The sequence below is a fragment of the Hemitrygon akajei genome, chromosome 13, assembly GCF_048418815.1.
Source record: "Hemitrygon akajei chromosome 13, sHemAka1.3, whole genome shotgun sequence".
NCBI classification, from domain to species: Eukaryota; Metazoa; Chordata; class Chondrichthyes; order Myliobatiformes; family Dasyatidae; genus Hemitrygon; species Hemitrygon akajei.
In genome coordinates, this window is record NC_133136.1 from 5376194 (window position 1) to 5447980 (window position 71787).

The window sequence follows — 71787 nt, forward strand, 5'->3', positions numbered from 1 at the left end:
AGACAGCTTTGAGCCCTCCTCTAACAGGCCGAAGGGCCTGTATTGTGCTGTAGGGTTTCGGTGTGCTGGTATTGGAGAGGGTCCAGAGGAGGTTCTCGAGAACGATTCTGGGAATGAAAGGGTTAACGTATGAGGACTGTTTGATGGCTCTGGGGTTCGAAGAATGAGGGTGGATCTCATTGAAACGCACCGAATATTGAAAGGCCTGGACAGTGTGGAAGTTTCCAATAGCGGGAAGTCTAGGACAGAGGACATAGCCTCGGAATAGGACATCCACTTAAACGGAGATGAGGAGGGATTTCTTTAGCCAGAGAGTGGTGAATCTGTGGAATTCATTGCCACAATCAGCTCTGGAGGCTAACCCATTGGGTATATTTAAAGTGGAGGCTGGTAGGTTCTTGATTAGTCAGGATGTCAAAGCTGGCGGAGAGAAGGCAGGAGAGGGGTAATAATTAATGGCGGAAGACTTGACGGTCCGATTGGCCTAATTCTGTTCCTCCGTTTTATGCTTTTTTGGAGATACCGGGGTCCCAATGCTTCACAGCGTAAATTCCACCTCATTTAACTGAAAACTCATGCCCGCGGAATGTCGCTTGCCCAAATTCACGCTAATCGGAATGGCATCTATAATTGAAATCAGATTACACAGTCTTCTAAGAAGTTTGTCTTCTTCAGGAGCCGTGACTCAAACTTGCATCTTCCCTTGTGACGGGGGATTATGAGATCTAGATTATTTGCCCCTACCCCTAATGCGTTCAGCAAAACATCACTCAACCTTTTGAATAAACCGGACTCCGCCTTCTGGGTTCGACCAATCCAGAAAGCAATAGCTGAATAAATTAGTCAAATCTCTATGTCGGGTGACTGAAAATGCTTAAAAAGCAAGAGTAGCTTTGGCTGAAAAAAAAATTGCAACGCGCCCCTTTGAGAAGTTAGAGCCGAGGGGCACAGTTTGCACAAACTTTAGAGATCACCCGGCTCGACTCGGCTCGCTGGTTGTTCCGCCCCGATGGTTTATTGATTAAATCCGACTCCCAGCGAGATTGCGATGAACAGCTTCACACTATGTGTCAGTCTTCTGTATGTGCTTTCTACCGGTTTCGCAGAGCAAACTTCCAAGGGCGCACTCACTGGTAAGGATGCACTTTAACATTATAATTAACTTAATTATTTTGTATGATAATATAATTATAATTAATTATTTTGTTTAAACCGGTTATGTTCCATTGTGCACAAAGTGTGGCATTGGAAACTTTTCAGAAATAATGTCTCGCCGGCTCAGAATTTTCCATCGCCCAAGATAGTCATTTGGTTTAACCCCCTGAGTTGTTGGTTGCCTGGACAGGAACGACAGAGCACCTGTGCGGGAGAGTTTTTGGTGTGTAAATCGGGGACAGTTCCACTCTCCCGACCTGGGGAGGCCGGGTCCCCTGGTACGAGTAGTTGTCACAAAGTGGATGACCCTGACACTCTCTGCGCCTTGTGGAGCGAAGCTTTGCAAGTCCGCCTTCCCGGTCGTCGGATCTCGCTGTGTATGGGGTGTCCAGGGAGGGGGAAGCATCTCTGGGGAAGGGGCTTGTGTCTGTCCTGGGGCCGCTCGCTCACTTTTGCCCCCCACCGGACACTCAGCTCTCACACCTGTGGCTCCAGGTATCTGTTTGCATGCGACAGCGGTCACACCCCGGCACGCTACTTCGACAGGTGGGCTAAGCCAGGCGGGAGGAACCAGCGGGCCTCATTCCCCGGTGAGATGGGGGCACGCCTGTCCCAGCATGTGAAATCAGGGCAGATGAGAGGCGGCTCTGTGACGCTCCGAGAGGGCAGGGCAGAGGGCAAAGAAGTCATGTCCATCCTGGCGCCCATTTTGTGACTCCTGACCGTACCCCTGCATCTGGACTTCCGAGGCTGAGAGAGTGGAACTGCCGGCCTTTCCACTTTAAAAAAAACCCTCCCGGTCAGGTTTCCCGTTACTGTCGGACAGCCAACGCTCTGAGATTGCTGCCGTGACCAGACTTGCACCTGTCTCCCGGTCAGGTTTGGAGTGTGATGGAAGTTGAAAATCACTCTCCCTTCTTCTGATAACGGCAAACACTCCCCCGCCGAACCACACACACAAAATGTTGAAGCAACTCGGTAAATCAGTTGCCTGACCTGCTGGGTCCTTCCAGCATTTTCTGTGTGTGTGTGTGTGTGGTTCACTGAATCGCCAGCATCTGCAGGATCTCTTATGATTATTATTTGCCTTTAATATGTAATAGGGAAACGTCGGTTTAGAACTGAGGTGAGGAGGAATTTCTTTAGCCGGAGGGTGGTGAATCCGCGGAGCTCGTTGCCAGGAGTGGATGTGGGACCAAGTTATTGGGTGTCGTTAAGGTGGAAATTGATAGGCTCTTGATTAGTCAGGGTGTCAAAAGTTAGGAGTGGAAAGCAGAAGAATGGGGTTGAAAGAGATAGTAAATCAGCCCCTGGAATGGTGGAGCAGGCTTGATGGGCTGAACGGGCTTGTAGTCCCTCCCTGGGCGATGCGGTTCTCTGAAGAGGAACGTGTGTTGGGAGTGTTTAAGCACGTGGGATTTTCGGACTGCGAACTGGAAGCTCAAACGCGGCGTTTGTCTCATAGGTAACACTTGACTGGACCGCTTCCCCAACCACGCATTTGAAATCCTGCGACATACTCAGATCTTTTGCACATTTGTTCATGTCTGCCAGGTTGGAAGTATTGTTTTTCAGATATGTTTTCTTTAAAGATCATGTGCCCCCAGTACATCGCAAACGACGGTTCAGACCAGTCCAGGACCCTTGCAGAAGGGTCTCGGCCCGAACCGACCACTGTACTCTTTTCCACAGACGCTGCCTGGCCTGCTGAGTTCCTCCAGCATTTTGTGTGTGTTGCTTGGATTTCCAGCATCTGCAGATTTCCTCGTGTTTGTGACAAATAAAAGCACTCTTTATTTTTACCTTAATCTGATGCAAGATCCCCGTTAAGAAAATGGGCATCAGGGTCGCGTAACGCTAATGGGGCCAGTGATTGGGGTTCAACTCCCGCAGCTGTCTGTAAGGAATTTGAGCTTATCTATCTCCAATGACTTGACCCCCCCCCCCCACCCCCTGCAGCCATTCGGCCCGCTATCCCATCACGGCCGGTTTATTATCTTTCTCCTGACTTCTCCCCGGAACCTTTGATGCTCCGACTTATCAAAAACCTGTCAAAGCTCCACAGCCCACACTCTCAGCACGGGACACACGCTCTTCTCATTGCTACCATCAGGGAGCCTCTTTACAGATTTCTGAATGGACACTAAGCCCATGTGCACTACCTCACTAATTTTTACTCTTTTTACACTACTGATTTACTAATAATTTACTTACTGTAATTAGGTTTTTATTTTGTGCTGCAGCATAACAACACATTTCATGACATATGCCAATGATACTAAACCAAATTCTGGTCTGATTTGTGTTTTCCGGGTACACTGTGGTCTGCAGGAACATTGTTTCGTTTGGCTGTACATATGTACTGTCAGGTGACGTTAAACTTGAACTTGAAATTATCTTCTTATTTTTTCTTTCAGTTTTTCTTTCTCTCCTTTTTTCGATCTTTGATTCTATACGCAAAAAGAAAAGTCCAGTATTTGCATCTACATGTTTGAACTGTTCGTCACTTTTTACCTTTTAAAAAAAAAGGAAAAGCAATGTATACTGCCGAGATAATACATTAATTTGGCTGATTTGAACTCCACAGTTTAAGGCTTCAGAATTGTCTGCTCAGCCCAGTCCAATGTCACTGAGAAATCCTTGAATCTCTTTCTGCCTCTAGACAATACACAGCCTTGGGGTTTAAGACCAGTTATCCATGTTGAATTCTGAGACCAGTTTTATTTTATGTCAGTTTAGCTACAACCTTAACGGTAGTTGTACAAACTGACCTTCCTGTGTGTTTCTTACAGGCAAAGCTGTTCAGGATGTGCTGCATGAGGATAACCCAGATCAACGTTACAGAACGATTCAGACCAGATTTAACCTTCACAGTTCGACAAATGCAGGTGGAAAGGACTGTGCCATCATTGCAGGTGTAGGCGAAAGTCTGGAGAAATGCAACTTCAATATGACTTCCACAACGTTCATTATCATTCATGGTTGGACGGTGAGTTACTCAGTCTGCTAAATCCAAACTTGTCCCTGAAGCATGGGCGAGTGGTCTTCAAAAGCCCTGTGCCCTGGTGCCCCCATACCGATGTCAAAGTTTGTTTTTGTTTTTCACACAATTCTCTGTAAACTCTATAACTGTTGTGTGTGACAATCCCAGGAGATCAGCAGTTTCTGAGATACTCAAACCACCCCATCTGGCACCAACAATCATTCCAGGGTCAAAGTCACTTAGATCACATTTCTTCCCCATTCTGATGTTTGGTCTGAACAACAACTGAACCTCTTGAACATGTCTGCATGCTTTTATGCATTGAGTTGCAGCCACATGATTGGCTGATTAGATATTTGTATCACTGAGCAGGTGTTGCTAATAAAGTGGCCACTGACTGCACTTTCCGACATAAATGTGGCTGCAGGCATTTGACCTAGATTGGGAGTGTGTGACTGCACATCACCCTATTTTTTGCGTCTCATCATGTCCTCTTCCTAAACTCAAATGTCAGACGCTGTGTCTGCTAGAACCCCGATCACCAAATTAACTGCAGAGAGGCTAGGATTTTGGAAATGTTCCACAGGCTAGGCTGAAGAGTAAAGGAAGAAGTCAAGTTTAATTATCATTCAAACATACACGAATACAGCCAAACGAAACACTGTGGTGACAGTCATGCAGAGCACAAGGCACATGTTACACACATCATTATGATAGCTCCTCCACTATCTGGCAACTCATTGATGGGGTAGAGCTGCAGAACCTGATGTTCTTAATACCCAGCAGTGTCTGGCGATCATAAAGGACGAACAGATTACACCTATGCTTGTGCCCGGAGAGGTCGCTGTGCCATGCTGCCGCCATCTTACAGGAAGATGAAGACTGTCGATCTGATGAAACCTGAAATATTAACCCCTTTCTTTCTGTTTACACACGTTACCCAACCAGCTGAGTGTATCCAACCTTTTATTTTAATTTCAACTCTTCATCATCTGCATTCTTTTCAAAGTCGAGTCAAGGTTGTCGCAAGTACAGGAATGTACTGGTGCAGTGAAGCCTCACGTGACACCATATGAGTGGCTTTCCCAAGATACACAGAAATTTATCATCAATTATTACCAATTTTTACAAGAAACCCGGTTAGATTTTAAAAATTAGTGTATATTTAAAATGGAGATTGATAGGTTTTTGATTAGTCAGGGTGTCAAAGGTTATGGAGAAAATAACCTCTCTCCAGTAGAAAGGGTTAAAAGGGATAATAAATCAGCCATAATGGAATTGATGAGAAGCCTCAATGGGCCAAATGGCCTAATTCAGCTCCTATATCTTGTAGCCTTAAAAAATAAACTAAATCAATTTTAGAGCAACACATACAAAACACTGATGTCACTCAGCAGGTCAGGAAGCATCTATGGAAATGAATAAACAGTCCATGTTTATTCTGGAGGGGCAAATAGTGGAAGTTCAAGAAATCGATGTTCATGCCATCAGGTTGGAGGCTGCCTACTTGACAGAATACGTAATGTTGCTCTTCCAACCGGAGTGTGGTCTCATGGTGGTAGAGGAGGACACGGACTGAAATCTGGGATCGGGATGCAGAATTGAAATGGGTGGCCACTGGAAGATCTGCTTTTCAGGATAAGTGCCAGGAGGGAGATCAGTGGGGAGGGATGGGTGGAGAAAGGAGTTGTGTAGGGAGCGATCCCTGCGGAAAGCGGGAGATGGTTGAGTGTTGCATACTGTTCTGGTTGTCCGATTATAGGAATGATGTCAAGGCTTTGGAGAGGGTGCAGAAGAGATTCATCAGGATCTGCCTGGGAGAGGGCATATTCCTCCTTCTCCAACCTTTTACCTTTACCTTTTCCACCTATCACCTCCCAGCTTCTTACTTCATTCCCCCTCCCCTACCCAGCGGGTATGACCTATTACCTTCCAGCTTGTCCTCCTCCCCCACCCCCACCTCCCACCATCTTATTCTGGCTTCTTCCCCCTTCCTTTCCAGTTCTGATGAAGGCTCTTGGCCTGAAATGTTTATTCCCCTCCATTCTGCCTGACAATGCTGCTTTCCCACTGTTTCACCCATCTTGCCAAGTGTAACCTTAAACCATAAGACATGGAAGCAGAATTAAGCTGCTCAGCCTATTGCATCTGCTCTGTCATTCAACATATCTGATTCATATCCCTCTCAATTTCATTCTACTGCCTCCTTCGACTTCAACATTTAAGAGAAATTTGGATAGCTATGTGGATGAGAGGGGTATGGAGGACTATGGTCTGGGTCAATGGGATGAGGCAAAATAATAGATTTGCATGGTTTAGATGGGCTGAAGGGCCTGTTTCTGTGCTGTAGTACTCAACGATTCTATGACATTACCGCTGTTGTGGTTCAAAGCACGTAACATTTTTGCCAGCTGTTATCGCTTCAGATTTTAACTTTCAATTTATAATATGATATAGTTTAAGAGACCTACATAGAAATTGACTTGAAAGACATGGGAACAGAATTATGCCATTTGGCCATTCGTGTCTACTCTGCCCTTCCATTATGACTGATCTATTATCCCACTCAACTCCATTCTCCTGCCTTCTCTCCATAACCTGACACTGACTAATCAATAACCTATTGCTGTATAGGAATAGGGTTTGGTTAGGGTGTCAAAGGTTGTGCGCTGGCCCAGCTGGACTCAGTGCTCACTTAGTAGAGGTGAGGCTGTATTGTGTTCGACTGCAGACTGCTGCAATGTTCCCGGAAAGGGTTTTGGACCATATATTATTTTGGGTGATTGTATTTTACTCGTGTTTATATGTGCCTTGTGCTGTCTGTGACTGTTTTGCCCAGAAGGAACGGTTTCATTTGTCCGTATTCATGGGTATTCGTGTGTGGTTGAATGACAATGAAACTTGAACTATCGACCTGTGCTTTAGGTATACCCAATGACTTTGCCTCCACAGCTCTCTGTATGGTCGACTTTACACTGACTAGCCACACATTTCCATATTGTATGGCCATAGGTGCCACGTTGAGAGGTAGCACGGTAATATAGTGGTTAGCTCAACACTTTACAGTGTACTAAGATCCCAGTTTGATTCCTGCCGCTGTCTGTAAGGAATTTGTACGTTCTCCCAGTGAACCCTTGGGCGGCTTCTGGGTCCTCCAATTCCTTCCCTCATTCCAAAGATGTACCGATTATGGTTAGTGAGTTGTTGGCCCTGCCCAATGAAGCAGTGGAGGCTACCTCAGTAGATATATTTCAGACAAGGTCGGATAGATTCTTGCATAGTAGGGGGTTTAGTAGAGGGTAACCCTCAATTGAGGGTTATGGGGAAAAGGCAGGTAGGTGGAGATGAGTCCCTGGCCAGATCAGCCATGATCTTATTGAGTGGAGGAGCAGGCTCGACGGGTCAAAAGGCCGACTCCTGCTCCGATTTCTTATCTTCTCGTGTTGGTGCCAGAAACGTGGTGATATTTGCAGGCTGCCCCCAGCACAGCTCTCACTGATTTGATTTGACACAAGCGATGTATATTTCAATGTACATATGACAAATAAAACTAATCTTGCCTTAATCTAATAAAAGATTCAGCAGATTAGATTAAACCTTATAAGGCAGGTCAAAATGTATAGACACGAGATTCTTTAGATGCTGGAAATCTAGAGTAACACACACAAAATGCTGGAGGAGCTCAGCAGGTCAGGCAATGGAAATGAGTCGAGAGTTGACGTTTTGGGCCGAGACCCTTCACCAAAATGTATAGTCGGTCATTGAGTGGAGAGGGGGTACTAAATGGTGAGATCCTCCAAGTGTGAATATTTGCCCTTATGCGAATGATGCATGTGGCTTAATGAATGCTATTCATCTGATGTCAGCTGGCTGGTGTTACTGATACCAGCAATGAAAAGTATGTGCTGAGCTGCCCTTGCTCTAATGCCTATAAATTGTATTGTATGACCTGAGTTTGACCTTCTCTGCGCTTACTCTGTGTATAAACTGGCGCAGGTAAATCATTCCACTTGGATCACACTTCCCCATTCTGATGTGAGGTCTGAATAACAGGCACCAAGTCAACGATACTTGGTGGCTACTTTAGAGGTACATGTTGTTTATGTAATATCTAATCAGCCAATCATGTGGCAGCACTCAATGCATAAAAGCATGCAGACATGTTCAAGAGGTTCAGTTGTTGTTCAGACCAAATGTCAGAATGGGGAAGAAATGTGATCTAAGTGACTTTGACTGTGGAATGATTGTTGGTGCCAGAGGGGGTGGTTTGAGTATCTGAGAAACTGCTGATCCCCTGGGATTTTCATACACGACAGTCTCTAGAGTTTACAGAGAAAGGTGAGGAAAAATGAAAATCATCCAGTGAGTGGCAGTTCTGTTGGTGAAAATGCCTTGTTAGTGAGAGAGGTCAGAGGAGAATGGTCAGATTGGTTCAAGCTGACAGGAAGGCGACAGTAACTCGGATAACCGTGTGGTGTGCAGATGAGCGTCTGGGAAAGCACAACATACCAAACCTTGAAGTGGGTGGGCTACAGCAGCAAAGGACCACGTGCACACACTCAGTGGCTGCTTTATTTGGTTAGGAGTTTTCCAACAAAGTGGTCACCGAGTGTGTGTCATAGGTAGTTGCCCTCATTGTGGAAACGGGAGAAGACATCGCTACCATGGCAACGTGGTGGTTCGCGCGGGGATATTACAATTTGGGGTGTCAGAGTTCGAGTATGACACGGCTTGCAAGAAGTTTGTACGTCCTTGCCGTGAGTATGTGGGTTTCCTCCAGGTGCTTCAGGGCCCTCCCACTGTCCAAAGACTTGCTGCTTAGTAGATTATAAATTGTTCTGTGATTAGGCCAGTGTTAAATGTTGGGTTTCTGGGTGGCGCGGCTCATTGGGCTGGAGAGGCCTGTTCCACGCTGTATCTTTACAATAGAGGAGAGAACCTAAACTCTTCACATTTCACTGAAGAGATCATCCATGGAAGGTGAGGCTGTGTCCCTTTTTATAATTGTTGCTTTGCTTTGTAGACAACAGGGTTGATGGAATCCTGGATCAGCGGTATGGTTAAAGCCTTACAAAAGCAAGAAGCTCACGCCAACATCATCGTGGCAAACTGGCTGGACCGTGCACATCAGCTTTACCCAGTGGCGGTCAACAACTCCAAGGAGGTCGGGAAAGAAGTTGCTGTCTTGATCGATTGGCTGGAGGTAAATCTTCAGAGCCCTCACGTAGACATTCAGAATCGGAAGCTCGAGGTTCTGCAGCCGCTGGAAATCCAGAGCAGCACGCCACAAAATGCTGGAGGAACCCAGCAGGTCGGGCAGCACCTACGGAAAAGAGCAAACAAGTAGTCAACATCTCGGGCTGAGACCCTTTATCAGGGCTGTAAAGGAACTGGGAATATACCAGAAATAGAAGATGGGGGTTGGGGAAGGAGAAGAAGCTAGAAGATGATATGTAGTTGAGACCAGGTGGATGGGCCGAGATGAAGGATCTGTTTTCCTGTCCATAGATGCTGCCTGGCCTGCTGAGTTTCTCCAGCGTTCTGTGTGTGTGTAATTCAGAGTCAGGTTTATTATCACTGACATACCTGGTACATCATGAAATGTGTTGTTTTGTGGCAGTGCTACAGTGCAATGCTTAAAAATAAGTAAGTTCCAATAAGAAATATAAAAAAATAAATTGGTGCAAAGAGACCAAAGTAGTGAGGTAGTGTTCGTGCATCGTTTAGAAACCTGATGGCGGACGGGAAGAAGCTGTTCCTAAAATGTTGTGTGTGTGTCTTCAGACTCCTGGACCTCCTCCCTGACAGCGGTTATGTCCTAGGTGGTGAGGGTCCTTAATGATGGACGTTACCTTCTTAAAGGGTGGTGCCCATGATGGAGCTGACTGAGCTTGCAACCCTTTGATAGAATGGAGGGGGATAACTGGTGTGTACCTCTTTTTCAGACCGTATAGGAGCAGAATTAGACCATTCGACCCATTAAGTCTCCAAATCATGGCTGATTTACTATCCCTCTCAACCCCATTCTCCTGCCTTCTCCCTGTAACCTTTCACACCCTGACTAATCAGGAACCTATTAGTTTCCACTTTAAATATACACAATGACTTAACCTCCACAGCCGTCTGTGGCAATGAATTCCAGAGTGTGGGTCTTCAGGCTCCTGTATCTCGTCCCTGATGGTAGTTGTCTCCTCCCTAAAAGGGGGTGCAGCCCAAGGCTTTTTGGAGTGATGTGGGTTGGGTTGAAGTGATGTGAGTCCAGTAATGCTCAGTGGAATTTGGTGGCTCCAGGAATGAAAGGGTTTAACATATGACAATTGTTTGATGGCTCTGGGCCTGTACTCACTGGAGTTTGAGTAAAAGAATGAGTGGTGATCTTATTGAGATATATTCCTTTAGAACAGAGTTAAGGAGGAATTTCTTTAGCCAGAAGTTGTTGAATCTCCACCTAATCAGAAATCTGTACTGGGAACAAACTGCCGTTGTAAGAATAGATGGAGATGGATGGAGTCAGTTTAGGAAAATCAAGAGAGGCGTTAGACAAAGGTGTGTTTTCTGCCCTGATTAGTTTAATGTGCATAGTGAAACAATATTACAAAAAATAAGAGACATCTTGGGAATCAAAGTTGGCGGTGAAAACATCAATAATTTCAGATATGTGGATGACAGTGTGTTAATTGCAAGTACGGAGGAAGAACTACAAAACTTAATTGATATAGTTGTTGAAGAAAGAGCAAAAATGGGTCATCTATCAATTGCAAAAAGACAGAATGTATGGTGATATCTAAAAAGAAGGAGAATCCTATCTGCAGGCTGAGAATAAACGGGGAAGACATAAAACAAGTACAGAGCTTTTGCTACTGAGGAAGCTGGGTGACATCAGATGGCAGGTGCAACATGGACATCAAAAGAAGAATTGGGATGGCAAAAGACACCTTTACGAGAATGAAGAGTATACTGACCAACACTAAACTAGGCATGACAACCCGCCTCAGAGTACTGAAATGGTACGTTTATCCAGTTATGTTATATGGCTCAGAATGTTGGACAATATCTAGTAGCATGAGGAAACGAATTGAAGCAGCAGAGATGTGGTTTTTGAGGAGGATGCAAAGAATATCATGGATGAAATGAATATCTAACGAGGATGTCATGAACAGAGCAAGCACAAAAAGAGAAATAATGTATGAGATCATGAAAAGGCAACGTAATTTAGTAATTGAGGAATATTCCTTTAGAACAGAGTTAAGGAGGAATTACTTTTGCCAGAAGTTGTTGAATCTGTGGAATTCATTGCCACAGACGGCTGTGGAGACCAAGTCACTTGGTATATTTAATGTGGAGGTTGATAGGTTCTTGATTAGTCAGGGCATCAAAGGTTACGGGGAGAAGGCAGGAGAATGGGGTTGAGAGGGATAATAAATCAGCCATGATGGAATGGCAGAGCAGACGCAATGGGCCAAATGGCCCAGTTCTACTCCTAGGCCTTGTGAAAACACTTTTGATTGAGTGACTGATGATGGTCACATTCAGGAATGTGTGGACTGGTTTCAACACCGGTGGTGCAAGAGAAGAGCCTGTACTGTGCTGTAGTGTTCTATGTTCTATATGAAATAAGATTCCGTTGGAGCAGAATTATTCATAGCTAATTTGTGTGCAGAAATAGAGTAGACAGACAGTATCATTTTCCTGGGGTTGAATACCGGGGGACATGCATTTAAAGTGAAAGGCAGTCATTTCGAGGGAGATGTAAGGGGCAATGGTGGGTGCCTGCAATATGCTGTCTGGCTGTGGTAGAGGCAGAAGCATTAGGACATTTTAAGAGATGTTTAGGTTGACACGTGAATGTGAGGGAAATGGAAGGATATGAACATTGTGTAGGCGGAGGGGATTAGCTAGGATGCCCGTTTGGGTTCGGCCAAAAGGCCTGTACCTATGCTGGACTGGTCTGTGTTCTCACAGCTGTTCCTGGCTTTGACCACAACTCTGGTCTATTTCTGCTGTCAAATCTCACGGCAATTCTAATCATTAGCCTATGATAGAAAGGAGGGGAATGTTGACAATCCTTTACCTATAACATCTGGAAAGCAAAGTCCTGAGTTGCTGATAAACTGCTGGTATTTAGGGCAGCAGTGAAGATCCTCCATCTCTAGCAGTGTTCAGGACTTCCTACATCCTGTCAGCAACTTCCTTTCCGTTTTCACCACTGTCAGCCGTGCAAATCCCGGGTGGAGACTCAGGAATACCGTCGCACTCAGATGTAGAAGGATTCTTCATTGCTGTTTCCATAACAATTTAGTTTTACCGCTCAGGATTGTTAGCCCTGAGCTGTAACCCTGAACCTGGAGGTCCAATGGACTACTCTTAGCTTGGCCTCTACCCTTGGACCTGTTTGGATGGGTGACCCTTTCAAGAGCAAAAGCATAAAAGCCCTGACTCCAGCCAACAGAGCTCTGTGGGTCACTGAGGCACGCACGCTCCAAACCACGGCAAGGGTGTAATCCTCGGAGGAGAAAAGCCAAGAAATGCCCTTTTCTCCTTTGTGATCTGCTTCTGTTTGATATGATTCAGCGCATGGAGTATTGCACCTAGATAGTCAATTAACTTAAATAATAGATGAGGAGCGTTTGAAGATTCAAGATTATTCAATGTCATTTCCAGTACACAACTGTGAAGGAGAATGAAACAATTGTTACTCCAGACCAAATGCAGCACAGAAAGTCACAATAAGGTATAGAATGCAATAATAACAAAAGCACGATAAATAGAAATACATAAGATACCTTGTATATTGAATAAATAAGATATCTCCTATACCAAGCCCTGAAGAAGGGTCTTGGTCGGAAACATTGACTGTTTCTTCATTTCTGTAGATGCTGCCTGACCTGGGTTCCTCCAGCAATCTATATGTGTTGCTCTGGATTTCCAGCATCTGCAGAATCTCTCATATTTAGCTTGTATACATAGATTGTATGTCCATAAAGTGACACTAGGCACAGGAGTGTCTGTACATAAGCTGACTGACAGGAAATGATAAAGTAGTGGTAGTTGGGGGTGTGGAGGGGTGGGTTAGTGGGTGGAGGTGCTGATCAGCCTCACTGCTTGGGGAAAGGAACTGTTTTTGTGTCTGGTGGTCCTGATATGGATGATGTGTAACCTCCTCCCTGATGGGAGGGGGAGGGCAAACAGTCCACAAGCAGGGTGGGTAGGATCCTTCATGATGTTTACTGGCTCTTATCCGGCACCTTCCTGTACATGTGTCCTTGTTGGTGAGTAGGCTGGTGCTGGTGATGTGTTGGGCAGTTTTTACTGATCCTGTACTCACTGAAGCACAGAAGAATGGGTGGGTGGATCTCATTGAAACAACAAATATTGAAAGGGATAGATATTATGGACGTGGAGGGATGCTGTCTACCATGGGGAAGTCTAGGACCTGACCGCACAGCTTCAGGATAGAGGGACGTCCATTTGGAAGAGAGATGTGAGAAATTTCTTTAGCTAGCCGGAGCTGAACCTATGGAATTAATTGTCACAGATAGCAGTGGTGGCAAGTCAGTTAAAACTGAGGTATATATGTTCTTGTTTACTCAGGGTGTCAAAGGTTATGTGGAGAAGGCAGGAGAATGGGATTGAAAGGGATAATAAATTAGCCATGATTGAATGGTAGGGCAGGCTCGATGGGCTGAATAGCCTCATTCTGTTGCTTTGATGTGTGGTTTTATCTGCCTGCAGTGTGTAAGACTTTAATCTTTACCTCATTTAGTGGGCACATACGTCAGTGCAATGGCTTTCTGTTTTTGATCAGTACTGATGAGCGGTGGTGATTATGATCCCACGGATGCACAACTTTCACCGTGTCTGGTGGAATCATTAACTTTTTTCATGCTCTTATTTCGATTTGTTCACAAGCAGTGGGCTGAGGAAATGGTGCTCAGAGCCAACCAATCACAATGTTGTTCCCTCCAACAGCTCTAACATTTAAAAATTATATATAGGTGGAGATGGGCAGCCAGCAAACTTGTCCCATTGCCACTGCAACTTGATGACACCCAGCTTCAGCTGCCAGCATTGGTGTGCTGCTGTCTTGGCTTTGAACTCTCCTAGCTCGGTTGCGTAGAGTCTAGTTTGACACAGGCAGCTTAAGGTTAGGACATCATGGTAACGTTGTGGTTCGTGCGCCACTGTTAAGATCGGGGCATCAGAGTTTAGAGTTCAATTCTGACACTAAGGAGTTTGTATGTCCTCATGACTGCGTAGGTTTTCTCCGGGTGCTCTGGTTTCCTCCCACAGTCCAAAGACATATCGGTTAGTTGGTCACTGTAAGTTCTCCTGTGATTAGGATAGGGTTAAATTGGTGGGTTGCTGGCCAGCACGTCTTGTTAAGCCGGAGGGGGCTGTTCCGTGCTGTATCTCTAAATAAAACTAAAAATAAATAATTTCTCAGGCTGCAGGGATGGCTGATGTAAGCAGCAAGCAGTCCTAGATGGAGTGATGGTTGAGCTGGAGGCAGATTTGTTCTGCATTTGACCTTGCGATGGCGATGATCTGGGACAATGAATGTAAACACCCCCTCTCCAAAATCTAATGCATTCAGTTTAATTAAACTATAATTATCTGTCTTCAAGTGTGCAATCGCAAAGTCAAAGTAAAAATTTATTATCAAAGTACCTCTGTGCGATCATGTACAGCTTTGAGATTCATTTTCCTGTGGGCATTTGCAGACAATAAAGGCTTGAAATAAAATTTGCAAAGAAAACCCAAAGTAAACCTGTCAAACAACCAATATACAAAAGACAAATTGTGCAAACAAAAATAAATACTAAGAGCATTTCATTTCGAGATAGCTTAATGTCATTTCCAGTACACAGTGTAAAGGAGAACAAAATAATTGTTACTACAGGTCTGTTGCAGCACAAAAAACAGAATTAGATAAAGAACACATTAATAATAAAAAGCACAATAACTGTAATACATAAGATAGCTTATATACGTAGATTGATTATATGCACAACACAAGGCACAGGAGTGTCTGTACATAAGGTGACTGTCAGGAAATGATAAAGTAGTGATGGTTGGGAATGTGGAGGGGTGGGTTAGTGGGAGGAGGTGTTGATCAGCCTTGCTGCTTGGGGAAAGTAACTGTGTTAAAGTCTGGTGGTTCTGGTGTGGATGCTATGGAGCCTCCTCCCTGATGGGAGTGGGACAAAGAGTCCATGAGCAGGGTGGGTGTATCTGTTCATCGTTTTGTGTCAACTTTCCCATCCCTGGGCATTGGTGTTTCCGTCTGCATACTTTTTTCTGCTTTATGGGCGGTTAGGCTGGCCAGTAAACGTAGCCTTAACCATTAGATGCTATTAAACTCGTACATGAATTGTGCAGAGAATTTGGATATTGTGTAGGCAATAGGGATGCATTTAGTTACGCATTTATTTGGAGAATCAAGGATCAGCTTTATTCACCATGTATATTTACAAGTATCAGGAATTTGCTGTGGTGCGTTGGTCAGGGTGTGACTTGCAACAAAGACAACATTCAGAGAATAATAAATAAGAATATTATATATAATTAGAGATTAAATTATGAATATGGATCAGCATGTGCATAAATCCCAGCAAGTATTTGCTATATGAGCAGTGTTATAAAAGTGGTTTAAAATGTTTTCAGTGCAGTGACAGGGGATAGAGGGGGTGGGGAACTAACTAGAATGGTTGATCAGATTAACTGTCTGGGCGAAGAAATACTTAAAATGGTGTGAAGCTTTTGTTTTAATAGCCCTATAGCGCTTTCCAGAAGGGAGCTTTATGAAAAGCAGTTTGCTGGGTGGGTCACATCTGCAATGATTTTTCCTGCCCACATCTTTGTCTTGGACGTACACAAATCCTGCGGTGGTGGGAGACTGTGGCCAATGGCCTTTTACTGCTTTCCTTGACAGTTCTCTGGAGTTTTCATACATTGTGAGAGGATTCTGCACCAAACCAGACAGTAATGGCCGACGTGAGGATGCTCTTGATGACGGCAGTGTAGAGTTACACCAGTATGTTCTGGGGAAGATAGAGTTTTACCAGCTCTTGCTATAACAGGCTTAATTATACTCAGTGGCTGCTTCATTAGTTACCTCCTGTACCTAATAAAGTGGCCACTGAGTGTACATCTGTGATCTTCTGCTGCTGTAGCCCATCCACTTCAAGGTTCGACGTGTTGTGCATTCAGAGATGCTCTTCTGCACACCACTGTTGTATCGCGTGGTTATTTGAGTTACTGTTGTCTTCCTGTCAGCTTGAACCAGTCTGGCCATTCTCCTCTGACCTCTCTCATTAAAAATGCATTTTTGTCCACAGAACAGCTGGTCACTGGATGTGTTTTTGTTTTTTGCACCATTCTCTGTAAACTTGAGACTGTTGTGTGTGAAAATCCCAGGAGATCAGCAGTTTCTGAGATACTCAAACCACCCCATCTGGCACCAACAACCATTCCACAGTCAAAGTCACTTAGATCACATTTCTTCCCCAATCTGATGTTTGGTCTGAACAACAACTGAACCTCTTGAACATGTCTGCATGCTTTTATGCATTGAGTTGCTGCCACATGATTGGCTGATTAGATATTTGCATTGATGAGCAGGTGTGCTCACTGTGTGTAGATCAGTACAGCACGGCGGGTGAAAGACCCTGCTGTGCTTCACTGTTGCATGTTCTGCGGTTGTTTAACACTCTGTTTACAATTCTTCCACTGCAGCAGGAGACCCGTTTTTCCCCTCGGAAGCTGCATTTGATTGGCTACAGCCTGGGTGCCCACGTTGCAGGATTCGCTGGGAAAGCTGCAAGGAACAGAATTGGACGAATCACAGGTATGAACTCTAACCCCCACCAATCAGCCGACAGGTCCACGCGGCTATCTGCGCACTTCCATTCTCCCTCCTTTACGTTGTGCGGACGCCGCAATAGCGTGGAGGTTGGCACGACACTGTTACAGCTCGGGCGTTCCAGAGTTCGGAGTTCAATTCTAGCACCGTTTGTATGTTTTCCATGTCACTGTGTTTCCTCCCACAGTCCAAAGATGTACTGGTTAACTGGTCACTATAGATTGTTCTGCAATTAGGCCAGTGTGAAATAGGTGTGTCGCTGGGCGATGCCGGTCGTTAGGCCAGAAGGGCCTGTTCCACATTGTATCTCTAAATAATTAAAATAAATACTCCTGTGACGCAATGAACTGCTTCTCAGACATCCATCAGTCTCTCTTCTGAATTCTTCTTCACTACTGATGCATGCTAATCTAGTACATCTGTGGGGTGTGGAAGGAAATTGGCATATCTGAGGAAACCCGACCCCAGCGTGTGTGCACACATCCCTGGTTTTATTCTTCTGTCCTAGTCAGAGGAGAATTTGGCTTTGGCTGAAATCAGCTCAATGGAATGTTTGCCTGTGCTCCAACTTCTAGTTACTTTGAGATGATTTTGTTTGGAAAGTTTGTCCAAGAATTTGCCAAAATTGGCTGTAATAGGCTTAGCTGGGATGGTTGAATGATATGGTACGACTGCTGTTGGCGACATGGTTAGCATTACGCTTTGCAGTGCTAGCGTAGTTACCACCACTGTCAGCAAGGTGTTTGTACGTTCTCCGGGTTCTCTGGCTTTCGCCCACAGTCCAAAGGCGGACGAGTTGGGCTTAGTCAGCACCAGGTGCAAGATGGCACTCAAGCACATCCTCGAACTGTGTTGGCCCTCGCTAATTTTCGAAGGGCATGTGACAAATAAAGCTAATTTGCTAGGGTTCAGATGGGAAGAGCTTTCACTGAGGAAGGGTGTCATGATATCCTGACTACCCCCAAGGAAGTGCAGAGTGATTAGTCTTAGAGCCCTACAGTCCCTCCGTGTACTTGAAGTAAATTCTGAAATGGAGCCCGTATCCGCCACTTCAGCAGACAGCACTTTACCCACTCTCATCGCCCTCTGAATGAAGAAATTTTCTCTTGGGTTCCCCTTAAATATTTCGCATTTCATCCTTAACCTATAACCTCCACTTCCAGTCTCACCCAACCTGAGTGGAAAAAAGCCTGCATGTATTTTGGGGGAAAAGTATTAACCCTTTCAAACAACATGAGCATTCAGCAAAAGAACTGCCTCCCTTTGCACTGAGAGCCTGACCAGAACAGGGTGATGAGACGATGGACATCAAACATAGAGCACAGTACAGGCCCTTCAGCCCACAATGTTGTGCCAACCTTTTAACCCACTCGAACCTCAACCTAACCCTTCATTTTCAACCTACATAAACCTCCATTTTTCTATCATCCGTGTGCCTATCTGAGAGTCTCTTTAATGTCTCTCGTGCATCTACCTCTCGCCACCGTCAGCAGGGCAATCAATACACCCACCACTCTGTTTTTTAAATACCTCAGACTTCCCCCTGTACTTTCCTTCAATTCACCTTAAAGTTATGCCCTCTGGTATTAACAAATTTCTGCTCTGAGAGAAAGTCTCTGGCTGTCCACTGGATCAAAGCCTCTTATCTTCTACACCTCTGTCAAGTCATCTCTCATCTTCCTCCACTCCAGAAAAAAGTCCTAGCTCACTCAACCTTTAAAAAGATCAGCCATGATTGAATGGCAGAGCAGACTCAACAGGACAAATGGCTTAATCTTGCTCCTATGTCTCATAAAACATGCTCTCTAATCCAGGCAGCTCCTGGTAAATCTCCTCTGCACCCTCTCTAATCCAGGCAGCATCCTGGTAAATCTCCTCTGCACCCTCTCTAATCCAGACAGCATCCTGGTAAATCTCCTCTGCACCCTCTCTAATCCAGGCAGCATCCTGGTAAATCTCCTCTGCACCCTCTCTAATCCAGGCAGCATCCTGGTAAATCTCCTCTGCACCCTCTCTAATCCAGACAGCATCCTGGTAAATCTCCTCTGCAAACCTCTCTAATCCAGGCAGCATCCTGGTGAATCTCCTCTGCACCCTCTCTAATCCAGGCAGCATCCTGGTGAATCTCCTCTGCACCCTCTCTAATCCAGGCAGCATCCTGGTGAATCTCCTCTGCACCCTCTCTAATCCAGGCAGCATTCTGGTGAATCTCCTCTGCACCCTCTCTAATCCAGACAGTTTCCTGGTAAATCTCCTCTGCACCCTCTCTAATCCAGGTAGCATCCTGGTGAATCTCCTCTGCACTCTCTCTAATCCAGACAGTTTCCTGGTAAATCTCCTCTGCACCCTCTCTAATCCAGGCAGCATCCTGGTGAATCTCCTCTGCACTCTCTCTAATCCAGGCAGCATCCTGGTAAATCTCCTCTGTACCCTCTCATCCAGGCAGCATCCTAGTGAATCTCCTCTGCACCCTTTCTAATCCAGGGAACATCCTGGTAAATCTCCTCTGCACCCTCTCTAATCCAGGGAACATCCTGGTAAATCTCCTCTGCATCCTCTCTAAAGCATCTACATCTTCCTATTCAGGATTGTTTAATGACATTTCCATACACAAGTGTAAAGGAGAACACAATAATTTTACTCCGGATCCACTGCAGCATAAACACAATAAGGTAAAGAGCACAATAATAATAAAAACCACGATAAATATAAATACATATGATAGCTTGTATACTGAGCCCCGATGAAGGGTTTTGATCCAAAAAGTCAACTGTTTATTCATTTCCGTAGATGCTGCCTGGCCTGCTGAGTTCTTCCAGCATCTTTGGATTTCCAGCATCTGCAGAATCTCTTGGGTTGGGGCTGTGGAGGGGTGGGTTAGTGGGAGGAAGTGTTGATCAGCCTCACTGCTTGTGGAAAGTAACTGCTTTTGAGTCTGGTGGTCTTGGTGTGGATGCTACGTAGCCTCCTCCCTGATGGGAGTGGGACAAACAGTCCATGAGCTGGGTGGGTGGGATCCTTCATCAGGAAACCAGAACTAAACAGAGATCTTAGAGAGCTGCAACATTACCTTGTGGCTCCTGAACCCAATCCCTAGACTAAATCACAGGTAATTCTTTGAGTAAACGTGTATATTTTTCATTTCAGGCTTGGATCCAGCTGGCCCCATGTTTGAAGGTGAAGACCCAGATAGGCGACTTTGCCCGGATGATGCAGACTTTGTGGACGTGCTTCATACTTTTGCCTACAATACGCTGGGAGTCAGCATCGGCATCGAGCGGCCCATTGGTCATATTGATGTTTATCCAAATGGCGGCAGTTTCCAGCCTGGCTGTGGTCTTCACAATGTCCTTAACGCCATAGCCAGTGGAAGTAAGGGTTCTGTAGTTACTGTATCCTCTGCTCAATGTTCCCTCTAATTGGTTTGACAGCCACGTGGACCAACCATTGCTCTGCACAGAAAATGTCTACAGGGTTTGAAAACTGCACGGCCCTTTATATTAACATTATATAAAAGAAAATTCCAGCTGCACGTCTAGAAAGGCTATGTGTATGGGAGTATTTCAGTTACAGCGTACACGCAGATTACACAGAACAGGGCCCCTCCTGTATTTACCAGTTATTAGTAATAATATCTTATTTATTGAGTACTTTTCATGCAAACAATGTGGTTCAAAATGTTTTACAATGGGATAAATTGCAAACATGAAAATAAAATTAAAAAAAATAAACTTGAAAATAAAAGTCAAAGATGTTAGTTAAAGGTGAGGCTAAATAAATAGGTTTTGAGCTGGTGTTTAAATTGGCAACTGAGTCTATAATCTCTTATAGTATTAAATATAGATATGTCAATATGTCATCAGTTAGTTAAAAATTCCAGCTATAGAAGAAGAGGTTGAGTCAGTGGTGAGGAAGGCAAATGTAATGTTAACATTCATTTTGAGAGGACTGGAATATAAAAGCAAGGATTTAATGCTGAGGCTTTATAAGTCATTGGACAGACCACACAGTATTGTGAGCAGTTTTAGGCCCCTTATCTAAGGAAGGGTGTGCTGGCATTGGAGAGGCTCCAGAGGAGGTTCACGAGAATGATCCCAGGAAGGAAAGGGTTAATGTATGAGAAGTATTAGATAGCTCTGGGCCAGTACTGGATGAGTTTAGAAGAATTGGTGGGGGGTGGGGTGGGGGGAGTCCTCATTGAAACAGATCAAATATTGAAAGGCCAGATAGAGTGGATGTGGAGAGTATGTTTCCCATAGTGGGGGAGTCCAGTAGCTGAGAGCAAAGCCTCAGAATAAGGGAGATCCCTTTCGAACAGAGGAGAAGAGAAATTTCTTCAGCTAAAGGGATGTGAATCTGTGGAATTCATCACCACAGACAGCTGTGGAGGCCAAGTCATTGGGTATATTTAAAGCGAAGGTTGATAAGTTCTTGATTAGTAAGGGTGTCAAAGATTACAGGGAGAAGACAGGAGAATGGGCTTGAGAGGGACAATAAACCAGCCATGATGGAATGGTGGAGCAGACTCAATGGGCCAAATGGCCTAATTCTGCTCCTGTCTTGTAGGTGCATAGATCTGTACCTGGGTGGCTCCCGCAGGAGGAGAATGGCCACAGTGTCAGCTCTCGGTAATGGGTTACTTTCCTTTTTCTGTTGGCAGATTTTGGTGAAGTGGTTTACTGTCAGCATGAGCGCTCTGTGCATCTCTTTGTCGACTCCATCCTCAATCAGGACAAGCAGAGCTGGGTGTATCGCTGTCCAGACACCAAGACCTTTGAGAAGGGGATGTGCCTCAGCTGCCGGAAGAACCGTTGCAACAAATTAGGCTACAATATGAATAAAATCAGAAGTAAACGCAGCAAAAGGATGTACCTGAAGACGAGGGCAGATATGCCCTTTAAGGGTAAGTTATCCAGCTAGTCACGCTGGGGAAGTCGAAGGTCCAGTGTCTGAGTGTGCTGGAGGCCAAGGGGTCTCGGGGTTCGAGACTGTGTACGTGCTTGGGGGGGGGTTGTCGTGCTGCTGGTTGCTGCTTGGAGGCCGAGGGGTCTCGGGGTTCGAGACTGTGTATGTGCTTGGGGGGGGTTGTCGTGCTGCTGGTTGCTGCTTGGAGGCCGAGGGGTCTCGGGGTTCGAGACTGTGTACGTGCTTGGGGGGGGTTGTTGTGCTGCTGGTTGCTGCTTGGAGGCCGAGGGGTCTCGGGGTTCGAGACTGTGTACGTGCTTGGGGGGGGGTTGTCGTGCTGCTGGTTGCTGCTTGGAGGCCGAGGGGTCTCGGGGTTCGAGACTGTGTACGTGCTTGGGGGGGGTTGTTGTGCTGCTGGTTGCTGCTTGGAGGCCGAGGGGTCTCGGGGTTCGAGACTGTGTACGTGCTTGGGGGGGGGTTGTCGTGCTGCTGGTTGCTGCTTGGAGGCCGAGGGGTCTCGGGGTTCGAGACTGTGTACGTGCTTGGGGGGGTTGTCGTGCTGCTGGTTGCTGCTTGGAGACCGAGGGGTCTCGGGGTTCGAGACTGTGTATGTGCTTGGGGGGGTTGTCGTGCTGCTGGTTGCTGCTTGGAGACCGAGGGGTCTCGGGGTTCGAGACTGTGTATGTGCTTGGGGGGGTTGTCGTGCTGCTGGTTGCTGCTTGGAGACCGAGGGGTCTCGGGGTTCGAGATTGTGTACGTGCTTGGGGGGGTTGTCGTGCTGCTGGTTGCTGCTTGCTGTCCTCTGTGTTGTTCTGCTGAGAAGTTGGGTGCCAGAATGTGTGGTGACGCTTGTGGGCTGCCCCCAGCGCATCCTCGGTTGTGTTGGCTGTTAATGCAAACAGTGCATTCACTGTATGTTTCAATGTACGTGTGAGAAATAAACTTGAATCTAGTCTGGCATAACCGTGGGCCCCATAAAGTTCAGAGTAAATTTATTGTCAAAGTACATATTCTACCCCGAGATTCATTTTCTTAAGTATGTTCATGGGTTGTGGAATCAGTTCAGTGTTGGGGTGAGTGAAGTTATCCACTCTGGTTCACAGACGTAAACCAAAATATTGCACAAATAAGTTAATTCAGAGTGCATGTATTGCGCAGCACGGGTTAACAGTTTGCTGTCCTGGTGATGAGACCTCGGTGGTGACGGTATTCATTCATCTCACAGCCTGAGGGAAGAAGTTGTTCCCCAGTCTGGCAGTTCCAGTCCTGATGCTCCTGTACCTCCTTCCTGATGGCAGTGGGTCAGAGAGATTGTGGGATGGGTGATGGTGGGGATTGTCAGCAATGCTTTGGGGCATTGGTATAAAATGCTCCCGGTAAATATCACTGATGGGGGGCAGGGAAGGGGGACCTGGTGATCCCCTGTGGTTTTTACTGTCCTCTGTAGGGTCTTGTGATCTGATGCCTTGCAATGTCCGTAATGCTTTGTATTGTAGAAGGTGGTTGGACTGGGAGTGGAGAGCCCTACGCAGCTCCGAATGTAGAGACGCTGCTCTGCTGCCTTGTCTGATGGGGTGTTGTGGGTCCAGGTTGCCTTGTTTGTTATGTGTACACAGTTACTGAAGAAACTGGATCGCTGGAAATCCCTCTCAAATTGTCCTTTACTCACTGCATTCCACATTGTAAAATAAATGGAGAGATGAAGGGAAACCTGACACTCCACTGATTCTGTCAACGTTGAAACCTCCTGCACCTGTTAACTGAGAAGGTGGGGTCCTTTGTTTCAAAGGTTCAAAGGTACATTTAATGTCAGAGAAATGTACAATATACATCCTGAAATGCTTTTCCTTCGCAACCATCCACAAAAATTTGAGGAGAATGAATGACAGTTAAATGTTAGAACCCCAGAGTCCCCGCCCCCCCCAGCTCCCCTCCCTCCTGCGCATAGCGTTAGCAAGCAACGATTCCCCCCTCTCCCCACCGGCAAAAAAAAGCATCGGCACCCGTCACCGAGCACTCAAGCGTGAGCAAAGACACAGACTTGGAGTCCTTCAAAGACTACTCGTTCACCCAGTATTCGACATACCACAGGCTCTCTCTCTCCCTAATAAGGGAGAAAGGGGTATCTCCGTTTCACAGCGAGAGGGGAGACATAACAAACAACTCGCTGATTTACGATGTTAGAAGTCCATTGTGTCGCTTTTACTGAGCTCTGTGCTCAAAAATCTCGGGTCTCTGGTCACACAGCCTTAGATCTTCCATCTCCCACAACACACCGACCTCCTGCCCGGACACCGACCTCTGACCTGCCAGTCTCCAGTGCCCTGAGATTTTGGCCCTTCTGATCACTTGGCGTGCTGAATAACGGCCAGTCATGAAACCCTGACAGTGGGTCCCATTCCCTCGAAGAACCGTACGTAGTCAGTGTGTGACTCCAGGTCAGGGTCTTCAAGAGAGCCCTGAAAGGGAAAGGTGGAGATATTAAAGGTGGAACAAGAGCTGTTTCTGAAGATGCAAGCAAAGGAGTCGCCGTTAGGCGCCATTAATTCTCCTAAGCTGTTCCTTCTGTGGTAAGGGAAACAACCACTGTTACGTTATAAACTCGAGATTCTGCAGATTATGTATAACAATTTCTCCAACTTGTGGTAATTGTCCCTGTGGTAAACTATGTATGCCTGTCTGGACATGCCCCTCTGCTCCTGTGGCTCCTCCCACAGACCCCTGTATAAAGGCGATTGGGGCACTGCTCCTCCCTCAGTCTCCGACATGTCGTGCTCCCTTTTTGCTGTTAATAAAAGCCTATCGTTCACTGCCAGTCTCCTAGAGTTATTGATGGTGCATCAGTCCCTCTCCCCCTTCCATCTTCTTCATTTCCCAACTCTGGCCTCTTCTCCTCACCTGCCTATCACCTTCCCCGATACCCCTCCTCCACCCCTTTCTCCCATGGTCCACTCTCCTATCAGATTCCTCCTTCTCCAGCCCTTTACCTATCACCTGTCAGCCTCTTACTCCATTTCCTGACCCCCCCCCACCCATAAGGCTTCCCTTCCTGCTATTCTCCTTCCCTTCCCACCCCCACCTTATTCTGGCAACTTCCCTCTTCCTTTCCAGTCCTGAGGAATGGTCTCGGCCTGAAATGTCAACTGTTTATTCGTTTCCATGGACCTGCTGTGCTCCTCCCGCACTCTGTCTGTGTTGCTTTGAATTTCCAGCATCTGGGGGGTCTTGTGCTTAGACTCTGCAGATGCTGGGAAAATGCTGGAGGAACTCAGCAGATCAGGCAGCATTTATGGAGGGAAATAAACTGTTGCTCTCTCAGGCTGAGACCCCTCACCTGGGCTTTTTGTCCCCTTCAGTTCCCCCTCCGGTCCTGATGAAGGGTTATCCAGAATTCACTCAACACAGCACTGAACTGTTCCCACCATCTGTCCACAGCTGAATTGTGTAGGAACCTTGAAGCTTGCTCAGGGATTAACATCATTCTCTGCTTTTTGTCTTTTTCAGTGTTCCACTATCAGCTAAAGATGCACTTATTCAGCACAAAGGCAACAGAGGACTCCAACCCCAAAATGAATGTCAACTTCTACGGCACTGCACTCGACAGCAGGAGTACCAGCATTGAAATGTACGTAGAGTAAGGTGGTGTGTTTGAAACCTGACTGGGAGGTGCAGGGATGTGTTTAGACCTGTACAACACAGAACCAGGCCCTTTGGCCCATCTAGTCCATGCCAAACTAGTAATCTGCCTAGTCCCATCAACCTGCACCTGGACCATAGCCCTCCGTGCCCCTCCCACCCATGTACTTGTCCAAATTGAAATTCTCCATTGTCATAGAGCACACTGGACCTTTAGGAGAACAGAAAGTTCAAAGTAAGTTGATTTTCAAACTACGTATATGTCACCATACACTATCCCGAGATTATTTTACTGTGGGCATTCACAGTAACTACAAAGAAACCATGATAGAATCGATGGAAAAGCGCACACAACCAGGTGGACAACTGTCCTGTAAAGGGAAGTCGCAGGCTGTACTTTCCAATGACAGTAGCTCAGAATCATACCTGGAGGACCTGAGCCGCCCACACAACATTGCCAAGTGTCGCCAACACCATCTTGGAATCTACTCGACTTGAGTGGTTGCACCCCTACAGCTGAGACTCAGGCCCCTCGGCCCATTTAGTTTGTGTCAAACAGTTGTTCTGTCTAGTCCCATCTGCCTGCACCTTGACCATAAATATTCAAATCAAACCCCCATTCACTTAAATGTTGAAATCGAACTTGCACCCACTGTTTCTGCTGGCAGCTCGTTCCACACTCTTACCACCCTCTGAATGAAGAAATTCGCCCTCATGTTCCCCTTAAACATTTCACCTTTCACTCTTAGCCTATGACCTTTAGATCTGGTCTCACTCAACCTCAGTGGAAAACAGCCATAGAGTCATAGAGAAGTACAGTACAGAAACAGGCCCATTTGGTCCATGCAAACCATTTAAACTGCCGACTCTATCGACCTGCACCGGGGTCATAGCCCTCCGTACTCTCCCATCCAGGTACCTATTCAAACTTCCCTAAAACATTGAAATCGAGCTCGCATGCACCACTTGTGCTGGCAGCTCGTTCCACTCTCTCACCACCTTCTGAGTGAAGATGTTTACCCTTGTGTTCCCCTTAAACTTTTCATCTTTCACCCTTAACGCATGACATCTGGTTGTAGTCCCACACAACCTCAGTGGGGAAAGCCTGCGAGCATTTACCCTCTCTGAACCCCTCATGACTTTATATACCTCTATAAAATCTCCACTTTATCTTCTGTATTCTGAGGATAAAAGGGATACAGTCATAACCTATCCAATATTTCTATATAACTCGGGTCCTCCAGTCCCAGCGACATCCTTGTTAATTGCCTCTGTACTCTTTCAACCTGATTTACATCTTTCCTGGAGGTAGGTGACCTAAACTCCACCCAATACTCCAAATTTGGCTTCACCAAGTCTTGTACAACTTCAACAAAACACCCCATCTCCTGGACTTGCATTTACCCTGTCTATATCCCTCAATGCTATTAAATCTTCCCTCAAGTCCTTAAAGGATTAAGAGTCGTGGTAAATGTGGACATCAGGTAAACCTGATGAAATTAGAAAGTAATAAACCTTTATTAAAATGTTTAAGCACCTACATGGAGATACAAGAGCACGTAAGCACGTGGATGGCAATTGGATGGGATGTCAGAAGTTTTCCTACACAGTGTATGTGGAATGCACTGCCAGCAGTGGTGGGACAGGGAGATACGTTTGGAGTATTTAAGAAACACTCAGATTGGTTCATGGCTGAAAGATAATGGGGGGCTGGGTGGGAGGGAAGGGTTAGTATGATCTTGGAGTAGGTTGGCACAAGATTGTGGGCTGAAGGGCTGGTGTTCATATGGTTATAGAGCTTTGCAGCACAGAAACAGGTCCTTCAGCCCATTCATTGTGTGCTGAGCTCTTATTCTGCCTCATCCCATTGACCGTCACCTGGACCATTGTCCTCTATACCCCTCCCAGCCATGTAGTTGCCCAAATATCTGTTAAATATTGAAATCAAACCGTTCCGCGTTTTATTCTCAGTTTGAGATTAATGTTTTCTTTCAGGCCTGAGCAGATTAGTGCAAACAGGACACATTCTTTTCTTGTCTACCTGGAGGAGGAGATCGGGGACTTGCTGAGGATTAAACTGAGCTGGGACAAATCCACCTCACCGTGGTCGTTTTGGACAAATTTAAAAAATTTGTGGTACGGGTCGGCCTCTGATGGGGACACAGATCTGAATGAGCTGGAGATAAGGAAGATACGAGTGAAGTCTGGGGAAACGCAGAAGAAGTGAGTATGATCTTCCTAGGGCATCGAGACACCGGCGCTAGGTAGCATAGCGCTAACTGCTACATGACCGTGACACCCCCTTCACAATGAGTAGGGAGAGAGGTAACGTTCTCAGAACTAGACTCTGCAGTTAGTGCTAATCAGGCATCTGGTTAAATAATGTAAATAAGATGGAGTCCTTGAGCCTATCAAAATTAACAAGCTTACAGTAAACAGAAGGCATCAGGAGACCGCATTACGAAGAGCAAGTTGCTCGGGATAAGCACAAGCAACTCTAAACGATTAATGACTGTCCTTAAACAACAATTAACCAATTTGGGTGCTCTGAAAAGCCCAGCACCCAATGCTCTCTGGTGCCCTGCACAGACTCATTACAGTTTCCTGTAGTGGGTGAGCGTAGGTCCAGAGGACACGGTGTCCGAATAGAAGGACGTCCATTCAGAACAGAGATGAAAAGGAATTTTTTTAGTCTGAGTGTGCTGAATCTGAGGACTTCATTGCCACAGCTAGATTTGGAAGCCAAGTCATTGAGTATATTTAAACATTGATAGGTTCAGGGTGTCAAAGGTTACAGGAAGAAGGCAGGAAAATGGGATTGAGGAATAATAAAATCAGCCATGATGAAGTGGCGGACCCGACTTGTTGTGCTGAATGGTCTCATTATGCTCCTTATGTTTTATGAGCTTTGATTTCTCCAACTAGTAAATTCTCTACCTCTGCCTCTTACATTTTCCATTCCCCACTCTGGCTCCCCTCTTAACCTTTCTCTTTTCCCCACCTGCCCATTACCTCTCTCTGGTGGCCCTCCTCCTTCCCTTTTTCTTATGGTCTACTGCCCTCTCCTATCAGATTCCTTCTCCAGCTCTCTAGCTCTTCCACATATCACCTTCCAGCTCTTACTTCACCTCCCTCCCCCCACCCACCCATCTGGTCTCACCCACCTTCCCCCTCACCTGGTCTCGCCTTTCACCCGCCAGCTTGTCCTCCTTCCTGTCTCCTCACCTTCTGTCTTCTGCTCCCTTCCTTTCTAGTCCTGATGAAGGGTCTCAGCCAGAAATGGTGGCTGAAGTAAAGAGCTGGGAAGTTGATTGGTGAAAAGGATACAGGGCTGGAGAAGGGAGAATCTGATGGGAGAGGAGGAAGGCCATGGAAAAAAGAAAAGGGGGAGGAGCACCAGAGGGAGGTGAAGGGCAAGTAAGGAGATAAGGTGAGAGAGGAGAATGGTGAAGTGGTGGGGGGGGGGGGGGGGGGGGAAACACCTTACCAGAACTTTGAGAAATCGATCTTCATGCCATCGCTTGGAGGCTACCCAGATAGAATATAAGGTGCTGTCCCTCTAACCTGAGACTGGCCTCATCACGACAGGGGTTGGGCCAGGTTGTTTCCTGCCAAAGGGGTACTTGGTAAGTGGGAGGCCTTCAAAAATGGAACTTTGAGAGTTGTGTTTTTCTGTGCCCGTCAGAGTAAAAGGCAAGGATAACATGTTAAGGGAACCTTGGTTTTCGAGGGAGATTGAGGCCCTGGTTAAAGAAAAGGAGGCACATAGCAGGTGTAGGCAGGTAGGGACAAATGAGGTGCTTGTGGAGTATAAGAAATGCAAGAGAACACTCGAAGGAAATCAGGGGGGCTAAAAGAAGGCACAAAGTTGCTCTGACGGACAAGGTGAAGGAGAATCCCAAGTGCTTCGGCAGATATATTAAGAACAAAAGGATTGCAAGTGACAAAATTGGTCCTCTGGAAGATTGGGGTGGTAATCTATATGTGGAGCCGTACAAGGATTGGGGAGCTCTTAAACAGGAGAAAATATGCAGATGCTGGAAATCCAAGCAACACACACAATGCTGGAGGAACTCAGCAGGTCAGGCAGTGTCTATAGAAAAAAAGTACAGTCAACGTCTTGGGCTGAAATGTCAACTTTATCTTTTTCCATAGATGCTGCCTGGCCTGTTGAGTTCCTCAGTTGTACAATTTCAACATACTATCCCAACTCCTGTACTCATACTTTGATCTATGTAGGCTAATGTGCCAAAAGCTTTCTTTACGACCTTATCTACCTGTGATGCCACTTTGAATGGATCAGTATTCCCAGATCCCTCTGGTCCATCACGTTCCTCAGTGCTCTCTCATTCTCTGTGTAAGTCATACCCTGGTTTGCCTTCCTTAAGTGCATTGTTTGCTTTCCTTCTCATTTTGTCAGCCTTTGAAGGACACATCCAAATGTTGCTGGCATTCACAGATATCGGTGAACCCTCCCTCCCCACCCCCTCTCATACCCTTCCCTTTGCAAGCCCAGTCCAGCACAGCAAAAGCCCTCCCCGCTATTGGGCGTATTTACAAAGAGCACTGCTGCAAGAAAACAGCCCACCATTTGGGCCAGGCTCTCTGGTGAGAGCAGACATTGGGGTGAAGGTACAGGAGCCTCGGGACCCACACCACCAGGCTCAGGAAGAGTTACGGCCCCTCAGCCATCAAGGTCCTGAACCAGAGAGGATAACCTCACTCCCCACAATTCTGAACTGATTTCACAATCTACAAACTCACGTTCACGTACTCGACAACTTGTTCTCAGTATTATTTACTTATTAATTATTATTTGTTTCTTTTTTTTTGTACTTGAACAGTTGTCATTTTTGCACATTGGTTCCTTGTCAATCTTTGCACTTTTTCATTTATTCTGTTGTATTTCTTTGTTCTACTGTGAATGCCTGCAAGAACATGAATCTCAGGGTGGTATATGGTGACATGCACACTTTGATAATAAACTTACTTTGATCTTTGAAAGTTTGAAGTAAACTTATTATCAAAGTAAAATAAAATATTCCTAGCACTTTGCAAAACCAAATTTCTGCACTGTTGTACATTCTACAAAATACGGATGGACAAAAGCACAGACGCTGCCAGTGGGACCATTCCTTTTCTGTTCACTGGCAAAGGGCGGGCGAGAGAGATGTTCAAGCACCTTCATGTTAACTTTAAGCTATTTTTATTTTCAGGTATACATTCTGTGCAAGCAATCCATCAGCCACAAAAATCTCGCCTGGGAGTGAGTTGACTTATATCAAGTGTCTGGATCACTGGCCAGTCAAAAATAAAACCAGGTATGCAGCAACATTAGTCAGAGAGTGATAGGGCCATAGCTCAGAAAGGTGAGATCCAAGTGTAGTGGTGTCTGACTGTACATAGATAAAACTAATTGAAACAATGTTCCTCTGGACCACTGTACACCCATCCACACAGCACACAAGTCAAAATATTACCACAAATAAGTAAATAAAATGTAATTCAAAATGTATGTAGTGCATGCATGGGTAAACAGCAAGTAGCCCGCTGTCCGAGTGACAAGACCATACAGCCATATAACAATTACAGCATGGAAACAGGCCATCTCGGCCCTTCTAGTCCGAGCCGAATGCTTACTCTCACCTAGTCCCACTGACCCGCACTCAGCCCATAACCCTCCATTCCTTTCCTGTCCATATACCTATCCAAGACCTTGGTGGTGGCTCTCAGCCTGAGGGAAGATCCTGTTACCCAGTCTAGCAGGCCTTCTTCCCACCTAGTCTGTGACAAATTATTAATCTGCCTAGTCCTATCGATCCTCGCTTGGATAATAGCTCCACATCCCTCCCTTCCAAGTACTTATTCAAATTTCTCTTTGTTGCAATTGAACCCACATCCACCACTTCTCCCGGCAGCTTATTCCACACTCCCACCACCGTCTGTGTGAAGAAATTCCTCCTTATCCTCAAAACATTCTGATGCACATTTAGAATGCACAATTTTAATCATTTGAATGTAATTTTAAAATATTTTAACTATCGATTGGATCAGCCAGTTCGTAGAATAGCAAAGCAAACGTGGCAAATCCATGTGGTGAAAGACGCGGTTCCCGAGTGAGTGAGTGTGGAAGACGCGGTTCCCGAGTGAGTGAGTGTGGAAGACGCGGTTCCCGAGTGAGCGAGTGAGTGGAAGATGCGGTTCCCGAGTGAGAGAGCGAGTGGAAGACGCGGTTCCCGAGTGAGCGAGTGAGTGGAAGACGCGGTTCCCGAGTGAGCGAGTGAGTGGAAGATGCGATTCCAGAGTGAGCGAGCGAGTGGAAGATGCGGTTCCCGAGTGAGCGAGCGAGTGGAAGATGCGGTTCCCGAGTGAGCGAGCGAGTGGAAGATGCAATTCCAGAGTGAGCGAGCGAGTGGAAGACGTGGTTCCCGAGTGAGTGAGCGAGTGGAAGACGTGGTTCCCGAGTGAGTGAGCGAGTGGAAGACGTGGTTCCCGAGTGAGTGAGCGAGTGGAAGACGCGGTTCCCGAGTAAGTGAGCGAGTAGAAGACGCGGTTCCTGAGTGAGTGAGTGACCTGGTTCCTGAGTGAGTGAACGAGTAGAAGACACGGTTCCTGAGTGAGTGAGTGACCCGGTTCCTGAGTGAGTGAGTGGAAGACGCGGTTCCTGAGTGAGTGAGTGGAAGACGCGGTTCCTGAGTGAGTGAGTGGAAGACGTGGTTCCCGAGTGAGTGAGTGAGTGGAAGGCGCAGTTCCCGAGTGAGTGAGTGAGTGACCCAGTTCCTGAGTGAGTGAGCGAGTGGCAGACGCGGTTCCCGAGTGAGTGAGTGAGTGAGTGGCAGACGCGGTTCCCGAGTGAGTGAGCGAGTGGAAGACGCGGTTCCCGAGTGAGCGAGTGGAAGACGCGGTTCCCGAGTGAGCGACTGGAAGACGTGGTTCCTGAGTAAGTGAGTGAGTGGAAGACGCGGTTCCTGAGTGAGTGAGTGAGTGGAAGACGCGGTTCCCGAGTGAGCGAGTGGAAGACGCGGTTCCTGATTGAGTGAGTGAGTGGCAACGCGGTTCCTGAGTGAGCGAGTGGAAGACGCGGTTCCTGAGTGAGTGAGCGAGTGGAAGACGCGGTTCCCGAGTGAGTGAGTGACCCGGTTCCTGAGAGAGTGAGTGAGCGAGTGGCAGACGCGGTTCCTGAGTGAGTGAGTGGATGACGCGGTTCCTGAGTGATTGAGTGACCCAGTTCCTGAGTGAGTGGAAGACGCGGTTCCCGAGTGAGTGAGTGACCCAGTTCCTGAGTGAGTGGAAGACGCGGTTCCCGAGTGAGTGAGTGACGCGGTTCCCGAGTGAGTGAGCGAGTGGAAGACGCGGCTCCCGAGTGGGTGAGTGACCCGGTTCCTGAGTGAGTGAGCGAGTGGAAGACGCGGTTCCCGAGTGAGTGAGCGAGTGGCAGACGCGGTTCCTGAGTGAGTGAGTGACCCGGTTCCTGAGTGAGTGAGTGAGTGGAAGACGCGGTTCCCGAGTGAGTGAGTGACCCGGTTCCTGAGTGAGTGAGCGAGTGGAAGACGCGGTTCCCGAGTGAGTGAGCGAGTGGAAGATGCGGTTCCCGAGTGAGTGAGCGAGTGGCAGACGCAGTTCCCGAGTGAGTGAGTGAGCGAGTGGAAGACGCAGTTCCCGAGTGAGTGAGTGACCCGGTTCCTGAGTGAGTGAGCGAGTGGAAGACGTGGTTCCCGAGTGAGTGAGCGAGTGGAAGACGCGGTTCCCGAGTGAGTGAGTGATGTGGTTCCCGAGTGAGTGAGCGAGTGGAAGACGCGGTTCCCGAGTGAGTGAGTGGAAGACGCGGTTCCCGAGTGAGTGAGTGATGTGGTTCCCGAGTGAGTGAGCGAGTGGAAGACGCGGTTCCCGAGTGAGTGAGTGATGTGGTTCCCGAGTGAGTGAGTGAGTGGAAGACGCGGTTCCCGAGTGAGTGAGTGACGCAGTTCCCGAGTGAGTGAGTGAGTGGAAGACGCGGTTCCCGAGTGAGTGAGCGAGTGGAAGACGCGGTTCCCGAGTGAGTGAGCGAGTGGCAACGCGGTTCCCGAGTGAGTGAGTGGAAGACGCGGTTCCCGAGTGAGTGAGTGACCCGGTTCCTGAGTGAGTGAGTGAGTGGAAGACGCGGTTCCCGAGTGAGTGAGTGACCCGGTTCCCGAGTGAGTGAGTGACCCGGTTCCTGAGTGAGCGAGTGGCAACGCGGTTCCTGAGTGAGCAAGTGGAAGACGCGGTTCCTGAGTGAGCGACTGGAAGACGCGGTTCCTGAGTGAGTGAGTGAGTGAGTGGAAGACGCGGTTCCTGAGTGAGCGACTGGAAGACGCGGTTCCTGAGTGAGTGAGTGAGTGAGTGGAAGACGCGGTTCCTGAGTGAGTGAGTGAGTGAGTGGAAGACGCGGTTCCTGAGTGAGCGACTGGAAGACGCGGTTCCTGAGTGAGTGAGTGAGTGAGTGGAAGACGCGGTTCCTGAGTGAGCGAGTGGAAGATGCGGTTCCTGAGTGAGTGAGTGGAAGACGCGGTTCCCGAGTGAGTGAGCGAGTGGCAACGCGGTTCCTGAGTGAGTGAGCGAGTGGAAGACGCGGTTCCCGAGTGAGCGAGTGGAAGACGCGGTTCCTGAGTGAGTGAGTGAGTGAGTGGAAGACGCGGTTCCTGAGTGAGCGAGTGGAAGACACGGTTCCTGAGTGAGCGAGTGGAAGACCCGGTTCCTAAGTGAGTGAGTGAGCGAGTGGAAGACGCGGTTCCCGAGTGAGTGAGTGATGTGGTTCCCGAGTGAGTGAGCGAGTGGAAGACGCGGTTCCCGAGTGAGTGAGTGACCCGGTTCCTGAGAGAGTGAGTGAGTGAGTGGAAGACGTGGTTCCTAAGTGAGTGAGTGAGCGTGTGGAAGACGCGGTCCCTGAGTGAGTGAGTGACCCGGTTCCTGAGTGAGTGAGTGAGTGGATGATGCGGTTCCTGAGTGAGTGAGCGAGTGGCAACGCGGTTCCCGAGTGAGTGAGTGGAAGACGCGGTTCCCGAGTGAGTGAGTGACCCGGTTCCTGAGTGAGTGAGTGAGTGGAAGACGCGGTTCCCGAGTGAGTGAGTGACCCGGTTCCCGAGTGAGTGAGTGACCCGGTTCCTGAGTGAGCGAGTGGCAACGCGGTTCCTGAGTGAGCAAGTGGAAGACGCGGTTCCTGAGTGAGCGACTGGAAGACGCGGTTCCTGAGTGAGTGAGTGAGCGAGTGGAAGACGCGGTTCCTGAGTGAGCGAGTGGAAGACGCGGTTCCTGAGTGAGTGAGTGAGTGAGTGGAAGACGCGGTTCCTGAGTGAGCGAGTGGAAGACACGGTTCCTGAGTGAGCGAGTGGAAGACCCGGTTCCTAAGTGAGTGAGTGAGCGAGTGGAAGACGCGGTTCCCGAGTGAGTGAGTGATGTGGTTCCCGAGTGAGTGAGCGAGTGGAAGACGCGGTTCCCGAGTGAGTGAGTGACCCGGTTCCTGAGAGAGTGAGTGAGTGAGTGGAAGACGTGGTTCCTAAGTGAGTGAGTGAGCGAGTGGAAGACGCGGTCCCTGAGTGAGTGAGTGACCCGGTTCCTGAGTGAGTGAGTGAGTGAGTGGATGATGCGGTTCCTGAGTGATTGAGTGACCCAGTTCCTGAGTGAGTGGAAGACGCGGTTCCTGAGTGAGCGAGCGAGTGGAAGACGCGGTTCCCGAGTGAGTGGAAGACGCGGTTCCCGAGTGAGTGAGCGAGTGGAAGACCCGGTCCCTGAGTGACCTTGGAGTCATCACAAAGTCCACTCATTGGGCCATTCAGCCCATCGTGTCTGCTCTGCCGTTCAATATTTGCTTATTTTTTCCCTCACACCCTCAATCTCCTGCCTTCTCGTTGCACCCTTTGGCATCCTGACTAATCAGGAACCTATCCAACTCTGCTGTAAATGTACTGAATGACTTGGCATTCACTCTATCTGGGCCTTTCAATATTTGATGGGTTTCAATGAGATTTTTCCCTCATTTATATTACTGACATGTTGCATTAAATTTATTGTTTTGTGGCAGCTGTACAATGTAAAACATAAAAATTGCAAATAATTATGATAAGAAATGTATATTTAAAGATTGAATGAGTAGTGCAAAAGGCAAAATCATGAGCTAATGGACAAGGGTTCATTGTCCGTTCTGAAATGTGATGGTGGAGGGGAAGCTGTTGCTTAAATGTTGAGTGTGTGATCCTTGTTCCCATCTCACTAGATTTATTATGACAAGTATTTAATCTGACTGATATGACATGTATTAAATCTTCCTTGTGTTATGATATACATATGGCAAATGGAGGGTCAACTTCACTCTCCATATGCTGTGTGTTTACATGTATTAGGAATTTGCTGTGACAAGCAACAAAACCACATTTAATATAAAGGAATTATATAAAAACAAAGTTGGATGTTAAAGACCAGATATGGAGCAAATGTGCGTAAATGGCAGCATGCACAGTGTTTACAATACAAGCAACATTATAAAAAGTAGTTTAAAGTGTTTACTGTGCAGTGATGGAGGTGGGTTGGGCGGACTAGAATGGTCGCTAGATTAACTGTCTTCATGTATCAAACGTCCAGCTTCTAATTTTCTCCAAACTTAAACAGGACATAATGGAGGAGAGCCAGAAAAACAGTCGGTGGGTTGGGATCCTTCCAGTAAAGTTGGGAAAGCTATCATGCATTGAGCAAGAACAGGAACGCTTCCTGCTTCCTTTGGAATAATCCCAAAGATTGCTGTGAATGAATTAGGTTGTAGGTCCAAACCTATGACTTTTGATAACGTTTTAAAAACATCTCTCCAAAAATTATTTAACTTTATACAGGACCAAAACATATGAGTTAAGGTAGCCACCTCAGTGTTGCATCTGTCACAGGTGGGAATTATATTAGAAAAAATATGCGCTAGTTTATCTTTTGACATATGCACCCTGTGTACTATCTTGAACTGAGTCAAGGAGTGACGGGCACAGATAGATGAATTGTTAACTAAATGATAAATTTTATTCTACTGATCATCTGAAAGTGACTCCTGAAGTTCCAATTCCCAAGCACGTTTAACCGTATCATTAGACATCATTCATAAATTCATTAGCCGTTCATACATAATGGCTATCAATCCTTTTTAAAGTGGTTTAAGCTTAAAGATAGCATCTATCATATTTGGTAAATGAGCAAATGGGTAATTCGGTAACAAATAGCTTTTTAAAAAAAACCCTAACTTGTAAATATCTAAAAGAAAATGTGCATTAGATGTATCATATTTATCCACTAGCTGCGAAAAAGATATTAAACAGTTCTCTAAAAACAAATCTAAAAAAGTTTTTATTCCCTTTGAGCAAACTTGGCGACCTTTTATTCAATATTTTCATGTGATCTAATTTTTCTTTTTTTTTACTTTTTTTAGGTAATTTTTTTTTCTTTTCCCTGAAGTTTTAGATTTGACCAGAAGGATTTTTCTTTTTTTAAAAAAAAAAAAAATTATATCCTCAAAATGGACTGCCCAGTTTCCTTTTTTTGTTTTGGGTTAGTTTAGTGGTTTTTTTTTCATAATAGAAATTTTGAGTCTCGTTTTTCTATGAATTGTTGAGGAGTTGTGGTTCTTTTTAATATTGGCTCAGTATACTATACATGATTTTGACAGTGTGTATTTTTGTTTGTACCTTTATTGAAATATGTATTTGAGATACCTTCTCTCACTTGTATTTATCCGTATTCTTTTAAATTAATAAAAAAAGATTGAAATGAAAAGATTAACTGTCTTGCGTGGTGGGGTGGAGGGTGTCTCTACCAAAGGAGTGTAAGGTGCTGCTTCCCTCACAAGCCATTAGCCTGCAGGTCACCCTTGGAAGGAGTAGTACCTGCTGAGGCCCCCCCCGATCAGGGTCACGGTCACGTGCAGCAGGGGAGCAGGTGGTGGATGGTCATATGTGTAGCTGGCCCATATCAGGAGTCCTGGTTATGCGACCGCTGACGCCAGGCAGACAGTCTCTGAAGAGTATTGACAATGACTGGGGTCACCTGTCTTGTGAAGACACGGCCCAGAAGGCAGAGGCAAACCACTACTGTAGAAAAATTTGCCAAGAACGACCATGGGCATGAGATCATGATTGCCCACGTCACACGACACAGGATGATACCTGGGGGGGGGGGGGGGGTGGTGGGGTGGTGATAGAAACTTTTTTTAGGATGGCATGAAGTTTTGTTTTAGTAGGCCTGGTGCACTTTGCAGAAGGGAGCAATACAAAGCTGTCATAACATTAGACTGGGGTAATAGATGGAGGGGAATAACTGGAATGGTTGGTCAGATTAACTGCACGGGGGAAAATCTCAAGATGGTGTGATAACTACAGCCATTATTTTTGTTTGTATTCTAGATTGTTACAATGAGTGTTTGGAAGTGAAGTTGACGTATCGTCGAGGGAACCTGTAGAATGCCTTGTGAGCTGGATGCCAGTCTGAAAACACCAATGCTCTCTCATTGAATACAAGTTGATTCCGGCTGGGCACTTCGTTCTCCTCACTGAACTTGTTTAGCACGAGTTTTCTCCAGCTGCACAATCTCATCTCACAATACTGCATATTGATGCAACGAGGTGCCCCGTGGTACATTAGCACCTATCCCACGTTGGTCCACGTTCACTCGCTTGTGCCCACTACAGTTGCCAGGGCTGTGACCTCCAGAGCTGTATGTTATATAGAGTTTTATACTGATAATTTAAGAGAAAATGTCTGGTTTGTATATATTGATTTGCTGCAATTTTGTACAATGTAGACTTTGTTTAAATGCTATTTATATCTTGATGTGGACTATGTCTAAAAATAAAATTATTTTTCTGTAATTATTGGAATGGAAGCAATTAATTAAAATGTGTGCAGTGTCTGACATCTGTGATTGTAGCTGGGGGGTTGGGCATCGATGGCCCACTGGGGGACCACAATAACATAGCAGATAGTGTGATGCTATTACAGCTCCAGGTGTCGGAGATTGGAGTTCAATTCTAGTGGCATCTGCAAGAAAGTCTGTACATTCATAGAAAGATAGAAAACCTACAGCACAATACAGGCCCTTCAGCCCACAATGCCATGCCGGACATGTACTTAAGAAATTACCTAGGGTTACCCATAGCCCTCTATTTTTCTGAGCTCCATGTACCTGTCCAGGAGTCTCTTAAAAGACCCTATCGTATCCGCCTTCACCACTGTTGCTGGCAGCCCATTTCCAGCATCTGCAGAATCTCTCGTGTGTCATTGTTCAATCTCTGGTTAACACCAGTGGGCAAAGTACATTTATTATTGAAGTCCGTTTACATTATACAACCTTGAGATATGTCTCCTTACAGGCAGCCACAGAACAAACAAAATCAAGGAACCCATTAAAAATACTAACAAGCATCCAATGTGCAGAGAGAGAGAAAAAAATAAATCTTGTGAGCAATGGAAGTAAGCCAATAGTATTTAGAACAAAAGTGAGTCCACAGACATGGAGCCTGGAGCAGCCAGAGCAGGCCACAGCCTCGGCCTCGGTTCAGCACATAACGGAGTGAGCGTTATGGAGTCTGGAGCAGGCCACAGCCTCGGCCTCGGTTCAGCACATTAACGGAGTGAGCGTTATGGAGTCTGGAGCAGGCCACAGCCTCGGCCTCGGTTCAGCACACAACGGAGTGAGCGTTATGGAGTCTGGAGCAGGCCACAGCCTCGGCCTCGGTTCAGCACACAACGGAGTGAGCGTTATGGAGTCTGGAGCAGGCCCACAGCCTCGGCCTCGGTTCAGCACACAACGGAGTGAGCGTTATGGAGTCTGGAGCAGGCCACAGCCTCGGCCTCGGTTCAGCACACAACGGAGTGAGCGTTATGGAGTCTGGAGCAGGCCACAGCCTCGGCCTCGGTTCAGCACACAACGGAGTGAGCGTTATGGAGTCTGGAGCAGGCCACAGCCTCGGCCTCGGTTCAGCACACAACGGAGTGAGCGTTATGGAGTCTGGAGCAGGCCACAGCCTCGGCCTCGGTTCAGCACACAACGGAGTGAGCGTTATGGAGTCTGGAGCAGGCCACAGCCTCGGCCTCAGTTCAGCACACAACGGAGTGAGCGTTATGGAGTCTGGAGCAGGCCACAGCCTCGGCCTCAGTTCAGCACACAACGGAGTGAGCATTATGGAGTCTGGAGCAGGCCACAGCCTCGGCCTCAGTTCAGCACACAACGGAGTGAGCATTATGGAGTCTGGAGCAGGCCACAGCCTCGGCCTCAGTTCAGCACACAACGGAGTGAGCATTATGGAGTCTGGAGCAGGCCACAGCCTCGGCCTCAGTTCAGCACACAACGGAGGTGAGCATTATGGAGTCTGGAGCAGGCCACAGCCTCGGCCTCAGTTCAGCACATAATGGAGTAAACGTCACTGAGCAGGCGTCAGAGTTACAATGAGTCCCATCTTTATCTGGCTGTTTGCTGGCCAGTTTCTTGAGACCAGAATCGAGCAGCAAGTATAATCCAGGAACTCGAACATTGCCAGAGATGTACAAATCTGGGATATGCCCCGTTTTACATTCCACAGGAGGTCTTGTACTGTGGGCTACGTGTTAAATTAGGAAGAACCCCAGTGTGGGCCCTCTGCTGCCGTGTGATTGATCAATAGTCTCTGTGACTCTCGACAGCAGACAAAATGTCAGTCTCGGAGGAATGATCATGCAAGAACTCTCTATGTAGTGAATCACTTTCTGGTTTAAGATGGTGCTGGTGATGACTTGCTGGTAGCAAATAAAACACACAAAATAAAAAATTACTGTAGTAAACAGACTTTATCTCAGAAACGACACTACAATCAATAGCCTGTAATTTCCCATTTGGAGTTCAGCTTTTGATCGCCTGTACGATCTGCCATTTTTGCAGTGTAAACCGAAGTCTCGAAGGTGCAGGATGGTTGCAGTGTTGTGTGAGCAGGCCAAATCAGGGCAGTGGGGCCTGGGCCCGAGAGTGGAGACTGAGCTAATGTCTGGCCATTGCTGGGGAGGACTTGGAGGCGTTTCAATGAGGCAGAACCAAGGTGAGGCGGCAGGGCCTGGGCCTGGGTCTGAAAGCGAGGAACGACACCAGGTTTGGCCGATTTAAGCACCAGGCCAGATTGAGAAGGTCAGAGTGTCGGGGTCGGAAGTAAGGGATAGGCTGGTGCTCAGCTCAATTCTCCGCGAGGTTTACTCATCTCTGCATTGAACTGAGGCTGTGGTCTGCAACTAACGGGCTTCAGGATTGTCTGTGACTGCTTCGTGGCTGTGGTCGCGTTTGTCATTTCAGGTCAGAATGTTATTCGTTTACTTTTTATCGTTGCACGATCTGTTTTCTCCCCCTGCACATTGGGTGTTTGACAGTCCTCTTTCTTTTAGTGGGTTTTAATTGGGTTTCTTTGTTTTGTGGCTGCCTGTAAGGAGATGAATCTCAAGGTTGTGTATAACATACGTCATACTTTCAACTTTGCCTCATTGCAGTTCTCACTGAGTTTCCAAACCTCTGAAAACCTCAGCAGAAGTAAAATATATTAGACTGTTTGCCACATCATCCGTCTCTCCACAGGGATTTAAAATTTTTGTGCAGAGCCACATTCCCCAGTTTTACCTCTGATATTGTCATCCAGCCCTCTCCTAATGAGTGATGCCATTGTTTCGGCAAGTTAAATCTGGACTGATGTCATGATCACTGCATTGTAAGAGACAGGAACAAGGAGGGCAGGGAATCACATAAGCCTCGATTTCTCTAGCTTCTGGTAATTTCTCCCCTCTTACCCCTTCTCTTCTCCTCACTTGCCCATCACCTCCCTCTGGGTCCCCTCCTGCTTCATCTTCTCCCATGGTCCACTCTCCTCTCTTATCAGATACTTTCTTGGTTGCAGGTAGTGTTATGTGTGATGAGAGAACCAGATGGAGATGGGGGTCCAGAGTTGACCCCCCCCATGAACTATGCTGCTAACGAGAGAGAGAGAGATGGAGAACAGAGGAGAGGCATCTGATACAGATAAGAGAGAGAGAGAGACATGATTTAGTATTATGGCTTCTTCACTGATTATTTACCTTTTGCTACAAGGACACTTCTTTGCTCGTTAACATTCCTGTGGAGGGACAGTGGGGAGTGGTCAGTTTGATGGACATGGAGTTGATGGATCCGTCAGTGGGGATAAAAGATGGGCCTGCAGAGACACCCATAGACACTGTAAGAGTGTTGTGCACCCACAGGAAGGTAGGGGCTTGGAGGACTGAATTGGGGAGATCGGTCACAAGGCTCACAGTGTGACGGCAGGACCGGTGGGGGACTTGTGTGGGTTTTCCACTCATGCCAGAGGGACGAGCCCACCATGGAAGCACGGTCTAGCTGAGAACAGACGGGTCATAACCGATGACCACATCAGTACAACGAACAAGAAGACAACAGAAGGTTTGCCTGCTGCAGCTGCTTCTCCTCTCCCTCTCTCTCTCTCTCTCTCTCTCCCCCCCCTCCCTCCCTCTCTCCCTCCCTCCCTCCCTCCCTCTCTCTCTCCTCCCTCCCTCTCTCCCTCTCTCTCTCTCTCTCTCCTCCCCTCCTCTCTCTCTCCTCCTCCCCCCTCTCTCTCTCTCTCCTCTCTCTCTCTCTCTCTCCTCTCCCCCTCCCTCCCTCCCTCCCTCCCTCTCTCCCCCTCCCTCCCTCTCTCTCCTCCCTCCCTCTCTCTCTTCCCCCCTCCCTCTCTCTCTCTCCCTCCACTCTCTCTCTCTCCTCCCCCCTCCCTCTCTCTCTCTCCTCTCTCTCTCTCCCCCTCCCTCCCTCCCTCCCTCCCTCTCCCTCTCTCCCCCCTCCCTCTCTCTCTCTCTCTCTCTCTCTCTCTCTCTCTCTCTCTCTCTCTCTCTCTCTCTCTCTCTCTCTCTCTCTCTCTCTCCTCTCTCTTCCCCCCTCCCTCTCTCTCTCTCCAACATCACAACAGCAACTACCTCAACTTAAACTGAACTGAACTGAATGCTGAACTCTGCATTATCTTAAGACTATTCATTTACTCCTAGACTTTGATAGAGCTTGGTTTTGATTCTTATTTCTACACTTCTGTATAAATATATATATCAATTGCTAACGTGTTTTATAATTTTATTTGCATTTTGATACTGTATTGCTTAGTTTACTAATAAACACTTTAGTTACAGTACCACCAGACTCCAACGTATCAGTCCATTTCTGCTGGCTCATTAACCAGTTATGGGGTACGTAACAGTAGTATTGAGGAAGCAGGTAGACTGAAGAAGGGCTTAGACAGAATAGGAGAATGGGCAAGAAAGTGGCAAATGAAAAATGCAAGGTCATGCACTTTGGTAGTTAGAAATAATTGTGCAGACTATTTTCTAAATGGGGAGAAAATCCAAAAATCTGACATGCAAAGGGATTTGGGAGTCCTTGTACAGAACACCCTAAAGGTTAACTTTCAGATTGAGTCGGTGGTGAGGAAGGTAAATGCCATGTTAGCATTCATTTCAAGAGGTCTAGAATACAAGAGCAGGGATGTGATGCTGAGCTTAATAAGGCATTGGTGAGGCCTCACCTTGTGTATTGTGAACAGTTTTGGCTCCTCATCTAAGAAAAGATGTGCTGGCCAGGTTCACAAGAATGATTCCAGGAATGAAAGGGTTATCATACGAGGAACGTTTGATGGCTCTGGGTCTGTACTCGCTGGAATTTAGAAGGATGAGGGGGCATCTCATTGAAACCTTTTGAATGTTGAAAGGCCTAGACAGAGTAGATGTGGAAAGGATGTTTCCCCATGGTGGGAGAGTCTAGGACAAGAGGGGCACAGCCTCAGGATAGAGGGACGTCCATTTTAAAACTGAGATGCGGAGAAATTTCTTTAGCCAAAGGGTGGTGAATTTGTGGAATTTATTACCACAGGCAGCTGTGGAGACCAGGCCATTGGGTGTATTTTAAGGCAGAGATTGATAGGTTCTTGATTGGACATGGCATCAAAGGTTACAGGGAGAAGGCTGAGGAACGGGAAAGAAGATCAGCCATGATGGAATGGTGGAGCAGACTTGATGGGCCAAATGGCCTAATTCTGCTCCTACGTCTTGTGGTCTTATGGATGAAATATTCTCTGATTTTGGCAAATGTTTCATCATCCCAGTAGACATAGTCAGTGCGTTGTTGACTGGTGTGCCCTCTGTATGCTTGGCCTTTATATACTTTTCAATCAGCTGATTAGTCATTATTTTGGAAAGTCAAGTGTGATATGGGGAAGAAATCTCATTCATATTGGCTGTGTAGCAAACTTCATGCATCGTGGTCTGGAATTTAGCCTGCACTGCTCTTAAATATGATCAAGGTCTATGTGTATGTTAACAGAATTGTTTGCAGAAAACCATGTTTCCAGGAATTCTCTTGCATGTTGCGTGTTCGTTTGCACCATGACTTTCACAGATGCCCCCTCTGTGCCCCTCTTGACTTCATGGGGCGACTCTAGGGAGAGTTGGTCATGCCGCTTCACAACCAGTTGATGTTCATGGACCCTTGTGGATCGTTTTCTCCCCATTCGGCTGACATAATATTTGCTGCAGTCCCCACATTGCATTTGTAGACCACATTGTTCATGTCTAATAGTTTGGTTCCTTCTTTTGGTCTGCAGAATACTTTTCTTCAATGCTGCTGTTGGTTTGTGCACAACCAAAATTCTATGTTCTTGGAGCAGTTGGGCCATCACGTCCAAGATATTTTAAGTATACAGAGGGACAACCCATTTGGTCGCTTCTTGGTGCATTGTGGACCTTGTAAGCATCTTTGTATGGAAGTTCTGTGGGTATCCGTTTCATAGAAACATAGAAAACCTACAGCATGTTGTGGCCATCAGTGAGTCATGTCTGAAAGATTATAGCTGTCAGCTTAATGTCCAAGGATACACTTTGTATCAAAAAGACAGACAGGAAGGCAAAGGAGGTAGTGTTGATCTGTAGGTAAAAAATGAAATGAAATTATTTGAAAGAGATGACATGAGGTCAGAAGGTGTTGAACCATTATTCTGGATTGGGGATATTGTGCAATGTACTGGAATTGCGATTGAATTCAACCTGAAATTTGAAAAGGAGAAGCTGAAGTCAGATGTATCAATAGTACAGTGGAGTAAAGGAAATTATAGAGGGCATGAGAGAGGAAGAAAGGAAATTATAGGCAGTTAGTCTGACCTCAGTGTTGGTAAGAAGTTGGACTGACTTGTTAAGGATGATGTCTCAGGGTACTTGGATGCACATGATAAATAGGCCATAGTCAGCACGGCTTCCTCAAAGAAAAATCTTCCCTGACAAATCGGTTGGAATTCTTTGAAGAACTAACAAGCAGGATAGACAAAGGGGAATCAGTTGATGCTGTGTTATTGAATTTTCAGAAGGCTTTTGACAGGGTGCCACACACAAGGCTGCTTAACAAGTTACGAGCCCATAGTATTAAAGGAAAGTACTAGCATGGATAAAGCAGTACCTGATTGGCAGGAAGAAGAGTGGAAATAAAGGTAGTTTTTTGTGTCAGGCTACTGGTGACTAGTGGTGTTCCACAGGGGCCTGTGTTGGACGGATTCTTTTTACGTTATATGTCAATGATCTGGATGATGGAATTGATGGCTTTGTTGCAGTCTACAGATGATACGACAATAGGCAGGTAGTTCTGAGGAAGTAGAGAGGCTACAGAAGGACTTAGACATTAGAAGAATGGGCAATGAAATGACAGATGGAATACAGTGTCGGGAAGTGTATGGTCAGGCACTTTGGTAGAAGAAATGAAAGAGTTGACTGTTTTCTAAATGGAAAGAAGGCCTCACCTTGAGTATTGTGAACAGTTTTGGGCTCCTTATCTAAGAAAAGATGTGGCTGGCATTGGAGAGAGTCCAGGTTACAACGAGACACAGCTTGTCACAAGGATGATTCCAGGAATGAAAGGGTTATCATACAAAGAATATCTGATGGCTCTGGGTCTGTACTCGCTGGAATTTAGAAGGATGAAGGGGGATCTCATTGAAACCTTTTGAATGTTGAAAGGCCTAGACAGAGTAGATGTGGAAAGGACATTTCCCTTGCTGGAGGGTGTCTCGGACAAGAGGGGCACAGCCTCAGGATAAAGAGGCGTCCATTTAAAATAGAGATGTGGAGAAATTTCTTTAGCCAGAAGTTGGTGAATTGGTGGAATTTGTTGCTACAGCCAACTGTGGAGGCCAGGTCATTGTGTGGTATTTAAGACAGAGATTGATAAGTTTCTTGATTGGACATGGCCACAAAGGTTTTGGGGAGAAGGCCGGGTCATGGGACTGAGGAGGGGAAAAAAAGGATTAGCCTTGATTCATGGGCGGAGCAGACTAGATGGGCCAAATAGCCTAATTTTGCTCCTATGTCTTATGGTCTTACAAATAAATAACATTGAGAACATGAATTATAGAATCCTTGTAAGTGAGTCTATAGGGTTGCGGAATTAGCTTGGAGTTGAGATTATTCACACTGGTTCTGGAGCCTAATAATAATAAATATCAAACACATAATTGTCTGGGATATCAGCAAGCAAAGAAAATAGATCTTACTGTGATAAAGGGAAAACTTTCAACAGAATTTACTTCAAGGTTTAAGAAAATCTCCTAAACAGAGCTAAATAGTAAAAATATAACAAAGGCGATTAAACACTTTTGTTATAATATATTCTTTTGGCATAACATCTTGGTCCAAAATTGATCTGGAAAATTCACAAAGAAAAATAAGAACCGAAATGACAAATTTTAAAAGACACTCGAACACACTTAGGTTAACATTACCTAGGACAGAAGAAGGAAGAGGAATAACAGACATAAAAAAATTTACAGCACAGTCAGATAAAACAACACTCAGAATCCCACGTGAGCATATACAATTCCAATCAGAGTACACACCACTAAACTTAAATGAAAGCAAGACCCAGAAAAATGAGACATACCACTATTGAAAAGAAAGTTAACCAAGGAAGAGCATGACCCTCTGTGGAAGACTTCTCATGAGCTGAGCCAAATAGATGTTGACAGGGAGGTGTTGAGCACCTGGCTCAGAGCTGGAGATCTCTTCCCAGAAGCAGATGGGTTCCTTGTGGCAAACTGGAGCTGGTGGTAAATACAAAAAATTATAATAAGTACATAATAAAGGACCAAACATTCAAGATGATAAATGTAGAAAGTGCCAAGAGAAAGCAGAAACAATCCAACACGTTACAGGATCCTGCAGCAGTTTAACTCAGTCTGGTTAGCTACACAGGCACAATCAAGTGGCAAACATCATTCACCAAAAACTTGCTTTAAAATAAAAGCCAGCACACCTTACTATAAATACAATCCTGACCCAGTTTAGAGTCAGAGTCCTACAAGTTATATCACTACAGATCCATTATTACAGATAGGACGATCCATAATCACCATCTGAATATATTAGTACAGGATAAACACGCAAGAACAATTTATTTAATAGATATAGCCGTTACAAACACAAACAACATATAGAAATCAGCATGTGAAAAACGCCAGTTGAAAGCCTATGGAACATGAACAGGGTATACATTGTCCAATAGTCATGCCTACGACTGGCATCATCCGAAAGTCACTACCCAATAGCATTAGACAATCAGGCTACACAGTAATATCTGTGTAAGTCTTCAGAAAGCCACAATACTAAACACCACTAGAATAGGTCTGAAAGTTCCTAGCAATTGAGAAATGAGTGTGCTTGGCTATGCCTGTATCTCGAGCTTAGCCAGCTTGAGCTGAGAAAAAATAAATATAATAATAACTTATTTCCGGAGTACTTTTCATGCAGACAATGTAGTTCAAAGTGCTTTTACTATGGGATAAAAGTGCAAACATTATGATAAAAAATAAAAATAAGGATGAGAATGCGAGGCAAGAAGATGTTAGTTAAAAGCAAGATTAACTAAGTAGGTTATTAACACCCACTTGGCTTCACCTATCACCTTCGAGCTATCCTCCTTCCTCTCCCCCCCCCACCTTTTTATTCTGGCGCCCCTACCCCCTCCTTTCCAGTCCTGATGAAGGGGTCTCAGCCTGAGAAATCAACTGTTTATTCATTGCCGAAGATGCTGCCTGTCCTGCTGAGTTCCTCCAGCATTTTGTGTGTGTTGCATTCCTAACAGTTTTAGATATTAAATTCCACAGTTTTAGAACTGACCAATTATGGTTGAAATCTATCTGTTATCTTGGATTTATTTTTTGGCTTAATCCAAGTAAGGCAGGTCCTTGCATGGCAGCAATAAAAAAAACATTTCTTTCCTCCCACAGATGCTGTTCGACCTGCTGAGCTCCTCCAACAGATTGTGTTGCAATCAGCCTTCCACCGAGTCCTTCTCACTGTCCACATTCAATCATGCACGTGATCCGCTCATTTTCATTCTTTCCCATTGCCTACAGATTCATTATTGATCCCCAGTAAAAAGCCATGAGATGTAGGAGCAGAATTAGGCCATTCGGCCCCTCAAATCTGCTATTCCATTCTATCCTGGCTCTCCTGCTTTCCCCTGTGACTTTAGACGCCCTGTTTAATCAAGAAACTGTCACCCTCCACTTTATGTCCTACCCAATGACTTGGCATTGACAGCCATCTGTGGCAATGAACTCCACAGGTTCACTACCCTCTGGTTAATGAAATTCTTCCTCCTCCACCCTATAGATAGATCTAGAATTCTCTCTAGATAGTATAGAGTATTTGTGGAATGAGAAATGGAGTTGAAGCTGCAGTAGGCATTCATTAATTCCTGCCTGAAGGCCTCATTCCTTTCTCACCTATCAAGTGTCAATGAGACAGTCCATGACCTCCGACAGTTCAAAGTCCAAGTCATTTTATTGTCAAAGTGCGTGTCTGTCACAGGCAAAGCCTTCCCCTCCATTGAGCACATCTACAAGGAACACCACCACAAGAAAACAGCATCCCCACCATCCAGCCCATGCTCTCTCCTCACTGACCTTTTATCTTTCCATTCTGTGGCAACGAATTCCACAGATTCACCACCCTCTGGCTAAGGAAATCCCTCCTGATATCCGTACTGAAGGGGCACCCTTGTATCTGAGTCTGTGCCCTCTGGTCCTAGATTCCCCCATCCTCTCCACATCCACTCTATCTAGGCCTTTCAATATTCGATAGGCTGCAATAAGATCTTGCATCATTCTCTTAAACTCCAGCGAGTGCAGGCCCAGAGCCATCAAACACTCCTCATATGTTAACCCTTTTTTTCCTGAGATAATTCTCGTAAGCCTCCTCTGTAGAGATCTGGTTGCCCCGCTGTAGAAAGGATGTTGAGGCTTTGGAGAGGCTGCCCAGTTTAGAAGGAATGTGCTGTCACAAGAGGCTGGATAAACTTGTGCTGTCTACTCTGGAGAATCGGAGGCCGAGGGGAGGTCTGGAGAGGTTTGTAACATTACGAGAGGACAGAGAGCATCCGTTTCCCAGGGTTGCAATGTCGAATACCAGAGGACATGTACGGAAGGTGAGGGGGTGGGTTCAAAGGGGATGTGAGGGGTAAGTATTTTTACACAGAGTGGGGTGGGTGCCTGGAATGTGCTGCCTGGTATGGTGGTAGAGTCAAATACATTAAGGATGTTTAAGAGACGTTTGGATAGGCACGTGGATGTAAGGAAGATGGGGGGATATGGACATGGTGTAGGGAGGAGGGATTAGTATTTGGCGTTTTTGATTTGCTTTTTACCTGGTTTGGTATGACATTGTGGGTTGAATGGCCTGTTCCTATGCTGTACTCTTCTATCTTCTCTACAATGCCAACATATCTTTTCTTAGATACGGGGCCTAAAGCAGAAACTTCATTCTGGTAAAATCAAAAGCCCTTCTGTGAAATAACAACCATGAACGCTGTGTGCTCTGACAGTCCGAGTTTCTGACCGTGCACTGTGGAGCAGTTTGCTTTTCTGAGTTGACCTGGCCTCTTTTTCTCACAATCTGCAAGGTCAGATTATGTTCTTTTTGTTGTCCCTTCTCTCCTCTGGGAGGTTATGAATCAGCATCTTATCTTTTTCTTCTTTGTATATATTAGAACTTTTATCTATTAGTTCCAGGATGATGTTGAAAATTGGGATTGGTTTCTTCTTGCTTGTCACGCACAGCAGCATATCCTCTTCCTGAGGAGACTGAGCTGAGTGAGCACTCACCCCCCACCCACCACCACTATTTGAGTATTTTTTACAGGAACACCATAAATTCTGTCTGAAACAGGTGCCTCATCGCGTGGCACTGGAAATACAAGGCATCTAACTGCAAGTCCCTCCAACGAATTATGAGCACTGCTGGGAGGCTCGTTGGGGTCTCTCTTCCATCTAGCAGAGGTATTTGTCAGAAGCACTGCATACACAGGGCTCTCAGCATCGTCAGTGATCCCTCCCACCTGTCCAACAATCTCTCTGACCACCCCCCCCTCAACTATCGGGCGGGAGGCACTGCAACATTAGAACAATGAACTGTTAGAGTGGGAACAGCTTCTTCCCCAGGCTGTAGGATTTCCGAACTCTCTGTCACCACCCAGGTCTCATCGCGCACTATGATGATAATGCCAATGGACTTGCGGTCGGATTCCTCTGGCAGGCGGTGATGCAGCTGGTCAGGGCACTCTTGACGGTAAAACTCTCTTTCCTTCCTTTGCTTCTCAGCTTTGACAACATGAGAGGCCAGGGCCAAGGACTGGAGGCCTGACTGAGTGGGTGGGGGGGGCGGGGGCTTTTTCTCAGTTGCTTGGCTGTTGCTGCCGCTGCTTGTGGGCATGCTATGTTGGCAGTGGAGTGTGTGGCAGCCTTTGCATCCTGTCCCAACACGACCCTCGGTGTTGGGTGTTGATGTAAATGACGCATTTCGCTGTATGTTTTAATGTGCATGTGACGGATAAACCTGGATATGAATCTGAATCTAAGTTACTGATATTAAATAACTTGTGTCTCAAGGGGAAGGAATGTTATGATTAAACTTCCAGGAGCCATTTGATGAGTATCATGAGCAAGTTTGGGGGCCTCCGCTGGTCGGCGTCCTGCCCTACACATACAAAGCCAGGGCAGTACGATATGGAGAGCAAGCTGTTGCCCATACAGGCTCCCCCTCTCCACCCAGCTGATGAATCCAGAGGAACGGCGGAGACCGATATAGTTTGGTACCAGCAGGATCATGGGAATTGCCAGTCAGTGTTGAACCCAACGTAGGGTGGCCCTGGGGACTCCAATTCGAGATTTTCCTCAGAGTTTAGTCCCAAAGCTGCCCCGTCAGTGGGTGTAGATGCAAGGCAGTGGAAGTTTGAGATCAGAGTTTTCCTTCTCCTAAATGAGCTGCCAACCACAATTGACAAGCCCCATCTGCCCGAAGCGACTGGTCTGAAGGCGTCAGTCACCCGCCTTTGCCCCTTTGCCTGTCAGTAGAAACAGTTCAGTTGGGCTTAGTAGCTGAGCCACACGTGAAGGCCAGGAGCTGGACTTGGTTGTCAGAGGCTATTTGAGACTCACACCTGTGGTGAACTACATATACCTGTCTGGATATGCCCCCCCGCTGACTGCTCCTGTGGCTCCTCCTACAGACCCCGGTATAAAGGCGATTGGAGACACCGCCCCGGCCTCAGTCTCCAGGATGTAGTGTGGTGGTCAATTGCTGCTTGTTCTTTCTTCCAGCCAATAAAAGACTATATCTCGCCTCACGTCTCCGAGAATTATTGATGGTGCATCAATTTTATTGGCTGGAAGTTTTAAAACATGGAAAGTATTTTACGTCCGGAAAAATTAGACTTGGACCCCCAAACTCCAGAAGCAGCTCTTGCCTTTGAACTCTGGCTTGCATGCTTCCAATCATACTTGGAAGCGATTCCAGTGACTGAGCCTGCCACAATGTACAAAATCCTCCTTTCCAGAGTAAGTCCGAAAGTATTCTCCCTTATCAAGGACCTGCCGACCTACCAAGGGGCACTGGATGCCCTCAAAAGACAGTACCTGCGGCCAGTGAACACTGTCTACGCAGGACATTGCTTAGCGACACGGCGACAGTGAACCGACGAGTCGAGCGGGCAGTTTCTCTGAGCCCTACAGACACTCGTGCGAGCTTGCGACTGCAAGGGACTGACAGCGGAACAGCATGTGGAGCTGCTAGTATGAGACGCCTTTGTTACGGGGATCAGGTCAGTGTACGTGCGCCAGCGGCTGCTGGAAAATGCCGATCTTACCTTACACTTGGTGATCGAGACGGCCGACATGCTGGAGGCTGCTCTGCACAACGCTGATGCTGTCCAGCTGCGCAATCCCCCGCCGGTTCCGTGGACACCTCAGACCCCGCTGCTGACGGTTCCCGCAAGCGAATTCACCACCGCCGCTGCCAGTCGCGAGTCCACGTACTCCCCGAACCCAACCACAGCTGCTGCCAGTCGCAAGTCCACGCAGTGTTACTTCTGCGGACTCGAAAAGCACCCCCGAAAACGCTGCCCGGCCCGAGAAGCGACCCGCTCCAGCTGTGGGAAGAAGGGCCATTTTGCCAAGGTCTGTAAGTCTAAACCACGAGCGGGGTCGGGCAGCGCTGCGTGTGAGGCATGGGGGCGGCCATCTTTGTCGGCGCCACCTCGCCCTACCTCCAACCCACGGGTGTTTACCGGGCACCAAGACGGCGGTTCAACTCTGGCCTCCGTAACCCTTGACCAAAGCGCCCCACACCAGCTTGCAAGGTCAATGATGGACATCCTGGTGGAGGGGCACAGGACTAGCTGCCTGTTTGACACGGGCAGCACTGAGAGTTTTATTGACCCAGCCACAGTGAAACGCTGTGGACTCGTGACATGGCCGGCACGTCAGAAGATCACCTTGGCTTCTGGGTCTCATCCCACAGACATCCGGGTGGGTTGTGTAGCGACATTGGTGGTACAGGGCACAGAATATCGGGACTTTGCGCTACTGGTCATGCCTCAACTGTGTGCGCCTGTACTATTGGGGCTGGACTTCCAGAGCCACCTAAAAAGTGTGAATATGGCATATGACGGGCCCCTCCCACCACTCACTGTCAGGAATCCTCAGTTTTGTGGGACTTCGTCATATACCGCGCTACTGACCACACACACACACCGACCTGCACATCCCACCCAGCACCATGCCGACAGCCACGCTACCAACACCACTTGCAGCCTCTCCACCCTCAAGATCCCTCCCCCACCGCTGTTCGCCAACCTGACCCCTGACTGTAAACCTGTGGCAACTAAAAGCAGGAGGTCAACGCAGGGGACAGGGCCTTCATTCAGTCAGAGGTGCAGCGGCTGCTCAGGGAGGGGATCATTGAGCCGAGCACAAGCCCTTGGAGGGCCCAGGTGGTTGTTGTTCGGACTGGGCAGAAAAATAGGATGGTCGTGGACTACAGTCAAACCATCAATAGGTTCATGCAGCTTGACGCGTACCCCCTACCCCGCATCGCGGATATGGTCAACCGGATAGCTCAGTACAAGGTGTACTCGACCGTAGATCTGAAATCCGCTTATCACCAGCTCCCCATCCGCCCAGAGGACCGCCCCTACACCGCCTTTGAGGCGGGCGGCAGGCTCTATCACTTCCTGCGCTTCCCCTTCGGTGTCACAATTGGTGTCTCTGTCTTCCAGAGGGAAATGGACCGGATGGTGGACCAGTGCCAACTGAAGGCCACATTTCCCTATCTGGATAATATCACCATCTGTGGTCACGACTGGTCAGATCACAACGCCAACCTCCAACGATTCTTCCAAGTGGCCAAAGCCCTGAACCTTACTTATAACAGGGACAAGTGTGTGTTCGGAACCACCCAACTCGCTATCCTTGGGTATGTCGTGGAGAATGGGGTCATTGGCCCTGATCCCGACCGTATGCGCCCCCTGTTAGAACTCCCTCTTCCCACCACCCTCAGAGCCCTCAGACAGTGCCTGGGCTTCTTTACCTATTACGCCCAATGGGTCCCCCATTACGCAGACAAGGCCCGCCCCCGGTCAAGTCCACCACATTTCCTCTCTCAGCCAAGGCCCGCGCGGCCTTCAGCCGCATTAAAGGGGACATTGCCAAAGCAACGATGCATGCGGTGGATGAGACCATTCCCTTCCAAGTAGAGAGTGACGCCTCCGATTTCGCGCTTGCCGCTACCCTCAATCAGGCAGGCAGGCCAGTAGCATTCTTTTCTCGTACCCTTCAGGGCCCTGAAATTCGGCACTCCGCGGTGGAGAAAGAAGCCCAGGCCATAGTGGAAGCTATTAGGCACTGGAGGCACTATCTCGCCGGCAAAAGGTTCACCTTGCTGACCGACCAGCGCTCAGTTGCGTTCATGTTCAGCAACCAACAGCGGGCAAAATCAAAAATGATAAAATTTTGCGGTGGAGAATAGAACTCTCCACCTACAACTATGATATCCTGTACCAGCCTGGAAGGCTCAATGAGCCCCCTGATGCCCTATCCCGGGGAGCGTGCGCCAGCACACAGCTCAACCAGCTATACGCCCTCCATGCAGATCTTTGCCATCCGGGGGTCACCCGATTTTACCATTTCGTGAAAGCCCGGAACCTGCCTTACTCCCTTGAGGACATCAGGATGATGACCAGGGACTGCCAAGTCTGCGCTGAGTGCAAACTGCACTTCTACCATCCTGAAAAGGCACAACTTATCAAGGCCACCTGCCCCTTTGAGTGACTGAGTGTCGACTTTAAGGGCCCCCTTCCCTCCACCGACCGCAATGTCTACTTTCTCAACATTATCGATGAGTACTTGCGGTTCCCCTTTGCCATCCTCTGCCCCGACACCACTGCCACGTCCGTCATAAAAGCCCTGCGCCAGCTCTTCACTCTGTTCGGATATCCCTGCTATATCCACAGTGATAGAGGGTCCTCCTTTATGAGTGACGATCTGTGCCAGTACCTGCTGGCTAGGGGTATTGCTACTAGTAGGACCACGAGCTATAATCCCCGGGGAAATGGACAGGTGGAGAGGGAGAATGCCACAGTGCAGAAGGCCACACTTTTAGCCCTTAAGTCAAAAGGGTTGCTGGTCTCTCGATGGCAGGAGGTCCTCCCCGAGGCACTCCACTCCATCCACTCCCTGTTATGTACGTCCACCAATGCAACCCCTCACGAGCGCCTATTCTCTTTTCCCAGGAAGTCTGTCACTGGGACCACCCTACCAGCTTGGCTGACGTCCCCAGGGCCAGTGCTGCTCCGGAAACATGCGAAGAGCAATAAATACTCCCCGCTGGTCGAGAGGGTTCACCTACTACATGCAAACCCCCAGTATGCCTACGTGGTTTTACCTGATGGGTGGGAGGACACAGTCTCCATCCGCGACCTGGCGCCCGCAGGAGCAGCAGACCACTACCCCAAAAACTCCACGGTAACTATGAACCCTGTACCCGAGGTGACACCGCGCACACCAAGCCCTACACAGACTCCTCACGACACTCCTATACCGGGCGTCTCGCACACGCATATACCAGGTGCCTCGCACACGCATGAGGGATCACTGACGCCTAGTGGGCTGACACCTCCAGTTAGGCCGGAACCAGCACAACCACCGTCTCCGGTGCAATCACAGCCGGTGCTACGTAGATCGCAGCGACAGATTCAACCACCTGATAGATTTAACCTGTAAATATACTTGTAAGAAACTTCGCCCCATGGGAACTCTCTTTTAAAACAAAGGGGGGGGGTGAATGTGGTGAACTACATATACCTGTCTGGACACGCCCCCCCCGCTGACTGCTCCTGTGGCTCCGCCCACAGACCCCGGTATAAAGGCGATTGGGGACACCGCCCCGGCCTCAGTCTCCAGGATGTTGTGTGGTGGTCAATTGCTGCTTGTTCTTTCTTCCAGCCAATTAAAGCCTATTTCTCACCTCATGTCTCCGAGAGTTATTGATGGTGCATCAACACCACTGGGAGCATTTAATAGGTTGTGGGAGCTTGACTGCACAACATCACCCACCCACCCCCCCCGCCTCCCCGTCTATGACAATCTATGTCAAAGGTTATTGTAGAGGAATAAGGGTTTCAGGAAGACTGGGGATGTGAATCCTTACCTGGTGAGCAAGATGAAAGGAATGGTGAGAAACACACAAAGTGTTGAGGAACTCAGTACGCCAGGCAGCATACTGTATATGGAAATGAATAAACAGTCGGCGTTTTGTGCCGAGACCCTTCAGCAGGACTGGAAAGGATGGGGGAGGATGACAGAATTAGAAGGTGGGAGGAGGGGAAGGAGGACAAGCTAGAAGGTGATAGGTGAAGCCAGGTGGGTGGGGCAAGGAGTGATGAAGTAAGAAGCTGGGAGGTGATAGGTGGGAAAGGTAAAGGGCTGAAGAAGAAGAAATCTGATAGGAGAGGAGAGTGGACCATGGGAGAAAGGGACGGAGGAGGAGCACCAGGGGGAGATGATTGGCAGGTGAGGAGAAAAGGGAAGAGGCCAGAGTGGGGAATGGAAAAGGAGGGAAGGGAAAATAATTACTGCAAGGTGGAGAAATCAGTGCTTATGCCATCATGTTGGAGGCTTCCTAGACAGAGTTTGAGATGCAGCTCCTCCAACCTGAGAGTAGCTTATCATGTAGAAGAGGCCAAGGATCGACATGTTGCAACAGGAATGGTAATAAATGGTGTACCACAGTAATCAGTGTGAGCTTCAGGTATTTACAACTTTTTCAAATACCTTGTGTTAACGTATTTCTTAGCATCTTGCCAGTTGCTATGGGTCAGCAGCTTGGGTTCTCGAGACAGCTGTTGGTTTACAAAGCCATCCTTTAACTTCAAACTGGTTACTGCACGCAATTTACATGAAGATCAGGAGACTGGTTCTCGTTTAAATTAATATCTGCTACATTCATAAAATTCACATAACTCCTGAAAAGTCCACAAGACCATAAGACATAGGAGCAGAATTAGACCATTTGGCTCTGCAACTCCACCATGGCTGGTTTATTATCCCTCTCAACACCATTCTCCTGCCTTCTCCCTGAAATCTTTGACACCCTGACTAATCAAGAAACTATCAGTCTTCACTTTAAATATACTCAAAGACGTGGCCTCCACAGCCACCTGTTGCAATGAATTCCAAAGATTCACGACACGCTGGCTAAGGAAATTCCTCCTCATCTCTGTTCTAAATGGATGTTCCTCTATTGTGAGGTTGTGTCCTCTGGTCTAAGATTCCCTCCACTATAGGAAACATCCTCTCCAGGTCCACTCTAATCTCTAACAGAATGCATTGAAGGCCTGCTTTTTATCTCTCTGATTACACCAAGGCGTTTTGGAAAACAGGTTTCCACTGCCAACATAGCATGCCCGCAAGTCATTAACCCTAACCTGTATGTCTTTGCAATGTGGGAGGAAACTGGAGCACCTGGAGGAAATGCACACAGTCATGGGGAAGACCATAAGACATAGGAACAGAATTAGGCCATTTGGCCCATCAAGTCTGCAATGCCATTCAATCATGGCTGATCCTTTTCTCTCCCCCTCCTCAGCCCTCTCCCTGTAATGTTTGATGCCATGTCCAATCAAGAATCTATGAAGCTCTGCCTTAAATACACCCAACAGCCTGGCCTCCACAGCTGTCTGTGGTAATAAATTCCACAAATTCACCACCACCTGGTGAAAGAAATTTCTCCACATCTCTGTTTTAAATGGAAGCCCTTCTATCCTGAGGGTGTGCCCTCTTGTCCTAGACTCCCCCACCATGGGAAACAACCTTTCCACATCTACACTGTCTTGGCCTCATCCTTCTGAATTCCAAACAATCCTCGTATGATAACCCTTTCATTCCCAGAATCATCCTCGTGAATGGCCTCTGGACCCTCTCCAACGCCAGCACATCTTTTCTTAGATGAGGAGCCCAAAACTGTTCACAATACTCAAGGTGAGGCCTCACCAGTGCCTTATAAAGCCTCAGCATCACATCCCTACTCTTGTATTCTAGACCTCTTGAAATGAATGCTAACATTGCATTTGCCTTCCTCACCACCAACTCAACCTGCAAGTTAACCTTCAGGGTGTTCTGCACAAGGACTCCCAAATCCTTTTGCATCTCAGATTTTTGTATTTACTCCCCATTTACAAAATAGTCAACACATTTATTTCTACTACCAAAGTGCATGACCATGAATTTTCCAACATTATATTTCATTTGCCACTTTCTTGGCCATTCTCCTAATCTGTCTGTCCTTCTGCAGCCTACCTGTTTCCTCAACACTACCTGCCCCTCCACCAATCTTCGTATCATCTGCAAACTTGGCAACAAAGCCATCTATTCCATCATCTAAATCATTGATACACAGCATAAAAACAAACGGTCGCAACACCGACCCCTGCGGAACACCACTAGTCACTGGCAGCCAACCAGAAAAGGATCCTTTTATTCCCACTCACTGCCTCCTACCAATCAGCCAATGCTCTAACCATGTTAGTAACTTTTCTGTAATACCATAGGCTCTTAACTTGGTAAGCAGCCTCATGTGTGGCACCTTGTCAAAGGCCTTCTGAAAGTCCAAATATACAACATCCACTGCATCCCCTTTATCGATCCTACTTGTAATCTCTGACATATAGACAGCAGCAGGAAAAGAAACCGCAACCATGATCATTAGGCCTAGATGGAGCGGATGTGCAGAACACGCTTCCAGAGTGGGGAGTCTAGGTAACACTAACCACTAACCACAGTGTTGATCTGAACCCTCCCACCATCAGATTTCTCAATGGCCCATTAACTTATGAACTCTATCTCACAATTCCTTTTTTCCATTACTTATTCTTTTTTGGGCAATTAATAGACTATTTTAAAATGTGTTTCACTGTACTATTACCATAAAGTAACAAAACTGATAATATACTTGATTCTGATTCTCCTCTAACCCACCATTGAGCGTGTCTTCAAGGAACGCTGTCGCAGGAAAGCAGCATCCATCATCAAGGACCCCCACTGTCTAGGTCATGCTCTCTGTTCACCACTACCATCAGGAAAGAGGTGCAGGAGCCTCAGGTTTTAGAACAGTTATTACCCCTCAACCATCAGACATCCACCATAACTTCACTCACCCCTACAATCTATGGACTTACTTTCAAAGACCTCTCATCTCATGTTCTCTATATTTATTGTGTATTTATCTATTGTTATTATTATTAGAAGTTGAGTAGTCCTTATCCAAAATTCCAAATTCCAAAATCTGAAAACCTCCGAAATCCAATTTTTTTTGAATGCTGATATGATGTCACAAAATGGAAAATTCCACAAGGCATAAGGAAGGTCCCCAGCCAATGTCCAGGTCTCTGCCCACCACGGACAGTTCTGAGAAGTGACTTCACATATGTAGAGCGGGTGGCTGCCGGAAATTGTTGGTGGATATGAAGCCAATTGCAGCACTGGAAGCCGGTAACAGACGCGGTTGGGGGCGGTCACTCAGCTGCAACAGCCTGTGGAGGACCTGGTTCCATCACGCCAGACTGTGCTTCGACCGTGGTCTGTTCACTCTGTGAGCTTCACACCACCTGCATATGGAATGAAAATGGATTTTGTGTTTAGACCGGTCTCATCCCGATGGTGCCTCATTATATAAATGCAAATATTCCAAAATCCAAAATCCAAAGCACTTCTGGCCCTAGGCATTTCCAATAAGGGAGGCTCAATGTGCATTATAATAATTTTTTTTCTGTATTTGCACAGTTTTTTTTTTTTTTACACACTAGTTGAAAATCTATCTTGTTGTTTGTTGTTTTTCAATGACTTTGCTGTGTTTCTTTGTATTTACTGTGAATGCCCGTTAGAAAATGAATCTCAGGTACATATGATGACGTATGTGTACTTCGAAAATAAATTAACTTTGAATTTTGGACTTTGCTTTAACCTATCAGACACAACTGAGTAACATACTAAAGAAGACAGAACAGACGGAAAGGTTTCTATTTTCATACAAAAATATCTTGCAAACGTTTTCTCTGAAGCACTGAACAACCAACAAAAAGTGAACTCTCTCACAAAGTAACCACAAAGGTACAGACAATTGGATTTGCTTATGGATTTCCACAAAGGTACAGACAATTGGATTTGCTTATGGATTTCCACAAAGGTACAGACAATTGGATTTGCTTATGGAGTTCCACAAAGGTACAGACAATTGGATTTGCTTATGGATTTCCACAAAGGTACAGACAATTGGATTTGCTTATGGAGTTCCACAAAGGTGCAGACAATTGGATTTGCTTATGGAGTTCCACAAAGGTACAGACAATTGGATTTGCTTATGGAGTTCCACAAAGGTGCAGACAATTGGATTTGCTTATGGAGTTCCACAAAGGTACAGACAATTGGATTTGCTTATGGAGTTCCACAAAGGTGCAGACAATTGGATTTGCTTATGGAGTTCCACAAAGGTACAGACAATTGGATTTGCTTATGGAGTTCCACAAAGGTGCAGACAATTGGATTTGCTTATGGAGTTCCACAAAGGTGCAGACAATTGGATTTGCTTATGGAATTCCACAAAGGTACAGACAATTGGATTTGCTTATGGAGTTCCATATTGAAACTCAGCTCTACAAAGGGCTAATAGCTCAGTAAAATGGTTCACTGGTTATTAAATAAATTTGACAATTTTTCATGGAAGAACATCTCAGGAAGATAAGACAAACTTATTTTACCTTAGGGTGGCGAGGTGGAGATACGTCTACACCAAAGCAGGTGTAAAGTGCTCCTTCCCTCCACTAGCCTGTAGGTCACCCTTGGGCAAGGTGTAGCACCTGCTTAGTACCAACCCCCCCTCACCCCCTGAACAGAGTCATGTGAAGCCATGGGAGCAGGTGGTGGATGGTCGTATGAGCAGCCAGTGCATATCACATGTCTCTTAGTATCTCTCCTTTCAGTTAGTCCTGATGAAGGGTCTCGGCCCGAAACGTCGACAGTGCTTCTCCTTATTGATGCTGCCTGGCCTGCTGTGTTCCACCAGCATTTTGTGTGTGTTGTTTGCATATCACATGTTCTGGTTATGCGACCACTGACGCCAGGCAGACAATCTCTGAAGAGTATTAATAATGGCTGGGCTCAATTCATCTTGTAAAGACACAGCCCAAAGGAAGGAAATGGCAAACCACCTCTGTAGAAAAGTTTGCCGTGGTCATTAGACCATAATTGCCCACGTCACATCTGGATGGTCATATCTGGAATGATGGAGATTGAGGCGGGATCTGATAGGGGTTTTGGTTGCCATGGTACTGCAAAGGCTTGCTCAATTCTGTTACAGCTCCGGGTGTTGGAATTTGGAGTTCAGTTCTGGTGTCCTCTGTAAGGAGTTTGTAGGTCCCTCCCTGCTGTGTGTGGGTTTTCTCTGGGTGCTCCGGTTTCCTCCCACATTCTAAAGACCTGCCAGTTAGCAGGTTGATTGTTCAGTTGTAAGTTGTCCTATGATTAGGCTATGGTTACATCGATGGGTTGCTGGGCAGTGCAGCCTGTTCTGCAATGTACCTCTCAATAAATAAATAAAATAAAGAAGATGGTGAGGGGCATAGATTGACAGCAGGTGTCATTTCTCAAGGCCAAAATCCCTAATACTCGAGGGCATCTTTGTAAGATGAGAGGGGTGTAAGTTCAACGATCAAGTTTTGTACACATAGAGTGGTGGGTGCTGCTTGGGGTGGTGGAGGAGCTAGATACCATAGAGGTAATTAAGAGGTTCTCAGAGGGGCATATGAATGTGCAGAGTATGAATGGCCATGGAGAGTCATTTCTCCTGCCAGGAGGAGGGGCAAAGGTGGGTTACTGGCTCCTCTTTGGGCAGATGGGGCTCATCAGCCATGGTTGGCAGCTCATCCAGAAGGGAAGCTTTGGTCTCAAACCCTGCGGCTATACGCACTCATGTGGAAGGCTTCAGGAGTAAACCCCAGGGAAATGTCCGGAGCTGGAGTCCCTAAATCGAGTTCAATGTTGACTAGCAACTCCTGTGACGCCTCTTGTGCAAAACTGCCTCGGTCTCTGCCATTCCTTTGGATTCACCGGCTGCGCAGACAGGGGGAGCCTGTAAGAAGTTGCTCTCCATACTGTACTTCCCCCTCCTTAAGGTTGAGGTACAGGAGCCTAAAGACACACACTCAATGATGTAGGAACAGGATCTCCCACTCTTCCATTAGATTTCCAGACGGACAATGGACATGAACACTATCTCACTATTTTTTTACCTCTCTTTTGCAGTATTAATTTAATTTAATTTTTATATATATTTATTTTTGTAATTTATATATTTTTTATTATTATGTATTGCAATGTACTGCTGCCACAAAAGAACAAATTTCACAACATATGCTGGTGATATTAAGCCTGACTCTGATTCCGACACAACTTTACAAATGTGGTTAGTCAAGTCGACACTAAAATGTTAAATTCATGCCTGTTTCTGGTTGTAATAAATGGATCAGAGTGTTTACATGTGGAGTCACATGAAACACCAAGGGTTAAATGGCTAGATTTATGTCCTGGGGTTATTTTGGGGATTCAGAAATGAGAAATAACAAGGAAATGAAAACATTTGATAACTGATAATGTACAATAATTGGAATGTGTCCTTGTTATCCAAATAATCCTCTTTATTCAATAATGTTGGATCCAACTGTTTGTTGATATTTTCTTTGCAGTTTAACAAATATTTGTCTGCTGTTTAGTACATTTCCTGCTGGCCACAGTATGTATATGCAGCTGTTTAGTGTATCTCCTGGAGGTCACAGTATGTATATGCAGCTATTTAGTATATCTCCTGGAGGTCACAGTATGTATATGCAGCTATTTAGTATATCTCCTGGAGGTCACAGTATGTATATGCAGCTGTTTAGTATATCTCCTGGAGGTCACAGTATGTATATGCAGCTATTTAGTATATCTCCTGGAGGTCACAGTATGTATATGCAGCTATTTAGTATATCTCCTGGAGGTCACAGTATGTATATGCAGCTGTTTAGTATATCTCCTGGAGGTCACAGTATGTATATGCAGCTATTTAGTATATCTCCTGGAGGTCACAGTATGTATATGCAGCTATTTAGTATATCTCCTGGAGGTCACAGTATGTATATGCAGCTGTTTAGTATATCTCCTGGAGGTCACAGTATGTATATGCAGCTATTTAGTATATCTCCTGGAGGTCACAGTATGCATACACAGTCATTCAATGTGTCCCCCAGTGTCACATTTGCAGGATTTTGGAAAACTCTGGAAACTTCTCTTGATATTGCGTTATTTGAATAGGTGCCTTCCGATTGGCTGATTCTTATCTGAAGATTTGAATGGAAATTTTATATAGAATAAAAAGAGATGATCATGTGGCAGTGGCATTTCCTTTCCTTTCTACTTCTCTCTTTATGAAAGGGTTATCATATGAGGAGATGTGGGGGCAATCTCATTGAAACCTATTGAATATTGAATAGTTTTTCCTATAGTGGAGGAGTCTAGGACCAGAGGGAATAGCCTCAGAATAAATGGACTTCCAATTAGAATGGAGGTGAGGACGAATTTCTTTAGCCAGATGGTGATGAATCTGTGGAATTCACTGTCATTGGCAGCTGTGGAGGCCAAGTCCTTGAGTATATTTAAGGTGAAAGTTGATAGGTTCTTGATAAGTCAGGGCACGACATGTTACGGGGTGAGAGCAGGAGAATGAGATTGAGAGAGAAAACTGAGCTCTCTCATTGTCCAAATGACAAGTTCTGCTCTTACCTCTTGTGGTCTTGTGATCTTGACTCAGTAGACATCCATGACTGTCCGTTTTCAACTTGAACCCTCTGTTGGTTGTGGTCGACCATGTATGATCATACCAGCCGTCTACCATAAGACCATAACACCATAAGATATAGGAGCAGAATTAGGCCATATGGCCCATCAAGTCTGCTCCACCATTTCATCATGGCTGATGCATTTTTCCTCTCAGCCCCAATCTTCTGCCTTCCCCCATATACCTCCATATGCCCTGACCAATCAGGAATCTTTCGACCTCTGCCTTAAATATACATAAAGACTTGGGCTCCACAGCTGCCTGTGGTAAAGAATTCCACACATTCACCACTGTCTGGCTAAAGAAATTCCTCCTCATCTCCATTCTAAAAGAATGTCCCTCTATTCTGAGGCTGTGTCCTCTGGTCTTTGACTCCCCCACCATTGGAAACATCCTCTACGTGGCACACAAGCCAGGGCAGTACGATATAGAGAGCAAGTTGATGACCATGTAGCAGGCGTCCCCCTCTCCACACAGCTGATGAACCCAAAGGAACGGCAGAGACCCATATAACTTGGCACCAGCAGCATCGCAGGAGCTACCAGCCACATTGAACTCAATGTAGGGCTGCCTTAGGGACTCCGGCTCCAAACTTTTCCCTCAGTTTACTCCTGAAGGCTATCCTATGAGTGGGTATAGCTGTTAGGCAGTGGATGTTTGAGATCAGAGTCTTCCTTCTCCTAGATGAGCTTATAACCATGGCTGATGAGCCCCATCTTCCAAAGCAACTGGTTTTAACCTTCCTTTGCCCTTCTCTTGTCAGTAGATATGATACTGCTGGGCTTAGTAGCTAGGCCACACATGAAGGGCAGGAGCTGGATTTGGTTGTCAGAGGCTATTTGAGATGTACGTCATTGGGATCATTTAATAGATACTGGGAGTTGCTCCACACAACTTCCTAAGGAACCTTCTTTGTTCTATCAATGCTCAATAAAATGATCATGAAGCAATAAGTTTTGTGCCTCTTTCCTGACTTCCAAAAGAACCTTGGATTAAGTACATCAGAATAGAACAATAACAAATTGAAACATCAGGAAAAATATTCTTCCAGTGACTTGCTCCCCTCAGCTGCAAAACACTGCTCCAAACAAATAATCCATCTGCAGTAGCCTCCATCAGAGAAGTCAGCCAAACTTCGGTCAATCACTTCATGCCGCATTTCATGGGAAATATAAATAGAGATTTTAGCGATTAGCGATATGATCTTTATTTGTCACAAGTACGCTCTCCTTTAGAGGACATGTGCTAACACGAGAGGCTGAATAAACTTGGGTTGATTTTCTGGAGTGGTGGAGGCTGAACGGAGTTCTGATAGAGGCTTACAAGACAGTGAGAGGCATAGGTAGAGTGGATAGGTCAGTGGTGGGAAAGATGCTGGAGGCTACTGCAGATGGATTATTTGTTTGGAGCAGTGCTTTGCAGCTGAGAGGAGCAGTCCATCACGGGTAAACCCTGCCAACCATCGAGAGCACCTACATGGAGTGTTGTCACCAGAAGGCAGCACCCATCATCAGGATCCCAACCACCCAAGCCATGCTCTCTTCTTGTTGCTGCCATCAGGAAGAAGGTACAGGAGCCTCAGGACTCACAGCACAGGTTCAGGGACGGTTATTACCCCTCAACCATCAGGCTCCAGGGGGCTATGGTCCCGGTGCAGGTTGATGGGAGTAGGCAGTTTAAATGGTTTCAGCATGGGCTAGGTAGGCCAAAAGGCCTGTTTCTGTTCTGTATTCTTCTATGACTCTATAACTCTCGAACAAAAGAGAATAACTTCACTCATCTTCACTCACCCCATCACTGAACTGTTCCCACAACCTATGCATTCACTTTCAAAATCTCTTCATCTCATTTTCTCAATATTTATTGTTTATTTATTTATTATTATTATTTCCATCTCCTTTTATTTGCATAGTTTGTTGTCTTTTGCACACTGGTTAAATGCTGAAGTTGGTGTGGTCTTTCATTGATTCTACTGTGGTTATTATTCAATTATGGATTTATTGAGCATGCCTGCTAGAAAATGAATCTCAGGGTTCTTTGTCCTTTGTTAATAAAGTTGCTGTGAGTTTTAAATAGATAACTAGATACTCAGTTAAAATGTAGTTTGTCTTCTTTTTATATACCTTTTTGACTATTTCCATTGAAACCTCGGCTAACTGCGGCAGTTCCTTAAAAATGTGTCAGTTAACCAGAATACACTGTTATATTAGGTAGAGCGGCACTGTAGTCTTCAAACAATGTAACGCGATCCTTTCATTGTTTAAGAATGCAGTTCTAACTCTTGCAACAATGTTATTTTTGACTCCCGAAATGGCAGAAAAAGATAACGTACTGGGTGTATAACGTTATTAAATGTAAGCAATGTATCCAATCGTGTCTACTGACTGAATCATTAGACTTCCAAGGATGATTGACTCGTGGAATAGCAATGGTCGGACTTACGTTTCTCTGAAAATCTGTGGGAAGGAGTGGATTTGGAGCATTTCCAATGTCTATTGCTTCACAGAAGATTCTTTTGCCAGATGCAGCCTGCTGGGAATGATGAATATTAGAATAGTTAAGGGTTCAGAACAACTCCCACGCGTATACACACACACACACACACACACACACACACACACAAACACACACTCTCTCTCTCTCTCCCTCTCTCTCTCTCTGCCTCCCTCCCTCTCTCTCCCCCTCTCTCTCTCTCTCCCTCTCCCTCTCCCTCTCCCTTTCTCCCTCTCCCTCTCCCTCCCTCTCTCTGTTATGAATTGCAGAATAATATTTGGGGAAACCTCCCCACCACCCTTCCCTCCTTCCTGTCAGTGTCATGTCAATTTCATTCATGTTTCTTGAAAACGTTGGTCGACACCATCTCTCAGAGCTTCTGTTAATTAACGATGTGTACAAGCCACACACCGCAGGGCTCCCCACCATCAGCACATCTACATGAAGCACTGTTGCAGGAAAGCAGCGTTCAGCACCAAGGACCCCAGCAGCCAGGCCATGCTCTCTTGCCGCAGAAAGAAATACTGGACCCTCAGGACCCACACTACCAGGCTCAACCATCAGACTCCTGAACCAGAGGGGTTAACTTCACTCAGCCCAACACTGAACCACTTCCATAATCTATGGACTCACTTTTAAAGACTCTTCAACTCATATTTTCAATATTTATTGTTTATTTATTTATTGTCATTCTTTTGTTTGTTGTTTTCTTTTTGCATTTGCACAGATTGTTGTCTTTTGCACATTGGTTGTTTGTCCATAAGACCATAAGATACAGGAGCAGAATTAGGCCATTTGGGCCATCAAGTCTACTCTCCCATTTCATCATGGCTGATCCAATTTTCCTCTCAGCCCCAATCTCCGGCCTTTTCCTGTATCCCTTTATACCCTGACCAATCAAGAATCTATCATCTCTGCCTTAAATATACATGAAGACTTGGCCTCCACAGCAGCTTGTGTCAAAAATTCATCACTCTCTGGCTAAAGAAATTCCTCCTCATCTCAGTTCTAAAATGACACCCCTCAGTTCTGAGACTGTGTCCTCTGGTCTTGGACTCTCCCCCCATAGGAAACATCCTCTCTGCATCCACTCTATCAAGGCCTTTCATCATTTGATAGGTTTCATTGAGGTTACCCCTCATTCTTCTGAATTCTAGTGAATACAGGCCCAGAGCCATCAACACTCTTCATATGACAAACCATTCAATCCTGGAATCATTTTTATGAACCTCCTTTGAAGCCTTTCCAGTTTCAGCACATCCTTTCAATGATAAGGAGCCCCAATCTGCTCAAAATACTCCAAGTGAGGCCTCACCAGAGCTTTATAAAGTCTCAACATTACATCCTTGCTTTTATATTCTAGCCCTCTTGAAATAAATGCTAACGTTGCATTTGCCTTCCTCACCACAGACTCAACCTGTGAATTAACCTTCAGGGAATCCTGCACAAGGTCTCCCAAGTCCCTTTGCGCCTCTGCTTTTTGTATTTTTTCTCCATTTAGAAAATAGTAAACCCTTTCAATTCTTCCACCAAAGTGCAAGACCATTTACTTCCCAACACTGCATTCTATCTGCCATTTCTTTGCCTACTCTCCTAATCTAAATCCTTCTGTAGCCTCTCTACTTTCTCAAAATTACCTCCCTCCTCCTAACTTCATATCATCTGTAAACTTTGTAACAAAGCCATCAATTCTGTCATCCAAATCATTGACATATAATTTAAAAAGAATCGATCTGAGCACAGACCCCCGTGAAACACCACTAATCACTGGCAGCCAGTCTCTTTATTCCTACCCTTTGCCTTCTGCCAATCAGCCACTGCTTTATCCATGCTAGAATCTTTCCTGTAATGCCATGGGCTCGTAGCTTGTTAAGCAGCCTCATGTGTGACAACTTGTCAAAGGCCTTCTGACAATCCAAGTAAGCAACATTAAGCTATTCTCCTTTGTCTATCCTGCTTGTTATTTCTTCAACAAATTCCAACAGATTTGTCAGGGAAGATTTTCCCTTGAGGAAACTATGCAGACTTTGGCCTATCTTATCATGTACGTAAAAGTACAGGTGTCTCCTGCTTTACGAATGTTCACTTTACGCCACTTCGCTTTTACAAAAGACCTACATTAGTAACCTGTTTTCGCATCACAAAGAGGATTTTCGCTTTTATAAAAATTTTTCCCATATAAATTAATGGTTCTTTGCTTTATGCCATTTCGGCTTAAGAAAGGTTTCATAGGAACACTCTACCTTTGTAAGGGGGGGGGGGCACCTGTATACTCCACATCCTTGAAAATCTTCCCAACCACTGAGGTCAGACTAACTGGCCAAAAGTTCTTCTGTCTCTTTCCATTCTTGAAGAGTGGAGTGACATTTGCCCATCTTGCTGTGCGTGGTCTTTCATTGATTCTATCTTGTTTCTTTTCATTTACTGTGAGTGCCCACAAGAAAATGTTTCTCAGGGCTGTATTTGGTGACATATATGTTCTTTGATAATAGTTTTACTTTGAACTTTGAATTCTCCTTTCTGGGACAGGGTGGTGTCACCAGGCACCACTTGCATGTTGCTTTAAGAACAGATTTTTGCTAAAATACGTTAACTTTGCCAAACGCATTACGTTCTGTGATATTAATCTCTGGGGTTGGTAAATTCCTCTTACTCAAGTAGAAAGAATGTACCGTTTTTAAAAAAGTTTGCTACTTTATATTGAATCAACATGGAATTCCAGAGGCTCATTGGCTGACCACAACCGTCTGATGCTGGTGTGTCTCCTTCGTCAGCTCTCATTGGCTGAAAGTACATCACAATATTTCATAGCTTTATGTGGGGTTACTAGAGTTCAAACTCCTGTTGTGGCTTCTGCTTGTGTAAGTTAAAATATTTTATTTCCATTGCATTAAACCTGACAACCGTCAGGCTCCCGAACCAGCATGGATATCTTCACGCCCCTCAACACTGAACTGACGTCACAAGCTACAGACTCACTTTCAAGTATTCTAAAACTCACACTCTCAATTTTGTGCACAATTTGTCCTCTCTTTCACATTTGTTGTTAGTCAGTCTTTAGGCATAATTTTCATAAATTCTATTGTATTTCTTTATTTTCCTGTAAATGCCTGCAAGAAAATGAATCTCAAGGTAGTATATGGTGACATACTGTATAACTACCTTGATAATAAATTTACTTAAACATTGACCTCAAACTTTTACCATGCCTCCCAAAATACACGCTGTATTGTACACGCTGGAATTAAGGAGATTGACAGGGGATCTGATTGCAACATATAAGATTATTAAGGGATTGGACAAGATAGAGGCAGGAAATATGTTCCAGATACTGAGAGAGTCCAGTACCAGAGGGCATGGTTTGAGAATAAGGGGTAGGTCATTTAGGAAAGAGTTAAGGAAAAACTTCTTCTCCCAGAGAGTTGTGGGGGTCTGGAATGCACTGCCTCGGAAGGTAGTGGAGGCCAGTTCTCTGGATGCTTTCAAGAAGGAGCTAGATAGGTATCTTATGGATATGGGGACAAGGCAGGAACTGGGTATTGATAGTAGATGATCAGCCATAATCTCAGAATGGCGATGTAGGCTCAAAGGGCCGAATGGTCTACTTCTGCACCTATTGTCTATTGTCTATAAAATATTCTGCAATTCCTCAGTATTATCTATTAACTAGAGCCACAGAGTCATTGAAAAGTACAGAACAAGAACATTATCATTGTCCATCTGGTGCATGTTGAAACATTTAAATTGTCTACTCCCATCGATCTCCACAGGGACCAGAGCCCTCTATGCCCCTCCCATCCATGTACCTATCCAAACTTCTCTTAGATGTTGAAATCAATTTGCATGCACCACTTGTGCTGGCAGCTCGTTCCACACTCTCATGACCCTCTGTGTGAAGAAATTTCCCCTCATGTCCCCCTTAATCCTCGCCTTTCTCCTGTAACATATAACCTCTAGTTCTAGTCTCACCCAACCTCAGTGAGACTCAAAAAGCCTGCTTGCATTTACCCGATCTATACTCCTCATAATTTTGTGTACCTCTGTCAAGTCTCCCCTTAATCTTCTACACTCCTGGGAAATACAGTCTTATTCAATCTTTCCTTTACACTTTTATTTGCACTGGTGTAGGGTTCTTCTCGTACTGGAGAGGGAGGGAGAGGCCAGGTTGGGAGATGAAGCCCCTCAGTGACTGTAGCAGTACACCACCCCAGGGGGCCTCATGAGTGGCAGCATATGCAACGGGTTCTGCTGAACTGCGGCACATCAGGACCAGTACATCTTGGCCCAGTAAAGCGGCTGGACCAATTAGGCAAAATTTCATGGAAATAGTTAAAAAGTTATAAAAAAAGACATGCTAAGTAACAATTTATGTACTTAAATGAAATACAGTCAAACACTATCAACAGCACTACAGTACTATAAAACTGTGTATTGGTTGCTAACAGTTACCAATGGAGGAATTCATCCAGTGTTCACGATGAGCAAAGTCAGTACAGACATTAGTAGTCCGTAAGTAATGAAATTGTCCCATTTTCACTCCTGGCCATTTCTGGCATCTCCAAGTCTGAATGCTTGAAACCGCAGTGAGCAAAACAGTTCTGAATTGTCTTCCTGCTTATTTCTCACCAATTATCAGTGATAAAAAGCACTGCTTTTTGAATGCAAACATGCACAACTGAGGCTGTTTAAAAACTGTTTTCTCAAAGCATGGTGTCGTGTCTCATGGCCACACAAGTTCACACAACTGACTCTAGTTAGAAACTATCGGCAGCAGTCTCCTGTCCCGTTTAAGTGCCACAGGGTCCCAAACAGATGAATCAGTCCCTGTTATGTTCTTGATTAGTTTTTGTTCTTTAAGAGAAACGGTTCCCTGATTACCTGATGACTCAATTAACTGGAATCCACTGTATTCTGGAATCTCCAATATTTCAAATTTCTCCTCTAAGGACTGGCGTGGTGGAGAGGACTGTGAGCTCTTGGGATTCCCATAGCGATGCCGTCTGGAGCTTAGCTCCTGGTAGAATCACCCACGGTGGAAAGATCAAGGAGTTGGTTCCAGTAAAAGAGTGATCCAACCAAGACCGGGCTGGTGACGCTGGCAGAAGATGATGACGCATCACAGAGGCAGTGAAGGGTCCCCAGTCATCTTGTACCCTATTCCACTGGACCCTGACCCCATTGTCAAGGACTGTGTGGTGGCTGCCTCCCCACATTAAACAAAGTCACGCACAGTCGTTCTCCATTCCAGAAATTTACCTTCACATCTCGGATATGTGGACCCTGGATTGGTCCCCACAGTCTACTGAGGACCCAGCCAAAGAGAACCCCTTAGGAGAACATCATCCTTGGCCCGAGTGATTGCACTACTGCTATAGTAAAGTAACAACAAGCCCCACCCTCCCTTTTCTCAATGCTTGCCAACAGGGTCTTATGGCTGTTCACATACTGCAGTCTGAGAAACGTGTGGGATGGGGTTTGTTGAAAATACCTCTCCACTTACATAAATCCTCCTCAGACACAATTTTATTGCAATAGCTAAGTCACCCGATACAATTGTCTCATTCACACCACAAAAGGCAAGGCAGCACCATATTTGAGAAGTGTGTCACTGTTTGCTTCATTTTAACTTTGGATCACAGAAGGCCTGATTAACAAATACATCTGAAAGGAGTGTTACGTTCCCTGGTGATGCTGAGGCTTTATGAGACATTGGTCAGACCACATTTGGAGTATTGTGAGCAGTTTTAGACCCCTTATCTAAAAAAAAGATGTGTTGCTATTGGAGAGGGCCTAGAGGAGGTTCACGAGAATGATTCCAGAAATGAAAGGGTTAACCTATGAGGAAAGTTTGATGGCTCTGGACCTGTACTTGGACATTTTACTTATTTAGAGTTACAGTGTGGAACTGTTATGGTCTTTTCTGGCAATCTCTCACCTGGCTATTTACCTCAGGAATTGGGGCTCAATCCCCTCATTTAGTTTC

At 46.2% G+C, this 71787-nt stretch overlaps 1 protein-coding gene and 1 long non-coding RNA gene across 3 annotated transcripts in view; one reads left to right on the forward strand and one right to left on the reverse strand.

Annotated features, from left to right (window-relative positions):
• The first annotated feature begins 886 nt into the window (after positions 1–886).
• On the forward strand, positions 887–38398 carry LOC140737606 (putative endothelial lipase). 2 transcript variants are annotated; one of them, XM_073064072.1, is made up of 10 exons: positions 887–1133; positions 3948–4144; positions 9162–9341; positions 16874–16985; positions 20148–20372; positions 21661–21903; positions 25410–25530; positions 27537–27764; positions 30758–30862; positions 37934–38398. In XM_073064072.1, the coding sequence occupies exons 1-10, from the start codon at positions 1049–1051 to the stop codon at positions 37944–37946; spliced, it is 1509 nt and encodes a 502-aa protein (XP_072920173.1). In that variant the 5' UTR covers positions 887–1048; the 3' UTR covers positions 37947–38398. The 2 variants fall into 2 exon arrangements, with proteins under 2 accessions (XP_072920173.1, XP_072920174.1); XM_073064073.1 differs by lacking the exon at positions 9162–9341.
• Positions 38399–58706: 20308 nt separating this feature from the next.
• The window catches only part of LOC140737462 (uncharacterized), an 18948-nt gene continuing 5867 nt past the window's right edge, over positions 58707–71787 (reverse strand). The window contains exons 2-3 of the long non-coding RNA XR_012101160.1: positions 65754–65840; positions 58707–59049 (exon numbers count right to left, since the gene is read on the reverse strand). This is a non-coding gene — a long non-coding RNA (uncharacterized lncRNA). The remainder of the gene's footprint in view (positions 59050–65753; positions 65841–71787) is intronic.

Excerpts from the sequence above, each read along its gene's own strand:
- LOC140737606 (XM_073064072.1), top strand. The coding sequence starts at position 1,049 with ATGAACAGCTTCACACTATGTGTCAGTCTTCTGTATGTGCTTTCTACC. Across the intron at positions 4,145-9,161 it reads TTATCATTCATGGTTGGACG|ACAACAGGGTTGATGGAATC; the intron begins GTGAGTTACTCA and ends TTTGCTTTGTAG. Across the intron at positions 16,986-20,147 it reads CAGAATTGGACGAATCACAG|GCTTGGATCCAGCTGGCCCC; the intron begins GTATGAACTCTA and ends TTTTCATTTCAG.